This window comes from Electrona antarctica, assembly GCF_951216825.1.
Source record: "Electrona antarctica genome assembly, chromosome: 12".
Lineage (NCBI taxonomy): Eukaryota > Metazoa > Chordata > Actinopteri > Myctophiformes > Myctophidae > Electrona > Electrona antarctica.
Window position 1 is genome coordinate 34,961,351 of NC_136793.1, and position 72,089 is coordinate 35,033,439.

At 41.0% G+C, this 72,089-nt stretch overlaps 3 protein-coding genes across 5 annotated transcripts; 2 read left to right on the plus strand and 1 right to left on the minus strand.

Moving 5' to 3' along the window:
* Window positions 1–19,648: 19,648 nt before the first annotated feature.
* Window positions 19,649–24,171, plus strand: tbx3b (T-box transcription factor 3b). Of its 3 annotated transcripts, XM_079515388.1 has the most exons (8): window positions 19,649–19,764; window positions 19,958–20,302; window positions 20,442–20,709; window positions 20,912–21,058; window positions 21,478–21,554; window positions 21,860–21,969; window positions 22,124–22,620; window positions 23,294–24,171. In XM_079515388.1, the coding sequence occupies exons 2-8, from the start codon at window positions 20,004–20,006 to the stop codon at window positions 23,567–23,569; spliced, it is 1,674 nt and encodes a 557-aa protein (XP_079371514.1). In that variant the 5' UTR covers window positions 19,649–19,764; window positions 19,958–20,003; the 3' UTR covers window positions 23,570–24,171. The 3 variants fall into 3 exon arrangements, with proteins under 3 accessions (XP_079371514.1, XP_079371515.1, XP_079371516.1); XM_079515389.1 differs by having other exon boundaries at window positions 19,660–20,302; window positions 22,124–22,614; XM_079515390.1 differs by lacking the exon at window positions 19,649–19,764 and having other exon boundaries at window positions 20,062–20,282.
* Window positions 24,172–25,167: 996 nt separating this feature from the next.
* On the plus strand, window positions 25,168–34,239 carry tm2d2 (TM2 domain containing 2). The gene is made up of 4 exons (XM_079515685.1): window positions 25,168–25,630; window positions 25,780–25,867; window positions 29,612–29,727; window positions 31,881–34,239. Exons 1-4 carry the CDS (start codon window positions 25,314–25,316, stop codon window positions 32,092–32,094), a joined length of 735 nt encoding a protein of 244 aa, XP_079371811.1. The 5' UTR covers window positions 25,168–25,313; the 3' UTR covers window positions 32,095–34,239.
* Window positions 34,240–34,631: 392 nt separating this feature from the next.
* Window positions 34,632–51,248, minus strand: htra4 (HtrA serine peptidase 4). The gene is made up of 9 exons (XM_079516611.1): window positions 50,483–51,248; window positions 46,032–46,131; window positions 45,750–45,954; window positions 42,252–42,446; window positions 41,011–41,043; window positions 39,123–39,237; window positions 37,973–38,030; window positions 36,753–36,848; window positions 34,632–35,172 (listed from the first exon to the last, which is right to left on the minus strand). The coding sequence occupies exons 1-9, from the start codon at window positions 50,913–50,915 to the stop codon at window positions 35,007–35,009; spliced, it is 1,401 nt and encodes a 466-aa protein (XP_079372737.1). The 5' UTR covers window positions 50,916–51,248; the 3' UTR covers window positions 34,632–35,006.
* Between the last annotated feature and the right edge of the window lie 20,841 nt (window positions 51,249–72,089).

Genomic DNA, 72,089 nt, shown 5'->3' on the forward strand with positions numbered 1-72,089 from the left:
AATCATCTCACAAGTGCCTCGCATAACAAGGCCAGTAAAGCACTGTTTGATTAAGCACAAACTAATACATTGTAAACATGTTATATTGTTTTTAATTGCGCGATTTTAATTACTTATAAAGTTGGAAATCTCTCTTTTTCTTTTTTTTACATGTAGGCTATATACATACAGTTTTATATTAACATTTTAGGAGTGAAAACATATGTTTAGATGCCTGTGACAGCGTGTCAGCAGTTCAGACAATGCTGCTCCGCTGTTCTACGACAGAAAAACAGGTGAGGACAAAGCGTACGACAGCTCCCGACCAGACGTGATTTTTGTCCTGGCTCAAGTTCAAATTCATGCTTTGGCGCAAATCGTAAATGCCGAAAATTGCGGTAATTTCGGCGTACACCAATATTTTGGCGTACGCACGGTTGATAAATGAGGGCCCTAGGTCACTTAAGGAAGTGGTTGCACCACTTAAAAGGGATGTTGTGATATATGCTATGATTTATAACAGCCACTAGATGGCAATGATGACTATATACTACTGCTATATCTAGACCAGTGGTTCCAAAACTTTGTCATGTCAAGGACCCCCAAATTGACACTAATTAGCCCCCCCCCCCCCCCCCTCCCCCCCATTTCATATGCCAGGGACCCCCCATAGAGAAGATTTTTTGTACGGCTCTAGCAGTGATTCTCAACCCGTTTAATTTCAAGGACCCCCAGTTTGACATGCTTTAGTCTACGGACCCCCATTTAATGGCATTTCTATCTCTGGGTCCCCCAATTTATATTTTCAATTCAATGTTAATTTAACTCTGAGAGTGTACAAATGGAAACTATCATTTAGCTGTGGACCCCCTGGAACTCCCTCAAGGACCCCTGGGGGGCCCCAGACCCCACTTGGTCATCTAGATGGAAAGAATTCATCCAAATTCATCAATTCAATCATAACTACTAACAATGTAAATATAAGCAGTATAGAAAGAAGTAAGTCACAAACACAGTGCATGGTTATTATAACTCAAAATATTGTTTTAATATTTTACATCCAGGTATGCCATTACCAGGCAGTTAACTGATCAATAACTAACTTTAACTATTAATATATCTTCCATGAGGGGGAATCGAACTCCAGTCTCCAGGGAGAGGGCTCCGCTGCCATACAGGCCTATGCTAAAACTATACTGCAGGGGTCCTCAACTAGAAATGCTGAAGGTCCACTAATATTTTTTGAAAAAGACTAAGGTCCGGTCCCATGAGCGCGACGCGGGCCACGCAGCGGCCAGCGGAGAGCGGGGCTCTATGTCTGTTTAGTACAGTCAAACCAAGGCAAGCTTATACAAATCGGATCCCTTCCCAACCAACCAATACTCAGAGTGCAGAGTATGGAAATAAAATGTTTTATTTATTTTATTAGTTTATGGTTATGTTTATTGTTACCCTCCAAAAATTCACAGCAAATGAGAGGTATTGTGTTGAGGCCCCTTTAAGAGAAATAGCACATTGGTTGGTTACCAAGACTAACTTTGCTTTTTTTTCGTAATTTAACAAAAATCAGACCCATCTGAAGTGAGTTGTACTGTACTGTACTGTACTGTACTGTACTGTACTGTACTGTACTGTACTGTACTGTACTGTACTGTACTGTACTGTACTGTACTGTACTGTACACACATAGCTGTCTATAGGAGTGGTTGCACCACTCAAAAACCAAATTAATACTCAATAAACTCCCCCTTTGCCTCATGCCCTCATCATAATACCTCACAAACACCAACTGACCATTATCGCTGGTATTTCATCATAATACCTCACAAACACCACCAACTGACCATTATCACTGGTGTCAGTGGACTTTCTGGGGAAATGCATTCTGCATTTTATATTCCCACAAAGCTGTTTGGACAAATCACCATCCAGTAATTCAGTACTTCTGGTTGCTGTGGAATCTGAGAGTGGGATTGGCTTTATTTTAGCTGTCATTTCCTCCTTTTCTAAACATGTTTTGTTTTTTGTTTTTTTTGCCCAGGGTCCACAGAGAGGTGGTCCGCGGTCCGGTCGTGGACCGCGGTCCGCCTGTTGAGGACCCCTGCTATTACTGTATTGTATGTGTAGGCCTATTAATTTAAAAGCAACTAGAAAAAGTACCCTTCTGGGCACAGGTCTCCACCAGGAGGATAGGAGTGTGTGTGTGATGTTTGGCAAAATGTTTAGGAGTAATATAAACGTTTTATGTTTATGTTTATGTTTTATGTTTTTTTGTTTGTTTTTTCCAACAATCTTCTTTATTTTGTTGAGGAAATGCAGAGCCAGATCACTCAGATCATCAACTTTGGAAGGCAATCTTAGCCAATCAGTGTAGAATCTTGATCACATGACTACAGAGATCATGTGTACCGATTTGGATGGAATCTGTGCAACTAACATAAACAATGTGTTTTGCAGAAATCGGCCTCATGATGGCGCTATAACCGGCAGATGTGGAGGGGTGCAGGAAAAATGTTTTTCCATGGCCTCTAGGGAGTGCACATACATAAGTTGTATACAGATCGATGCAGTTATAGGTTAAAAACAGGAATTGCCCTGTTATAGCGCCACCGTGAGGCTGATTTGGAAAAAAATGAGTGGCATGTCATCCTCGGCTAGTAGAAATGTGCGTGTATAATTTCACGGAAATTGCACACTGTGTTTGTAATTTGTGGCATTTTGTTCGAAACGGACCAATCGTGTGAGCTTTGGAAGTCAATCTTAGCCAATCAGGATGGAAGATGGGAAATGGTGCAGATCCGTGTTGATCACATGACTATGGAGATAGTAGTGTATACCGAATTGTGTGATGTATGGATAAAATGTGTACGAGTAATCTACAGAAATGTGTTTTGCCTAAATCGGCCTCATGGTGGCGCTATAACAGGCCGTTGAGGAATATTTGGGGCAGAGGTTCGTCGTTGGCATCCAGGGAGTGTGTGTGCAAAGTTTGGCATGGATCGGGCCAACGGTGGCGGAGATTAGCTGGACGGACGGAAGGAAGGACGGACGGACACACACACACACGGACCGAGTGCAAAACATAGGCAACATTTATCAATTGAGTGTAAAATCTGCCCCAAATTCAAGTGTAGGTTTTGTAGTACACTCACGTCGCCACGGCATTTATAAAGTGATCGCAAACAGCTGATCCTTCCTTAATTTCGTTCCGACGTTAATAAATGTGACGGCTGAAATCTATCTGGCACGCCCTATGAAATCAAGCCTCGCCCTCGTTTTTGCGACATGAACAACTGCAGTACGACCTTGGAAACCATAGTTACATGACGAAAAAATAAAATAAAACAGTTTCCCCCGCTTGCCTTGCTGCCCGCCTTTTATATGAATGACTGTCAAAGCACTTATTTAAATGGTGAATGATTAAGCCCCTTACGCCTTATATAGCCTACAATTGCAAATAGGCAAGCTGTATGCTTGTCATTGTCACTTGGAAATAAAGGCGTGCAGTCCATTTATGCCAAAATATTTTTTTTATAATATCACAGTGATTATATAGGCATCTGATGTCACACTCATGCGCTCCCAAATCATCTCACAAGTGTGCTCGCATATAACAAGGCCAGTAAAGCACTGTTTGATTAAGCACAAACTAGTACATTGTAAACATGTTATATTGTTTTTAATTGCTTGTAAAGTTGGAAATCTCTCTTTTTTTTCTTTTTACATGTATATACATACAGTTCTATATTGACATTTTAGGAGTGAATACATATGCTTAGATGCCTGTGACAGCATGTCAGCTGGTCAAACAATGCTGCTCCGCTTGTGTACGACAGAAAAATAGCTGCTCCCGACCTAACGTGATTTTTGTCCTGGTTCAAGGTTTTGCGGAAATGGTAAATGCCGAGTTGATAAATGAGGGCCATACTCTCTCCCCATGCCTTCGGCCTGGTGGAGACAATAATGCCTTAAATGCAGGTGACATACCTAAGTTAAATATGTGAGTAAGTAAGTAAGTAAGTAGGCTAGATTTAGTATAGTGACAGATCTAAACTACATTTGACTTGGCTTCTTATGTGCTCTTGTTCGCATGCATCCTTGTCATGTCACATAAATAAAGAATGCTGGGACGTTCGATTAATGGACAAAGCCAAATATTGACAACTAATTGGCGCCACCGGGCTTGTGTCATTGTGTCAACATCCCGAGAGGAATTACACTAATGCAGTCTTCTCAGAGACGTTATGGCTCCTCTGAGACAAGGGGCAGAGAGTGACATAGGAAATAAGAGAGCAAACCTGAAGGTGCTAAGACTGCCATAGATCGTATGTTTATGATCCAGCAGTGACTAGAGTGACTTTAAGTATTTACTCTAAGCCTCCCATGGGAATGTCTGTCAAATACGTCCAAAAGACCAACACAATTCCAGCTGGACCTGAAACTCGAAACAATACCGTCGCCCATCTCTCGACACCCACATATCACCATTTGTATTTGCCCTTAATCCACCTTTGAGACCAATGCATACAGCTTAGTGGCTGTCTGCCTGTCATAAATCGTAGGTCTGCTTACGAGTGTACAGGATTGCAAAGCATATGCTTTCTGCTCCTGCTGTGCAGTCTTGCACAGTAATCCATATCCGCAAGGTCAGGAGATATTGTGATATCTCCAGACAACTTTATTGAACTGGGCTACACCTGTTCCTATGTAAACAACTGGGATCGAATGTTGCCTATGGGAATGATGGGCGTCAGTTTTACAGTACATGACCAGAAACTCTAGGCGTTAGTGCATAGTGATAAGTTTTGTGGTCCATACTCGCTGCATCACACAAGTTTTATATGCTATACGTTTTCATAGTGGAGAAAGCTACACTTTACTTCATGCACCATAGTGTCCCTATTCTTGTGTGAACATTCAGCAGAAATAGCAGATCTACTACAAGCTCTGTTGTGAACTTGTGAGCTTGTAAATTGGCTAAAGGTATTTGGTGTAGAGGGAAATAGGTGGAGGCTTAGCATATAGACCCCTGGCCCGAGGCGCTCCAGTAAATGCAATATTAAAAGTACAATAAATATTTCTCCTATTTTTATTATAGCAAAGTGGTTCCTAGTATGAAACTACTTATTCCTTCACCATGTCATGAATGGCTTTCATATTCACCTTATGAGACAACTAACAATGGCCTCATTCCAACATATATATATAGTGATAAACTATGAAACAGCATTGTAAGGCCATAATAATACTCAGTGTTTACTTTTAAAATAGTAATCGCCCTAATACATAATGTACAAGGGCCAAAAGTGAAAACATTACAAGCTGGTTACACTTATGTATAAAGTCTATAGGGGGAGGGCAGAGTGACGCGTTCGGCAGGATTTTGGCTTATTTGGGCACCATCTTCCTGCCTACATGTAGGCTAGTAGGATGCTAGGCTACTTGGCTGCCAGTCTGTAGTTCGTAAGTTTGCTTGTCAGTGACGCTGGTGTGTACACTGTCACTGCAGTACACCATCTTCCATCTCTCTACTATCTTTAACTTGCCGTTAGAAAATGTTCGCGTGTTCTGATCTGATAGCCGCCTCCCCTCCCCTCACATCAAAACAGTTCTCAATGTTTACATCTTACTTGACGAGAAGACATGTGGACATATTCTTATGGAACCAGGGAGGACAGGTAGAGAGCAGAGCATATGTGTTTGGGAATGTTGCTGAAGGTTATGTTATTTTGTCAGCTGACACCCAAATCAAAGAAACCATACAGCGTGTATTTCATTATTTTATATCTCCTACAGTAAACGCACTGCAAGGCTACAATGGAAGCATAATTCTGACGGCCCGCGGTGGAATGGACAAGTTAGGGTATAAAAACGGACAGGGCAGACCCATTACTGTTGTGGATCAAGGTTATGTTATTTTGTCATCTGACGCCCAAACCATACAGTGTTTATTTCATTTTACAATGGTATATGTCTCCACAGTGAGGCTGGAAAATGTAGCCTCGCAGCCTACTACTATAGCCTACTAGCCTACTGGTAGGCAGGAAAATGGCAACCAGAATAACCCGTTCTGAGTGAAACTCCTCCCTATGCACTATAGTGCACTATAGTGTCAAGGACATTTGCATGTAGCCTGGCTAATAAGCCAGACCGAATCAGCCGTTGGCAAAAGAAAATTGCCTGCCCGCGACAGTGTTGTGTGATATTAGTCTGGTTTATTAGCCAGGCTAATTTGCATGCACTTGCAGTTGCAGTAGTAGCTTGCTATATGTTAATCCATTGTTTAATCCATAGATTACACGCCATGGCTGTAAGGCCAATAATGTTAATGTATTCTAGCTTTTAGCTTCCACTGTTCTTTTTTAAAAGGATTTGTTTCTATTTTTCTCTCGATTGAGACATAAAGCTGCGATATAGACTGCAGGCAAAATGTGACCCTCAGCCTGCAAGGGTGTGTGTGGCGCCGGATGTGAGCATCTTAACCACAACACCACTGACGGATGCTGCAGTGTTTTACTTTGAGAATGATTGCATAATGAAGAGATCGTAATGCTTCCTCTGGCAGCACAAGCCTCAGTTAATCTACAGCCACTTATAGGACACACTAACTGTCCTCTTTATCTCCTTTAAGACAGCAGACATTAAGCTCAGGCAAACACCTCTGGACATAAATATTCACACTATTCAAATTCAACAGCCTTGATAGAATATCGTCAGGCCAGTCAAAGGGGTGAAATATGGTGGTGCCCTCCCCAACCACAGTGTCTGGTTCTCTTTTATGTTCTGTTCCTTCCCCCTGCTGTTTGTGCTGACAAAAAGGAAAACACATCTTCTTAATTGAAGAGCTCATTTCCTAACTATTCTCTATTAAGGATGTGTTACACTGGCACTTTCAAAGTCAATATTTCATCACTGGTGGTGATCTCATAAATGCTACTGGTAAAGATGCCAAATAATTTATGAATTGATACACAATTTGACATTTGTAATCATTTTATTCTTATTTTTTATAATACAGTTGTTCTGTATTATCAAAATAATATTCAGTTTATAGGTATTTTTGCTTCCTTGGTGTAATTCAATTCAAGTTAGAAAACATTGCATAACAGTATGAACTAGAAAAAGTGCCCTTCTGGGCACAGGTCTCTAGCCTGGCTAATAAGCCAGACTAATATCACACAACACTGTCGCGGTATATCAGTCTGGGCTGGCTCCACTTGGATTTCATTTCCCGGGGAACATTTTCTCTTCGACGCAATTGGTCAGAGCTACTGTCAGTCAAAGGTCTCAAGCATTGAACGTCACTGTACCAAAGCCCGCCTATATTGCATACCGTGTCCCGATTGGTCCGACCTGTTCTCTGCTGTAGGAAAGAGGCGTGCTACTGAGCCTCGCCAGACCGTAATCCGCTGGTAGGCAACTTTTTTTTGCCAACGGCTGATTCGGTCTGGTTTATTAACCAGGCTAACAGGTCTCCACCAGGAGGATAGGAGTGTGTGATGTTTGGCAAAATGTTTAGGAGTAATATAAACGTGTGTGTGTGTGTGTGTGTGTGTGTGTGTGTGTGTGTGTGTGTGTGTGTGTGTGTGTGTGTGTGACTTGGCCTGTTGTAGCGCCACCATGAGGCTGATTTGAAAACTGTCAAGTGGCATTTATTTCTCAGCCTAGTGGGAAAAGGCATGCACAGTTTCACCGCAATCGGACGCTGCGTTGAGTAGTTGTGGCGATTTGTACAAAACGGGTACAAAACGGGCTACTCCTGAAAACTTTGGAAGCCAATCGTAGCCAATCAGGATGGATAATTATGAGAAATCAAACAAATCACATGATCACATGACTATGGAGAGCATGTGTACTGATTTGCGTGAAATTTGGATAAAATCTGAAGGAGTAATATTAGAAAATGTGTTTTACATATGTCGGCCTCCTGGTGGCGCTATAAAGAGCAGATGTGAAAAATTCCAGGCAAAGGTTTTTCCTTGACCTCTAGGGAGTGTGCATACAAGGTTTTACACAGATCGGTGCAGTTATAGGTAAAAACACAAATCGGTCAGTTATAGCGCCACCATGAGGCTGAGTTGAAAATATTCAAGTGGCATTTCTTCCTCGGCCTAGTGGGAATGTGCGTGAACATTTTCACGGAAATCACACAATGTGTTCATGATTTGCAGCATTTTGTTTGAAACAGAGCACTCCTGCGAACTCTGGAAGCCAATCTTAGCCAATCAGGATGGAGTCTGAAAAATCTGAAAGAGCTGTTTTGTTGAATGGCTCTAGAGAGACTGTGTACCGATTTGCGTGATGTTTGGACAAAATCTGTAGGTGTACTGTCAAAACATTTGTTTTGCACAAAGCGGCCTCCTGGTGGCGCTATAACAGGCCAATGTGAAAACTTTGGGGCAGAGGTTCAGCTCTGGCATTCAGGGAGTGTGTGTGCAGAGTATGGCTACGATCAAGCCAACGGTGCCAGAGATTAGCTGTTCACAGACGGACGGACGGACGGACGGACGGACGGACACACGGACACACGGACACACGGACGGACGGAGTGCAAAACATACTCTCTCCCCATGCCTTCGGCCTGGTGGAGACAATTATGATGTTTCTTACAATTTAATTCAAGAGGACCGCGCTATTAAAGTTAACATGAACTCTGTTAAGTGTCAGAGTCGTGGGACCTACTGTACTATGCGTATGACTATATATTCTCGGTTAGATGCCCTAAAATTGCCTAACGCTGGCATTATTTTACTGTTTGACTAAATAATTGAATTACCGGTATACAATTTCGTACCCCCAATGACTTGCTGTGTAAGACAGGGTGGGAAATTATTTGGATGGCTTCAGCAAATTGGCTACTGAACAGGACACTTCTGCTTAGAATATTGCCAACCTTATGCAGTGAAAAGCTACTCCAGTAAATTAGCCAATGTCTGCCAGATTTGGTAAAGTATAATGAAAATTGCAACAGTGTCCAGGTTATAGCATAGAATTCAGAGTAAAGACATATACAGTGTAGATAAATAAAGGTGGCAAATTAAGTCTTGTGTTTTATCCATCAGCAGTTTTGATGTGATAACACTATAGATAACTGCTATTATCTTGAGCTTAATGAACTGATTATATTCTACGAGTCATACAGTAGCAGGTGAATTTGTTTCTCCACATATCAGGAGATGTTTTAAGGTTTGATATTGATTTTATTATTCCAGAAGGAAACTTATTTTTATTAAGTATGGAGGAGGAAAAAAGAACAGGATACAGATAACCAGAAACAACTATGGATTTAACAAGCACAAAACAAAACATTAAAAATCAGTGTGTACCCTTAGCCCCGATCCCATTCATCAATGAATGAGAAAATGTGTGTGCACTGAAATTCCAAATCTATCCAACCAGACAGATCTGGCTATTAAATATCCATCCATGCCTCTCAAGTTACTGGTTGGTTCGTGGCTGTTGAGGCTATTGCAACTGGGCTGAGTGATACTTATGAATGATATAGAGTTTTAAAAAATGAGAGCATCACACAAAAAGTAATTTTCAAAAGAGAGACATTCAGGCACAGCAAGTCACAAAGCATTGGATGATTGGATCAGAGAAAAGCCATCAGTGGAGAAGCTCTTTTACACTTACTGCTCTTTTTAATGGCAAGCCTTCAATCTGTCTTTCGCCTTTCAATAAGCTAATAGTTCTAATGTGTGAAAATTGATTTCTAGAGAACTGCTGCTTCCTCTTTCCCCCAGCCCTTTTTTTCATTCACTTTCTGTATACATCCTGGCTTAAATGTGATTTATAACCTTGTTGGTGTTGAAAAACGGTAGCCTATTGATTATTTTTTCTCAACCTTAAACCTTTGTTTTATGTAAAGTTTGAGATCCCAGGGCATTGTGTTTGCTGAATAGTTAATTTCAGTAAAGAGCCTTGGAGATTTGTTTGGCTGCCGTAAATCAGGATAAACGAACATAATTATAGCATAGCTCTGTACATCATTTATTATGTTTGCAGGTAATCTAAGTGGCATTATATATTTTGACATTCTTCTTGCACCACGTACCCTGAAAGGCAATAGCCTAGATAAAAATATGTATTTATGATTTGCTTAAAACGTTATGTAGACTCAAACTAAAAATATTGTATTTATTTTCAAAGCTCCTTTGAAGCAAAAAGCCTTACTACTAACTAACAGATAAACTGAAAATGCCATGGGTTAAAACTGCCATTACATTGTAGTTACCATACGAGGTCCTCCCTTTGCCAATCCTTTCCCATAATTCAGTGCACTGTTTGTATTGTTGATTAAACAATCAGTGGTACAAACATCTAGATGTACTGCCAAATCTCAGTGTGTAAACCAAATTGGTATAATGTTCAAATGAGCTATGATTCATCTTAAAAACTTCCAAAAATGGAGATGGTTAAACATCATGCCATCATAGGCATTTTGCATTCATTTACATTTTCTAGCAAGAAGCTGCAAAGTGCAAACGAATGCATGGCATCTCTTCTGTGTCAAGCACTGACCATGACATTGAAGGTAGTGATCATCTTTATCTGCTCCATTAATTACCCTAATGTAGGCTAGATAAAATATTTAAAAAAATGAAGACATTCTATAGTATTTTCTGATGCACAAAATTCTATATTGATATCACCAATCATGTGTGTTGTTTTTACACTTACTTCTGAGCAGTGTCTGAATTTACTCTCCAGAGAGGGATCTGAGGGTATGGGAAATGTGAGGAATGCTTTGCATCGTCTTGTGAATAATATCCCTCACAGCACCCACTGAGCTTTCCAGGCCAAAGGTTATCTTCTGTGACCTGCTCTTCATACAGTATAGCACCACTAGAACTGTAGCATCCCTATTCTGGGGCTAACATTCTGCAAAAGTATACAGTTGGAGGCCATCGATATTGTCCTTTTCTTTTTGCTGAGGTTTGCGTGATCTGCGCAAAAGGACAGTTAACCCATTTTGGGCGGGAACCCCTTTTGGTGTTTTAAACATTATGTTATAATTTAGCTATTGAAAAATAGCAGATCTACAAGCTCATAGCGCGCCACCGAGTGGCGCGCTACGAGCTTGTAGGTCTGCTATTTTTGAAAAATCGTGAAAATATTTATTTCAGAAAACTGGAGGATTTAGAAGGATTTTTTAAATTTTTGAGGTCAGGCCTAAATGGGTCAAATGATAAGGGACAATATCGGTGGCACCCAACTGTAGATCTACATGCTCACAACGCATTGCTTTGCAACATCACAGGAAGGTTCGCTGAGCATGAATGCTCTTTTTCAGCAACACCTGCTTCACAATCACACAGATGACACACATTAATAAAAACCTGAGAACTGCCCTGTACAACCACAGTCTTATGGTGGCCACTGAGCAGCTCAACTGGAGGAGATTGCTTGTGGATCGGCTGTTTTGTGAGCTTGTAGATCGGCTGTTTTCAGTGAATATATTTAGTGTAGAGTGAAAACAGTAGGAGGCTTAGTACAGAGCCCTTGGGAATCCGGTCAACTAAGAATAGGATTGAAGTGGTTAACATCACTATTTGATGTACAACAAAGTCATTACGGTCTAAGTGGTTACAATAGACCGCCAGGCAACAGCCATATTATTGTCACAGTAATGACAGTTCCTTCGGAGAGAATGACAATGTCGTTTTGTTATTATTATAAGATTATACTGTATGTCTTTGAGTTGTGCCTTTGGATTGATAGATCTTCCTGTGAAGTTTTGTACAAATCTCTCTGTCTGTGTGTGTGTGTGTGTGTGTGTGTGTGTGTGTGTGTGTGTGTGTGTGTGTGTGTGTGTGTGTGTGTGTGTGTGTGTGTGTGTGTGTGTGTGTGTGTGTGTGTGTGTGTGTGTGTGTGTGTGTGTGTGTGTGTGTGTGTGTGTGTGTGTGTCAAATACATACAAGTGCGCATATACACTTGTGTGTATTTGATATCAGCTCCTGGGACGGTGTCTTATAGCACCTCAGCTCTGCTGTTTAACTACATTCCTCCCACCTCTGAAGCCCAAATATGTTCAGTCGCACATCCCTGTTACCATTAGACCATTCATCAACATTGAACTGTCCAAACATCTGAGGTGTTAGGGAGACAGCAGGACCAGAGAGTGGTTTGGAGTGTTTCCAGTGACCCTGGCCGCGGCGAAGGATTCCAATCCATGAAGACAAGCAGTCTGCTGTGAAACCAACACAGGCTTAACGTGAAAAACATGATCAGTTGTTGTCTGTGACACTGGGATTCTACTGGAAAGATTGGTGAGTCAAGTCAAATGTCCAGTTTTATTTGTTTTTCTGTACTATAAAAGAAAAAAAGAAAATGACTTGAATGGAAATATAGATGATCCCAACTGTGATAGTATTATTTAAATCCAGAGTAATGTAACCTTTTTTCTTCTTCTTCTTCTTCTTCTTCTTCTTCTTCTTCTGATCAGCGTAGCCTACGAAATGACGAAAGGTAGGCCTATATAATATGGTTCTTCTAGAGATAAAATCCAAAAGGGAAGCATGCACTGCACATCTCAGAAACATACAGTACATACGGACACATATACTGTAGCTGCGTATAGGAGTGGGCTGAGTGGCTAGCACCACTCAACAATTTTTGTTCAGCAGCTGAACAAAACATACATACATAAAGAAGGTAGGATGTCCGCACAGGTTCTTCTAGCCAACACCATATCGCTAACATCCAGAAGTTGTATAACAATATATATAATAATTAATAAGCAGGACATATTAAAACCAGAAAGGCGCAATTCTTGGAAATTGCAAACTGTGCATGGTTGCACCAACAATTTCTGTCTGTTGAGTTGAGTCTTGCATAATTACAGTATGATGATGATATATGATGATGATGATGATGTATTGACCCACATGATGTCACAGGGACCCCAAAAAGTGAATACGAAATAAATACAATTTAAGAATACATATTTCCTTACCAGACCAGAACCAATAAATGAGCCGGGCCTGGGCCTAGTAATGTTCATCCATACCATGCTGAAATGAATGGAAAAAACTTGGTAAATGGTCTTGCATTTGTATACCACTTTTCTAGTCTTCTGACAACTCTACACCTCTTTGGAATGTATGCTTCTGTCAAGGAATCAGGATATTAAGGCAAATGGAGTCCGATACACTATGTATTTTAAGGGTCAGGGTTAGAAAGTTATTGCATGAGCACATGGGAGAAGTTTATGTCCGTGGTCAAGTATTGACCTGACCTGTGTGCCCCCGCACTCTGGAACAACCTACCTCTCCCCATCCACTCTGGAACAACCTACCTCTCCCCATCCGATCTGCCCACTCTGGAACAACCTACCTCTCCCCATCCGATCTGCCCACTCTGGAACAACCTACCTCTCCCCATCCGATCTGCCCACTCTGGAACAACCTACCTCTCCCCATCCGATCTGCCCACTCTGGAACAACCTACCTCTCCCCATCCGATCTGCCCACTCTGGAACAACCTACCTCTCCCCATCCGATCTGGAACATCACTCTGGAACAACCTACCTCTCCCCATCCGATCTGCCCACTCTGGAACAACCTACCTCTCCCCATCCGATCTGGAACATCACTCTGGAACAACCTACCTCTCCCCATCCACTCTGGAACAACCTACCTCTCCCCATCCGATCTGCCCAGTCCATCGAGGTTTTCAAATCTCTACAGGAAACACACCTTTTCTCTTTGGCATTTAATTGCACCTGATCGTATTATTTCAATGATGTACTATTTGCCGGTGTTTTTTAATGATGTTCTTATTGTCTGTGCGCCGATGGGCGCTGCTGATGCTCTGCTTGTTTCAGCCTGTACAGCACTTTGGTCAGCAGTTTTAAATGTGCTATATAAATAAAGTTTGATTGGATTTGATTTGTTGATGGTATCTTGATGATATTCAGATATTCAGATTAATGTTGACGCTCCACCTCCTGAGTCACCGCTGCCCTGGCAGGCATGCTTTGGGAAGTGGTGTCAGTAATGTCAAGTATACTGTGAGTCATCAAAATCTATTGATTCAATACCCTGATGAAGATGGCTTAGCTATAGTATAACGCCATCGTCCATTAAACTTTGTGGAGTATGTGGCTATATACTACTACTACTACTATTACTACTACTACTAACAATAACAACAACAACAATAACAAATATAGCTGAAAGCAGCTATAAGACGGGGTCAAGCCCAAAACGAAAAATCATCAGGTGTGATTTTTCTTTTGTGGTCTGACGTAATGTCTGACGTAATGAAATCACACCCGTGTGAACTGGGTGACCATAGCAACCGTGCTCATTTTTTGCGCACAGACAGACTAACAAAGCCAGTTGTAGGAGTGGTTTACACCACTCAAAAAAGCTATACGCAATATATAAGCCAAAGGGCGTAGAGTCATAGACCCCTTATTGTGTCCGAAAGAATTCCGCCATTTTAGCAGTTTTGGCAGTTCTGTGCTATCGTTCTTAAAGAAATTTGATAGTGCCGTTCAAAAAATATCAACATGTACATTTTCTGAAATAAATGCCCAAAACTGGAGATGTTTCAGGCATTTAAAGACTGGAGATGACGTCGTTTTTTTTGGTCACACTGATTGGCTGAAGGGGTTGTCTGTCAACACTGTAGTCCCGTAAGCAGAGTCAGACACTCAGACTCCATTCGCATGTATGGAAATGCGATTTCTTTGACGTGGCCGAAAAAGTGGATGGGTTTTAAACCTGACATGGACCTGAACCAGCACGTCCATGTGGGTCCCATATGGCTTCGAGATGGGTTAACTATATGAGACCCAGGTGGACTAACTATATGGAACCTATATGACAATGTCAGCTGGCACCAGATGCTTCACACTTGGGTTACTCGTGTGGGCTTTAAATTGGTTCTATGTGCGCATTAGGTGTGCCCCAACTAGATTTAGTTTTATGTGACACCCAAGTGGACCCTAATTGGGCTTGCCCATGCCCATGTGGGTTTTAACTTTTCCTTAGATTCTAGTTCTACCCAAGCCTTAGGCCAGACCGAACCTGCTCATTTCTGTGTGGTTGACAGTCCCGTAACCAGAGTCAGACTCCATACATTTGCAATTTCTGTGACGTGGCCAAAAAAGGCAAAAAAGTGGATCAAGAAAAATGTACTCATTGAAAGATAAAGGTCAAAGGTCTTTTCACAAATGAGTGTAAGCTTCAGTTCCTGAGGGATCCTCTATATTGCCGAATTTCGTGAAAAACGATAGCACAGAACTGTCAAAACTACTAAAATGGAAGGGGTCTACGCCCTTTGAGCTTGATCCCTAATAACAATAAATTAATACAATTCAACTAGATTCTTCATTGCATATTTCCATTAACTGATATTTTGATATGAAAGTGCCATCTGTGTTGTCAGATTGTCTTACTGCTTGATGTTTTTATTGACTGTCAGCTTCCACGCCGGCGCCGCATATGGCATCTCTGCATAGTGACATAAACTATGATATTTGATCACTCATTGAAATGTGCCTATCACACCTCCTCAATTTACTCACTACTAAAGCCTGATTTATGCTTGTTTATGCTTATTTTTATTCATGCTTCAGTGACAAAGTGTTTTGTGACATATCACAATACTTCACACTCCATTGCTCTTAGAATCACACTTCCCTTAACAAAAACAGATGAAACCATATGACAGAAAGCTTGCGGTATATTTGGTTCCAGAAGGCTCTTAATAACTTACACCATCAATGGGCAGCAGCAATCATTAATTTAGATATCATGTCAATCAATATTTGGCTTGAGGTTTCATTCATCCCCATCAACTCAATGTTCCAAAAGGTGATATCCAGAGACGTGTAGATTGTATAGACATTTTCATTTGATAATTTCAGCTAGCTGATGTTCTAATTCAGAGAAACATGTGGAGTTGAGTGTCTTCATCAACAATGGATGGTTGGATTTGGGGATTCATCTTCAGCCACCATGCACTTCCACCCTATAGGAGGAGGAGAGAGATGTATCGGCAGTAACCCAGTGAAGATCTGCAGGGTTTATCTGCTGTGACAGGTTTCACACGCAGCTTGCGGGCCAAGCCCCACAAATAACAGCCAGGCGTCTTGTTTGCCATCCATTCTCTGGCCTGTTTCAGATTACCCACCGGGTTCTTTGATGTCTGGCTGACGGACAGGGCTGTAGGGTTTTCCCCCTGTCCTCTGCCAGAAAAAGATTGGGTCATCAGCAGCCCTGCCACCCACTGCATATTCAAGTGTAACCCCTCGACGAGAAGTGTGTTTATCCTGGGGGTTTGATCAGAGACCCTGCAAGATGGTGGCCGACACTAAGGGATTTCCTGATTTCACAGCTATTGGCCCTCGGTGCCATTGCAATCCATCAGTTAGGTGGATAGTGGCAGTACAAAATGATTGAAAACGGATATTCAAAATGTTTATCTGTACCAAACAATCCACATAAAGTCTAGCATCGATATTATACTCATACTAGTCAAACATTTCTGCGAAAATAGCAAAATTGTAGATCGGCTATTTTCGAGAGATTTTGTATTGAGTAAAACAAATATCGGACCAAGTATATAGACTCCAGGGGAACACTGGTCAACGTAGGTTTAGTGGTTAAGTCCTAATTTCTTCAATGAGAATGACTGTAGCAGTGAAGTCCTCTGTTACTTGTCCTTTGCACATGGACATTGTAACCTTTATTTATTTATAGATTTATTGAGCACTTTGGTATTTGCACGGTGTAATTTACACATTATAGTTTGCGTAGTAAAGAAATGCATTCATGGTTTTCTTGTTGATTACATTTAACTGAACATTTTAAGTTGTTTTCTGTCCCTCGCTAACTATAGTTCCACCTGCAGAGACTGAATGCTGAGACTGAAATGTGACAATCTGGCAAGTCCAATGTGTGTAATATATGAGTGCAATAGACAAAGTGAAATGTGTATAAGAGGTGCAATATGGATAATGCTGATTGAAAGCATGTACCTGTACCAAGCAGGGCTGTTCTGTTTGCCAGTGTAATTGGGCTGGACCAAGTCAGGATGGCAGAGTTGCTGAGGATATTGTTGTATATAGAGTAATGTTGTATAGTGTAATGTTGTAGAATCATTAGTGGGTGTATTTATGTATTTGTGTATTTGTTAATCTACCCCTTGACATGGTGGAGTCCAAACTATTAATTACCACAGCTGAGTATAAAAAGGTGCCAGCAACAAACATATTCAATAATGAGAGCCATGGCACCACCATGTTTCCATTCTCAGGGCTCAATGATATACTGTATTTGCCATAATTAGCACTGCAGTCTCCAAAACATTCAAAGAATGCAAGAATGTGGCCTGGGCCGGCCTAGTGGTCCGGGCACCTAGGCTGGTAATCCAGCCTGATAGCGTGTCATGGGTTCGAGTCCCAATCCTGACAACCTTTGCTGAGTGTCACCCCCTCCATCCCCATTTCACATTACTGCCTATCATAAAGGCATACAAAAGCCCCAAAGAATATCTATTTAAAAATGCAACAATGTTCTGAGAATGAAAGTCATGCAAACATCAATGGATGTTTTTCACTCCACATTGTTTTCAGAATTGTTTTCGGACTAAATGAGTTTTCTTCGACGGGTGGCTGGCATCTCCCTTAGAGATAGAGTGAGAAGTTCAGTCACACGAGAGAGACTCGGAGTAGAACCGCTGCTCCTTCGCCTGGAAAGGAGCCAGCTTAGGTGGTTGGTTAGGATGCCTCTCGGGCGTCTCCCTAGGGAGGTCCTCGTTGCACGTCCCACTGGGAGGAGACCCCAGGGCAGACCAAGGCGCAGTTGGAGGAAACACATTGACTCACTGGCCTTGGAACGTCTCGGAATCCCCCAGGAGGAATTCACTAATGTTGCTCTGCAGAGGGAAGTCTGGAGCACTCTGGTGGAGCTGTTGCCCCTGCGACCCGACTACGGATAAGCGGTTGAAGATGGATGGATGGATGGATTGTTTTCAGCATAGCCTATACTATATGGTTGTTACGGCCCTATGTGGCCTCATATTGTGTGTTAACCCTCCTGAGTGATTTTTGTGATTTATGTGCCCTACATGGTGTTTGGAGGGTGGAGTCGAGTGGAGATTGGAGGAGTGGCTTGTTTGGAGGCACACCTGGGCCTCATCTCATCATCCCAGTCATTATAAAAACCTGTGATGAACACCACTTCAGCCCTTTTGTCATCCGTCACCTCCATGTGCTGAACTCTGTGTTTGTAGCTAGCATTTCAACTGTGTTCCAAGTCTGTAGGCTGTGTGCCAAATCTTATGCTGCTGAGTGCTTGATAAGGTAACTTTAATACTGAGTGTTTAAAGTAAAGACAAGGGAAGCTTGGTAGGGGTGTGCTGCCATTTTCTTTTAGATACATTTTTGACTTTGTTTATATGTAGTCAGGGAGCATAGACTTGTAATTTGTTTGGTGTAGTTTTAGGATTTCCTTTTCAGGTAGGGTGGGGCTTTTGTTTGTTGTGTTGGCTTTGGCCACCCTGAAGATCATGCTCTCCCTATTCTAATGCTGTAAAGATCCATTATTTACAATAAATGTGAATTATTATTTGGTTACTCTGGTTTGGTTCCTTGCTAGCTATGTGTTACTCCTTAGGCCTCTAGACTCTATATAAGGTCGTAACAATGGTATTTAAGGCATACTGGTATATGTGGTATTAAGCCTAATGACATTAAATCAAATGATCAATTGTCAGTATAGCAATAGACAAAGATTTGTACTCTTCTACCTGTACACAAGACGTAACAATAATGCCACTTTGCTAAATTGACACATCAAGTGAGCTCATAGCATATTTCACATAACTGTGTACATCAAAGGTGGCGGTGGACACATATCCTGAACCTGCCGCCCTCACTCATGAGGTTTCACTAGGACGTTCCTGGGCTGCCATGCACCATGGAGTAATAAAACGCCTGTAACCAAATCCACAGCCTTAATCCAGCCCGGACAATCGTTGGCAGACCTTTTGGCGAGGCAGAGCAGAATCCCCGCAAACCCATCCACAGCAATGTTCTCATGTCATAAGGCCGCAACCGTGCCGGGGACGGGGACATGGAGCACCCATGGGGTGTTGGAATGATGTGGGAACACTAGAGACTCAAGCGAATGTGCGTGCCAGTCTTTAGGGGGTGGTGTTATTATCACTCATATTTCATTGACAACACTGTTAAAAATCTTTATTATGGAGTGAACTGACAGATGCATGTCACAGTATAATGGGCGGGCAATAAGTAAAAGAAGTTGAATTAGTCCTCCTCCTCCTGAACCAAAGCTGTGATGATGATATACTGTAATATAAACAATAATAATATGCCAGTATTATTATTACAAAATATGATGCTACAGACCACAGTCATGACTTATAAAGCTAGTATTACGTGCCATGACTGTGGTGGTCTGTAACATTTCGTTCAGCCTGCTTATGATAGGCCCACTGTGAGAAAACTCAGCACCAGAGAGTCTGAATCAGGTCCATCTGATGATCTGCCAGTGTGCAGAAATGTGACCCTATAGGCAATAGACATGCATGCCGCTTTCACATCCAGACGTGCAACACCAGGGAAACCCCACCCACCGCTAGGTGTCACATACAAAATACAAACGTGTCAATGTGCACATCACCTCGGACACGAATGGCAAGCAGGGGCGCTGTGCGCGTCTGTTCTAGAGTAGCCTATAAACCACACGACGATTCAGCAGCAGCACAAGGGTTCGGGGAACTCCACCGCTGACCACAGACGCACCGGTAATGACTGAGCATTACTTTCAATACAGCAGCGCAGTCAAGTGACGCATAGAACTTCCCAACATCATGCAGAAACCTTTGTTATCACGTTACAAACTGACACGCCAGGCTACCACGTGTTTCCAGAATATGCGTGTGTAACCATTTGAAGATGCACAGTGAGTTGACAGCTTCTCTGATTCTTGCGTCCCAGGCGAGGTGGCACAGTCTTTTCCAGCGGGGGTCGCACTTGGTGGACAATGCTCGCAACAGGAGGACCGTCTCTATTCCCAGCTGTTGCGTTAACTCCCAGTGGATCTCTGCCACTGTCTATTTCCCGACGGAATTCCTGTTTGGATTCCAGTACTGAACCAGTTATCCACATGTCTGTAGAACAACGAGTGACACTGGCAACGGGGACCGCAAACCCCAGATCTCTCAAAAGACTGGAGACGGATGAAGCGTCAGAGGATGACCCGAAAGTTCATCTGGAAGCAAGGGATCTCTGGAGACAGTTCCATAAAATGGGCACTGAAATGGTGATTACAAAATCCGGAAGGTAGGATAAATTCAAACATTACAATGTTATAATCAGCCATAATTTAATTAAATGAGTTTTACAATTGTCTACAGGCTATAGGCTACATAACTTTGGTCTATTTTCATTTCCAACTGAAATCTGCTCTCTTCCTTTGCAGGCGCATGTTTCCGCCGTTTAAAGCCAGGTGTGCTGGCTTAGACAAAAAGTCCAAGTATATTTTATTGATTGACATTGTGGCGGCGGACGACTGCAGATATAAATTCCACAATTCTCGGTGGATGGTGGCAGGGAAGGCCGATCCTGAAATGCCCAAACGAATGTACATTCACCCAGACAGCCCCGCCACAGGCGAGCAGTGGATGTCCAAGGCAGTGAACTTTCACAAACTGAAACTAACAAACAACATATCTGACAAACATGGGTTTGTAAGTGTCAACTCTCAGTTTATTTAAATGTATTATAGGCTAGCTTTTATCGTTTTAGCTCACTAAAGATAACCACACTGGATATAGCCTGTAGCCTATAGGCCAATTGTGTTTAATTATAGTTGAATTATATAACTTCTCTCGTCGCCTGGTGTTGCAATGAAACATAAATGATATATATTTTTCCTCTCGTTTTTGGCAGACAATTCTCAACTCGATGCACAAATACCAGCCGAGATTTCATGTAGTAAAGGCGAATGACATCCTCAAACTGCCATACAGTACATTTAGGACATACGTTTTCTCTGAAACAGCATTCATTGCGGTAACTGCGTACCAGAATGACACGGTAAGAGTAAACCAATTACTTAATTGTGAGTTATTAACAGTTTATTTTCAAATAGGCCTACCTAATGTTGTGATTATTAACAACGGAAAGGTAACAAATAAATGTATAGGCTACGACCAGGCATGAATAGCCTATGGCCCTAAATTAACCCACATTGGCCTAATCTATTCGGTGTCACTGTCATTAAGCTTATAACAATAATATAAAGTGTCAAAGCAAATAGTCTTGCACACACAGTATAATTCCTTAAAAAATAATGACATTTTTCATTTTAGGCTATTTATTCTACAAGCATTATTTTATTCCACTCAGTTTATAGGCCTACAAGACATAATACTAAACTTAAAATATTAATGCATCATTAATATGCATTCATTGCTGAAATAGGTGGGAAAAAGTGTTTCTTCTATTCATTTCAGATCACACAGTTGAAAATTGACAACAACCCGTTCGCAAAGGGGTTCCGAGATACAGGGAACGGGAGAAGAGAAAAGAGGTAGGCTATTAAAGTTGCCTGGTCCTAACTGTGCACAAACTCAGAATAATTGCTGCTCTCCCGACTATAGAAAACTTTTAAATGGAGTTGCCATATTCCACTTACCGTTATAAATGTTATGTTATTTCCCCTGTAGTCCTACTAATTTATGTTATTAGATGTTTTATCACCAGGCAGGACCACAATCGACCAATCAATCAATCAATCAATCAATCGAGCGAACGAGCGAGCGAGCAAGCAAGCAGCTATGTGAAATGAAATAATAGCTGATATATTTTCTTTCTTTCTTCTATTCTTGTTGTTAGAAAACTACAAGAATCATCACAAAAGTCCAAAGAGATGCGGATGAATGATATGACAACGGAACCAGTGAAGGAATCGTCAATTGAATACTCTGAAAACTCCAAGTCCTCAGGTGCAACAACTTTCGTCTTGAATTTTGTTGGCCTTGCTTGCGGAAGTTGCGGTTAATTGTCGATTGGTTCATGCTATATTACATAGATGACTGCAGGAGTACACACACGTTCCAAACACAAATATTAACATCATGATTTATTTCTGCGTTTAAGATGCTCACGAAAGTGACAGCGATCAAGACGACGAGGACAACCCTGTACAAGACATGCGTAAAACTGGCAGTCAAGTGGACATTAAAACGGAACTAAATGTTACCATTACGCATGACGCAGACTGGACACATGATGGCACAGAGAAAGAGAGAGACCTTGAACAAGACCGCTGTGTAATCAATAGAACTCACGGAGCGCGGCCCAATACACCAGACCCAGAGCCCATGAAGGGACACATCATGGAAAGAGAAAAAATACACAGCCATTTTTATCCACCAGATTTAACCAGACATCTCAATCACCTTAGCATCGCCAACCATCTTTTCCACCCTGCTCAGGTCAACATTGGAGGAACGACGTTGTATAGCTGTGCCGCCATAGACAGCAGGGCATTGCCAGCTGGTGTGAGCGCCATGGAGGCAGGCATCCCAACACTTGCAAGAAGTTTAGGAACGCCCGGGTTTCCAGTGGGCCTTCAACACCATGCGCTGGTACAGGTGCATCACATAAAGCACAATTAGGCACTATAGGCAGTGGTGTAAAGTAACCCTTTCGTTACTTAATTACTGTATACAGTAATGAAGTTACTTAATTACTGTATAATTAAGTAATGTTAATTATAATTAATTAATTATAATTACTGTATACAGTAATTAAGTAAGTACTTAGAGTTACTTTACACCACTATACTTAAGTACAATTTTGCAGGTATTTGCACTTTACTTGAGTAGCCTACTTTTACTTTATACCCCACTACATCTCAGATCCAAATACCTACTTTTACTCCACTACATTTAATTTGAAAACTGTAGTTATAAGTTACTTTGTAGATTTTTATTTTTATTACAACAGTAATGAGTAACCACTTCAGAAATGTGAAAATAGTCGATGATATACAAGTTATGCGTTGCGATCATTGTGAGCTTGTAGATATAGGCCTACTGTATGCAATTTTCAAAAGATTATACATTTGATAACTTGAAACGGGACATTCTGCATGAGTAATTTACCAATTTTACTTTTGCTACTTTAAGTACATTTTGCCAATACTTTTGTACTTTACTCAAGTACATTTTGAATTCCAGACTTTTACTTATAGCCTAGTATTTCTATACGTACTTAAGGATGTTATAATTGATTGAAAATGTCTCTTCTTTTTTTCTGTTACAGGACATGATAGGTGTCTCTCATTGCGGAGGGTTGTTCTTTTATCCATACTCCTTCTCGCCTGTTATAGCGCAGTATGTTCCGGTCAGAGCCCGTCAACATTTCAGTACATTATATCCACCAACTCAAGCCCGAGACAACCGTTTGACGTCTCCGCAGGCATCTTTTACTCCAACAAGTTGCAGTGATGGTGCCGGTGTTGATAATGGGGTCACATCGTGTCAGGGGTTTTCACCATTCGTGAAATTATTCCCCGATTCAGATGTCAATGATGAATGAACCGGTGGTGCCTGCAGTGGACTTGCCAATACCATAAAACAGGCCGTGATGTAGGCCTATAGGCTATGGTTATAGGAGTCATCCCCAATCGAAACGCATTCGTAACAGAAAACAAGTCAACTATAGGCTATATTATTACGTCCAATTTCTACAAGTCATGTAGATTAATATCTATCCTGTTATCATATAGGCCTATTCCACTTCCGTGATTGATGCACATGCACTGCGTAGCCTATAGCCTATATCAGCTATCATGAAATAGCACTGTATTATTCCAAATTCTGCAGGCCAACCTATAGGCTACATTTTGATCTTGTAATGCATTTCTTAACATAGGCCTACATTTAACGCACACATGTTTTGACTATCTTTCTGTAGTAGGCTACACAAAATAATAATTGCGTGCCAATTTCAAATGGGCCTATCTAAGAAAAATGTTGCCTTGTAAAATGCCTTTACATTTTTTATTATAGTAGGCGATATTATTTTATTTGCCAAGACAATTATTCGTGCATTTTTGTCAAACGAAATTAACGAATTGCTTCTGCTTCCTTAATAACATGCATGCATTGAGAATCTATTAAATGTTTTGTCAAATCAAATGCTATGTGCACTTCTAATTTAGAAACCTTCTTCCACGTTTGCCTTTATAGGCTAGCAATAAGCTATTGAGTTTTTTATAAGGTTTGTTAATCGCATTGGCTCTATAGCATGCCAATTTTTTTTTTTATTATAAGCTTAAATTCTTATTTCGGCTACCTTTGATTAATGTTGTCTAATATGGCCTGGCTATGGCCATTGTTTCTTAACATTTTCAAATCAAAAGGGAATCATGCGTAATTGTGGATTTTACAGTAGGCTGTTTTCAGCCAGAACCAACTGATTAGAAATCCGGAAAATTTGTCATGAACAAAACTTGCTTTGAGACATCATATCAACTTTATCAGAATGTGCACGTGAAATTTCAAATTCTTTGCATAGCCTGTAGGCCTACTTTTACATTATTGACCAGTGGTGTAATGTAAAGTGTAGGCTACTCAAGTAGCCTAGGCTACTATATTTAATTTTGAGGTATTTTTATAGACCTTTACTAGAGTAGGCTAGGCCCTATTTCCAGTTTTCGATTTTTTTACTTCTACTATATCTAGACAAATGAATGTGCGGGCCGGGTAATTAATCACACCACCTACATTTATGATGACATTTGTAGTGATCAAAGGAAGTTTTGATAAATTCAGTCCAGCTGTCATCCCCGGCCCCTCGCCCCTGTCGGAGAGAATGTCATCCTCCGTGTGCAGCTCATGGAAAAGTGGAGATATTTGACTATAAACAGTAAACACACGTTTTCTGCCAGAACTTTCGAAACAATATCTGACTCCAAGTATTAGGAATTCATATTGGGTGAGTACACTAACACTACACTCGCTGTGCGGACTGCGGAGCATGAATAATGCACAAGACATCATCTCTAGGACTAGCTTCGGAGAGACCACAGGCGTTTGTTTCTGACCAACTTTTTGGTAACAAATTGTAATGCCATTAATACATATTCAGGTCTAGCCGCTAGATGGCACGAGAGCCATAGAGTAGGCTATGGCACCATGGATGCATCCTGTTCAATGACGTCATATTAATGGGACAACATATACACATACAAAAATAATCTGGTAGATAGTGCGTATCTAGACTAGTCTAGAGATATCGTTGTCAAATGAGGTCTTTATGGTTCATGTAGCGCTCCGAGATGGCGAGGATTTCCGTCAATTACATTTTACTGTGCGGACAAGTGCTGCTGCTGCTCACAGTGCTGCTGTTGCAATGTTTGGAAGGAATTCACTCTCAGAATTCAACTACAACAACATCGGAGCCACCGCCGCCTGCTGCTGCTGCTTCGGCACAGGCAGCAGCGACGGTCCTCCCGTTCAGCGAACAGCCGCAGGAGAACATCACATTATATCATAGCAACAATAATAACAACGACGGAGGAGGACACGATGATAATAACGTTAGCGAGCAGTATGAATACAGACCCCCGTCTCCAGTCGTCCTCTGCAGTTATTTGTAAGTATCAAACCTTGGTGTTAGCATTATCAGTTAGCCTGCCATTCTATCTGTACATGCATGTATGTAGGTAGTGGTATTAAGTCATTCAAATTTGCGTTCACACTTATTTCTTTTCATCCATGACCAATCGATGGTATCTTCTGAAGACCGGAGGAGTTTGTTCTCTGTCAAGACCCCGTGGATCACGCAGGCAACAACAGCGCATATCTGGAGCTGGGCCACGGTTGTGTCGGGGTAAATAATTTGATTTTCATTCATCAAAAACTATAAGCATAATATAGTGTACAATTTACCAATATTTAAATTGCTGTATACATTATTAAAGATGATGTAACAGCAGAAAATACATTTTCAGAGGTCAGGGTGTCAATCTAATCGGGAGAGAGAACTCATACAGGATTTTTAGGAAACAGGAAAAGTCTATACTATTTATTCACTACCAATAATTGTGCCCAGTTGGCCCCTGGGCCCTTTGTGATAGGGAGCAATATAGTACAACTTGCCCATAGGCTTCTGGTTTCAGAGCTTTCTGCTGTTTCTGTAGCTATTTCTGTGTATTTCCAGGTTTCTGGGTGGAAAATAAATATTTGGCGGCATTCGAGTCATTACATATTTACAATTGAGACGGGCGGCGACTTAGTGACGAAGACGGAAGTCGTCATGGTTGCCAAGGTCGCCAAGTCATAGACCGTGATTTATGTGGAGTATGCGGAAGTGCCGTTGACGGCTGTGCTGTGCCTGTAGTCTGACATCACTATAGCTTCCATTTCTCAAATCAGCCATTACTCACTCCGTCCATCTAAAGGCTCATTCATAGTCTGGAGTTTCGGTGGTGAGGTGACCACCGGAGCTGAAATAACGTTGAGCGGTGGTGAGTAAAAACAGAGAAGGGCGGTGGCGGTAGTTTGCTCTTCACCGCGGCTCGTGACATCATGTTGTAGTTCGGTGGTCACCTCACCACCGAAAATCCAGACTATGAATAACGCTTTAGAAGTCTATTTATTTTCAGGAGAGTCGATATTGTAGCCTCGACACAGCATAAAATCAGAAATGATCCCAGAACGTCCGTGTTCTGTTCAATCACCACAGATGCAGCCTATTGAGAGAAAACAGCCTTTGAAAACGGCGCAGCATCAGGAACTGGACGCCTGTGTTTCTTTCTTCCGCAAGTCACACAATATTTACAAGATATTTATAGTAAAATGGCTTCTTTTAGCGAGACAAATCAGCAGAAAATCTACTTTGTTAATGACATTTCTTTATCCCAGCAACAAACTCTTGTGAGATTTGAGATGAGTCTGGAAGCCTCTCTCTGTCCATCTGCAATTTGACGGACAACATATAGGGGGCTCTGGCCCCATATTTAAGATGATTAAGATTTTGCCATTTGCCATATAATGCTCTCATTGCTCATCCACATGACGTTGTCAGTGTTGTTGTCAGCCTGGGAGGGTGGGGAGGTCAGGGAGAAGCAAACCACGCCTACTATATTTAGGAGACCATTTGTAGGCTTTGTGTACCATTTCGCCTATAGTGGCTCCAATGAAGTTGGCCCATCTTCATAAATAGACCATCTTTGCTACGGACGATCACGTGACACACGCATCGACCCAGTGCAAGGCATGTTGGGTTACAGGTGCATTATGGGAAGCAGAGTTTTCTTTTAAATTATTTTGTATTAGCCAGGTGCAACCTGGCTATACTGTCGATATTGAGAGACTAATGAGGACCTAGTCGACAGTTTTTCATGATTGGCTGCCTCTAGTGCCTCCTAAGGGAGATAAAACCCATAGTCTGAACACTGCATCATGAAGCCGTATCCTCTAAGCCAATGGGAGATAAAACCCCATAGTCTCTTTGCTGCACTTGGCATGACATGAGTCATTCTTGTTTCTTTTAAAAAAAAAGCATGCCGCTAGACGCGAGGGCGCCAAAGGCGTGTGAACCTCTAGTTACATCCTTATGAGCTACATGATGTGTTCGGTTTCTGCAACGTGATATAGGCATATCTAATTTATGTTTGTTTCATATAGATTTGAATTGGGGGGCGTTCTTTCATTGCTGACGAGTAGAGAGACACTCTCCGCAGCTTCCGTGTTTTTGTTAGCTTCCTCTGTATACTGGTTCTTCTCTTCGTCTTGAAACAGACATTTCTCCACCACACACACACACACACACACACACACACACACACACACACACACACACACACAGAGCTCCCAGCACCGTGTGTCCCCCAGCTGATCAAACACTGCAGTCTTGCCTGGCGAAAGAGAAGTACGGGCAGCAGTAAATTGGACCCTAGATATTATTCTCTGACGGCTTGTTTGTAAACAACTTATTCGTTTTAGGGGTAAATATGCCATGAAGTTGCAGAATCTGTATTTTTACACGTGTAACAGCTAGTTGTAATTTTTGTTATCAGAAGTCGCATTTTCGAGGCGGTCAGCTTTCTGTGGCGTTGATTCAGAATATAATGATATGCACGCTCCATTCTGTTCCCTCCCCCCACGACAACGGATAACCACGCCTACATTTTCTTTTCATTTCTCAATTCTGATCAAATATATGACGAGTGGGGGGGTGTCCTGACCCTTTAACATAACCTTTCTGTTCACTTCTGGGAAACCTTTAAAGCAGTGGTTCTCAAAGTGGGGTCAGGGGACCCCCAGGGGTCCTTGAGGAGGTTAAGGGAGACTCCACTCCCCAGTCAAAATCAGTTTGACCACTTTAACCCTATATACATTGGCTATTTGAAAATATCAGATCTAAAAGCTCTCAATGTGTCACATTGTGATGTTGTGAAATATTTGGATAATGTCATATTAACAACACAAACTTGTATGTGTGTCCCTGGCACAATATACATCAGATGTGGGTCAGATTAATTAATACATATCGTTGCTGTCGGGAAGAAACCACCTAACTCCATTTTTGAGGTTTTTGATTATTATTTTCCCATAAATCAGTGATATTGAACACCCAAACTGTCTGCTAAAACAGCTAACTCCACCACCACTCCCCCTCTCATGGAAGTAATTGACAATATATAAATCACAACACCAACTTTGATGAGGCATTATTGCTTCATCTTCATTTCCTGAAAAAAATATATTTTTAATTTCCTGAAAAATTAACATTTTGGAGTTTGGATTCTTCCCGACAGCAGACATTCATTTGGGGGTCCTTGACATAGCTTTAACCCATTTTGACCTGAGATCAGATTCTAAAAATGTCTTCTACATCCTGACAGTTTTCTGAAAAAGCTATGTTTCTATGTCAGTCGTTCTTCGATTTTTCAAAAATAGCTAAAGCATAACATAATGCTAACACCAAAAGGGGTTCCCGCCCAGAATGGGTTAAAGTATGAAAATGGCATTTGGCATTGTCAATCATCATATTCCATTATGCCCCATTGGATACAAATCAATTAACACAACACTGTGTAATTGATTGAATACTTTATTAGCAGGTTTGTTTTGTTAACAGTACAGGTAGTACAGTCAAAGGTTATACTAAAAGGATAACACAACAATCTGCAGGGGGCTTGTTTCCCTTGTGGTCCATTGTACTCAATTCGTCAGTTAAAAAAATAAATAAAATACATACATGCATATTAGTAAACTCACTAACTCGATTGAATCACCATCAACGGGTATATTTACAGAGAAAGGTGGGGTCGGGGGCAGAGGATGCAAGGTATTCAAGGAGTTAAACTATGTATTTGTATTTTGAGGTCAGACATTCTTTTAGTTTAGTTTTGAGTTTGTAGGGACTCGAGATCTTGAATGAGTTTTGGTAGATTATTCCACATTATAATGGCATTTTCCCCCATGTTTGAGCCGAAGTCCTATTTTAGAATGCAATGTATTTCCCATTGTATAGAATATTACTGTAGATTAACAGTGTGCTCAAAACCATCTTGAAAGATGAATCTTTTCATCCGTTACACATCTCACCTCTTGTCTCTGTGTTTAGTGGGGAGGCCAAACTCAGAAAGAAGTGAACCACACACCAGTTATCTGCACTGCCCTGGATAACATTGAGTGTGCTGGACCCAGAGAGTTCCTCAGGGGGAATGTGCCCTGCATCAAGTAAGTGATGTCATGCTGGTTACACAAAGGGCTTCATATATAGTATAGAATTGTGTGTAATAGAGCTCTTCACGGGTAAAACAAAACGACCCGAACAGAAATGGACCTGTGAAATTTTGTCAGATTCCGAGCAATTCCGAGATTTCTTTCAAAAATCTGAACCTGGGTGGACCCATGACAATTTGGGACAATTCAGTCTGACAAAATGACCTGGACTCTAATTGGAGCTGTGAAATTTGTTCAGAGATCCGTTTTGTTCTGAGATTTTACAGACCAACTAAATAAATACCCTATATGCGCATTAGGTATTAATTTAATGTGTGACAAAAGGTTTTCTTTCTTTTTTCCTGTTATATTTTGCAGTTTGGGAACACAAAAACTGGGTGCTGCAGTATGTACACTGATCTAACAGCTTATGGTTCTATTGCTTCTTTAGCTGTCTGATTTCTCTCTTTAGTTTTGCATTGAGAGAGAGTGATAAACCAGTGCTTAGGAACTGAATGAATAATAAACAAATAAACAAATCAAATGTTCAGGCACCCCGGTGACTTGGTGTGTTTACCACATAATTGTTGTTTTGTGCCTAGTGTAGCATGCTGTCCCTTCTAAATGCTCTTTTCCTGTCGTGCTGTTAAGTGTTAATTGATGCAATACAAAAAAATACAACATTTTTGTATTTTCAAACTATAGTCTAGTTAAGTGCCCCCCCCCCCTGCTCCCCCAAACCAATAAGCTTCAGTTAAATACTTAATAAATAAAATAATGTTATCCATGTACTCTTGATTAATTTGGAATCAAATACTGTTGAAAGTATGTGGTTGACGTTATTTGACCACTAGATGGCAGTATTGCCAAAGATACAATCACTACTGCCATTTCTCTGCATTCAGTATATGCACCAGCAGTTCTCTTGGAATTTAGCATTAGGGGTGAGGGGGTTTATAAGAGGACAGAGAGGGTGGTCTCCCTACGGCAGCTGACCAATCGGCACAAGGTAAAAGTGCCACTGCACACTGAACTAGCATCACAAGTGACCTCGCTGTAATAAGGATGGTCAATGTCAAACAGATGCAGATTTGCTGCCGTTTCTTTTTCCTTTTTTTAAGGATTTACTGTTGAGATATGAGAGGGAGAACAAATAGACTTGAATGGCTGTGTACCAAACAATGTGAGGCATGGTATTAGTGCCTGACAGCTTGTTGACTGTTGAGAAAATGTTGATCACATGCTATTTACTTGTTGTCTTTGTAAATAAATAAGGCTATTGGATAAACAAATTATCACATGCATGGCATTCGTTGTTTCCCTACGGCTTAATTTCTTTATTGAGACGGATGGACAATAGAAAGGTGAGGGAGGTAATGCGGGAATGGCACAGGAGGGAAACTGTAGAACTAGGCCAGCACTCCAGGATGGTGTAATTGTAAAGACAAGCAATTTGAGCAGATCTGAGCCCTCCGTCTATTCCCTTTTTCCCTTTAACAATCGGCAGTCAGAACATTCAGTTCGTAGCACATATTGAACCATTCAGCAGACTGGGGATCTTAATTAACATTTTCACTTGTGAGTCTTGTGACTCATGCAAACTAGCATGGAACTTTAAGAGGGAAGTAGTGAGAAAGGCAGAGGTTGTTAGTCATATTTGACTGCATATCTTGGTCATTCTGTGGTCAACTGAAGATCCAGTGGATTTACTGTTGCACTACTGCAGTTAGGTTGCTTAATTTGTAGTCTAATCTAATGAGGCAGTGTCTTTTGAGGCAGAATAATACATTGAAATTGCAATATTTCCATTTAACAAAAGGAAAATATTTCAGGCAGCTTACTATACAAACTATTCTGGAGCTGTACAAAATGTCAGGTCTACAAATCCAGTTGCAATATTAGCATAAATCTTGTAATATGATTCTTTTGTCAATATTATGCTTGGTCGGTGTCTGTATGCGACTGTTATATTTTGCAGTGAACGGTCTTTTTAAAAGCATTATCAGGTTATTGATTACCTGACTGGTCTTATCAATTCATCTTTGTCTATATGGTGCATATTGTTGTCTGTCTGCAAACCGAATTTCCCTTACTTCAGTTTTGACATGAAATAAGATGAATTGAACTCAAGTAAACTGAAACTGCTGCTTTGTTTGTGTCTATTGTAGATACACAGGGCACTATTTCATCACGACCTTGCTCTATTCCTTCTTCTTGGGCTGCTTCGGAGTCGACCGCTTCTGCCTGGGACACACCGGTACGGCTGTGGGCAAGTTGCTGACCCTGGGAGGGTTGGGCATATGGTGGTTTGTCGACCTCATACTGCTCATCACTGGTGGGCTGATGCCTAGCGACTACAGCAACTGGTGTACCTACTACTGAGGCCGAAACATAGCCACAGGCAAAGGACTGGTCACTATCAATCTTCCTTTGACAACTAGTAGTGGTGTTCAGTCATGTACTATGGAGGACTTAAGGCTCATACATAGTCTGGATTTTCGGTGGTTATTTGACCACCGAACTACATGACGTCACAAGCCGCGGTGAAGAGCAAACCACTGCCACCGCCCCAGCCCTTCTCTCTGTTTTTACTCACCACCGGAGCGGTGGTCACCTCACCACCGAAAATCCAGACTATGAATGAGCCTTAAGAGTTTTTACACAAGCTGATCACTAATTAGTTCCCCCTCTTTGAGGGGTTTGTGTACAATGAAAACCTACTCTTTACCCTCCACAACACACATGTCTGGTTGTTGCCTGGCAATATCATAGCTAGGCTTATGTCCGCTATAGGCTGTTTAGATGGTCTGGGGTTTTAATGTGTATCAAAAGCTACTGAGCAGTGAGCATGTCCATAGATGGTCATGCAGTATGCAACTCTGATCTGTTAGCACCAGTATGCTACATTGACTTTACCTTACTGTATACATACACTTTAAGTATAAATAGTGAATGTTGTACTTTATAATTTGTCAAATAGGTTCAACAAACAAAAAAGAACATACTACTGTACACTCTGATTTAGGCAGCACACCAAGCAAGTACAAACATGGTACACCATGATGCATAGTAATGACATCTAGGAAATTACCGGAATCTTTAGTGATATTATACTGGAAAGGCAGATGCAAAGACGAATGGGAGTATCATATTATTATTATTATTATTATTATTTGGAGCTGCAGCTACAACATGCATCATTGCGTTTTTTCTTTGCATCGTCATGTCGCTGGCTTCCACTGACAATGAATGGTAGACCTGTGTGAACACAATATAAGGCCTACCAAGACCAATTCAAACTCCCGGTATAAAAAAAATCGAAATACTTGAAAAGTTGTTTTAATAACGAGCCAGGATTTGGAATGGAATATTTTTATTTTACGTATCACACTGAATCTGATGCGTTAAACCAGAGCATTGAAGGACAATTCAACGGGACATAGTGATGATTGAATTTGCAACCTTTCTGTACCTTGTCTGTCCAGTCACTAGGGCACAATGCCAGCAGCCACATGCTATAATGCTTTAGGATGGATTTCACATTCTCATATAATTCCACTGTGATTTCTCAAACCCATTGAGCATAGGCTTATGAGAGGGACAATAACTAATTGGATAAGACCACACCTGCCAATACCGGTATGGAAGTGGTGAGCCCATGTTCTTGGCAAGTGATAGAATTCTGTGCTGATGACATCATCCTAACACAAATTCAGTTTAGGTTATTGTCTCCACCTGTAAACTGTACCATTACATACTGTACGGTTGTTACACCAGAAGTGTAGTGAACACCCACTGGAGGAGGTTCTATTCATAGCTGTAAAAATCTAGATACCGTAACCTCATTGGCCGCTGCAGTTCATTGGAGCAACCTGTATCTCAGGGAAGGCGGAAGTCAAACGGAAGTGCTCGCTCGCTGCCACTCAAAGTGACTACTGGCCAATCGCAGCGTGTCTTTTCCGGAACTTGTCAAACAATTCAATTCAAAGGAGCTATATTCGCATGAGAAAACAAACGTTTACATTGCCTCTGATTGGCCTACCGAACGTTCCCTTCTGTGACGCACGCGGAAGCTTGGCAAGCTTCTGCGTACGTCACAGAACCTTGCCTTTCCTCGGGATACAGACGCCCCAGAGCCGAAAGAGGAGTCTACGTCTTTGGTTCTACAGTATGTGCCAGGGGTGTTAGTCCTCCATTTTGCGGATATATGGAGTTGCAACCTTGTGCTTGTAAAATGTTAATGTTAATAATATTGATCTACTCCATATGCTGATTTGGATGGTGTTTTATATTTTAAGTTGAATGTATTCAACTGTTCATTATTGTGTATTTGTTTTGCCTCATGTTAATGTTTGAAACATTCTGAAACATATTCCTTTGGACATAAAACATATTTTAAGTTAATTGATCTCCAATGTTTTTTTGTTGTAAGGGTACATTCTGTTAAGAGCAAAAACGTCCCGACACAGATTGTATTACCTTGTCTTATCGGTTTTCACAGCTCAATAAAACATGTCTCAGAAAAACGCTTGATGGAAGTAGTAAATGGTATGGTACAGTCATGTTTATCTAGATATGTCTGTAGTAAATGGTATGGTACAGTCATGTTTATCTAGATATGTCTGTAGTAAATGGTATGGTACAGTCATGTTTATCTAGATATGTCTGTAGTAAATGGTATGGTACAGTCATGTTTATCTAGATATGTCTGTAGTAAATGGTATGGTACAGTCATGTTTATCTAGATATGTCTGTAGTAAATGGTATGGTACAGTCATGTTTATCTAGATATGTCTGTAGTAAATGGTATGGTACAGTCATGTTTATCTAGATATGTCTGTAGTAAATGGTATGGTACAGTCATGTTTATCTAGATATGGCTATAGTCAGTAGTAAAGGAAGTAGTAAATGGTATGGTACAGTCATGTGTATCTAGATATGTCTATAGTCAGTGTGTGTGTGATTTTCCTGCTGGTAATGTGGATTACCAAATATTCCAATATGGAGATTGAGTATAGTGCTAAAATATACTTCTATAAAAAATGCAAATAACTCATAATATACGTAATGAGCACTGCTGTTTTTATAATTGGGTTACATTTGTATTGATCCTAGAGCTTCTTGTAAAGCATTTTATCTATGAATGGTGCTGTACAAACCAGTGCAACAGAAGTGCACTACAACTCTAGTACCACAACATTACCAACAGAGTTAAATTCAATAATTTGGTTGAGGCCATACAAATTGCATGTTGGTATTTCAATGACAGCCACACTTAGAAAACAATTCACTCATCAATCAATCTCATTAGGGATGACTGTGAGTGTGACATCTCTGTCATGGCGTCGCACCAACACAGACAGTGTAATGATAGACTGAACAGCTTTAGTCACTTCCTCTGTGGTGTGAATTGGCTGTCCGTTGATGCCAATAATCACATCATGATTGATCATACCAGCGCTGTGGAACAAATCAACACAATACATCACACACATTGAGAAGAAAGCCAAGAAAAATGGATGACATTTAAAACATGTTGATTCTTGTTTCTGGCTTCTCTCTCAACAAAGAGGAGACGAACAATAAATTGGGTTGTCAGTACAGTGCTGTAATACTGACATTATTTGTTATTGGAATTTAGTCTTGCCCAAATGAAAAATAAATATATCTTTCTTTTCTTAGGCTTGTAATGGTGTAAGCATCACTTTAATCCCATGTATAGCATTCCTGTTGATTACTTGTTTGTTTAACGGATTAATTGTAAGATTCTACTGATCAGGTTTAAAGCTAGGTTGTGGTAAACAACTACGCTTGTAAACAGTAGTTGTAGTTTTGCAATCAAACTAGGCAAAGGTTTACTGGGCTTTTACAGTTAGAGCTGCTAAACTAAAGTGAAGTGTTCACCAGCGGGCTCCTTGGAATTAGAATTAGGCTACAGAGGCTTAAAGATAGCTGTTGTAGTAGTACTTTATCTGCTTCATGCCATACATTGTCTTTGGATAGTATAGTTTAATGAGCAAACGGACCACAATGTAGTCTGCAGCCTTGAGAACAACATAAATGTTCTTGTTCCAGCCTGCTGAAATTATCCAGAGGCCTGCACAATTTACAGTTAGGCATTTAGCAGACGCACTTCCAGACGCAGTGCTGCAATGCTAATTCATTTTACAGTGGCCAAATAACACCTTTCTGTGAATATATGTCAAGGCATACCTGCTGATACAGAATGGTAACCAATAATGCAGCATAGCTTTGGATCTTTTTTTGTTTAGGTTTTTTTTTATTTGACTCCAAAATGTCTGGCATGGCATAGAGGATAAGATGAAGAGGAAGAGTGGACTGCCAACTATTCTTTTCTTTCTAAAAGTTTCATAAGGAATATTTAATAGAGTGCCGAAGTCCTGACGTCACTCGCTCATCCCCTGGTTAATGTAAGTTTTTCTCTATGGAGAATAACATGGGGTCATCTTAAAATCGTCTCATATAAGAATTGTGGTCCAATAATAAACAAACTGTCTCTGCGATATTGTTCGGGGAGGTGTCTCTGTATCGTTTACGACAGTCACTCATATTTCATGCAGTCTGTTTCTAGTGAAAATTTTACTAATTCAGCAGCAGTAACAATAGCGTTTTCTGCAGTCAGTTGGTTCTTCATGTCCATAGGAGTGAAACGGCCGGGATGATTTGTTTATTTTTCATATATATAGCGACCTAAAATCCCCCTATGGGGTTTACAATGCAAATAAAAAGTACATGAACCCGTGGACTTAGCACCCTCTACTGATATTGACGTCAGACTTTGGTGCTCTATTTAAACTATATTGGAGGAATGGCACAGAAGAGAAGCGTAGTACCTACAGGCCCAGGGATGTAATGCCAGGCCAGTGGGCCTCACATTGGTCCAGAGAGATACAACACTGAAATCACACAAAAGTGCAGGCAGCATCTAGCTACCAATATCACGTTTAATCACAATCCCACTGCAGACGGATGACAGTTCCACCTCTGCAATAAGGGCTGTATATGGGTTTAGTTCTTACCTCTGGGCAGCTGTTCCTGGGAGTACCTCATAAATATATACTCCTGAGCTCACATCTGGAAAGTCTCTCTCTCGTTCCCTGAGTTCTCGGATCAATCTGGACACAGAGCAGAAGTTAACAGCCTTTCATAATTTAGTGGCACCTCAAAATGTAATCTTTATCATTAGTAATTTGTGCTCATTAAATAAAAGTAACTAGTACACACATTTCTTTTTCTAAATGTTTATTTTATCCCACGATTTTGTAACCCATTTTTTCACCCAGTGTCAATTATCTAATGTAATCCTGGGCGCTGCACTTCCTCTGCCAACCTGGGGGGCAGCGGACTGACCTCATGCTTCCTTCTATGCATGAGGCGTCCAAGCTGCTTCTTTTCACCTGACAGGGGAGAGTTTCCCCGGCCGGACGTAGCGCGTGGAAGGAACACGTTATTCCAACCAGTTCCTTTCCCCTCCATCAGGCGCCCCGGCTGGCCAGGGGGAGGCAGATTAGAGACCAGGATTACTGCATGTTTTTTGTGAGGGTACCTACCTAGGCTAGGGGACACGGGGAGAACATGCAAACTCCACACAGAGGGGCCCTTTCGCCAACCCCGCCTCGGGTATGGGCACTGATAACGCGGAGGAGGGAACACGCCCACAGCGTCGCCAGCGGGAATCGAACCCAGGACCTTCTAGCTGTGAGGCGACAGCACTACCAACTGTGCCACCATGACACCCACTAGTACACACTCTTAAACTCTGCTTTGAAAGTTTATTGACAATTGTTTGGGCTAATAGGTTGTCATACCTTGATGAAATGCTGGCCAATAACATTATGGCACTGAGTGTACAAATACATTTCTTCAATGATACTAGTTCCATAACCAGCACATGTTTTCACCAGAACATTGCACCTATCATTTGTGCTCAGCTATGGTTGATTTGAGTAGATGCTAATGATAATGCAGACAGAATCCTCTGCATGTCAGAGGCACTCTGGAATCAATTAGCGGGTCTTAAGTGAGATATTATTAATTTGAAAGAAAAAATATAACATTTACAGAAAATGAGCTCCTGCCATTAAAGTAACAATATCAACTATTAAAAATATATATTTTTCCTTAAAAAGTGCAAACTTTTGAGAAGCTGTAAGGGCCTGTGTTTTTGAAGTATTCACTGAAGACTTTTTAAGCTGGACTTGTGGGGATTCAGAAATAGCTATTTCAAATGTATACTCACGACGGGGAGAGCTCCAGCATCCGGACACCCATGTATTTCTTCTTAGGTTGTGTCTTTCCTGATGGCCATAACATAAACACATAATATTCATAAAAGTCAAGTCAAGTCAGATATTCACAAATTACAAACAAAATATACAAAATATCTCAAATGTCAAACAATGTAAATAATATATTATATTACTATACAATATGAGAGGCAAAGGGTAGGATGCTGATAATCCCGTAGGAGTACGTGTAGTGACAAATATCACTCTCCCCGCATCCCTCCCCAAACACGGGATATTGTGTTTGATGATGATTTGTAGTCATATCGCCCAGCCCTAGTTTAAACCTGAGAGGCCTCTTATGTCTGCTGATAGGCACACACAGTCTCATGGTTAATATGTTGTGGAGTCATATTAGTTTTAGTAAAAGCCAAAAGTGTAATATCAGTCAGCAAAATATAGTGAGAACACTATCACTATCAGTTTAGAATATAGAGGAGACGGAACACTTCATCAGTTTTTAGAATATAGAGAAGATAGACACTTGAAGCGCTACAGATGGCGGCAGCAACATAAGACGATGCTGTCAGCATTCACCAAAATTCGCCAATTGATGTACCTTGTCTTAACAAAATCTTCCCATCCTATACTTGTGTTGAGCTAAACTAGAACACAAATGTTAAAAAATATATTGAACCAATGAAAAGTATTAAAAAGCGCTTATGACAAAACCAGCTAACTCCATTGGATCCTAAACCGGCTAACTCCACCCCCTCCACATGTGTTTATTTTTTCATTTCCTGAAATGAACATTTTGGAGTTAGCTGGTTTCTGCCCGACAGCAGAGATATAATATATAGGAGTCTTGTAAGAATTTACTACCTGTGGGAATTTCCAGCATGGCACCAGAGTGATGCACAACTCTTAAAGAGACTGATAAAGTTTCATGGTGCCGTGTGAATCCTTTTGGAAGTTACATTCCTTTTTATGAGAAGCCATGGCCACTCTCACACATACCTTTGGCCAATCTGAGTGGAACATTAATCACAACCAAAGTTTTCACACAAGGTTTAACAAAAATCTGATCATAACTTTTGGACAAAAATAGAACCCCTGTCCAACTCCACTGGTGGAGGTAATGTAATAAAAATACACTCTACCAACCGTTGATTTGTCTGTCATATGACTCAGCAAGGAACTGACGGATCTTGTCAGCAGGTATGGCAAATGAGATTCCTGCGGTCACCTTCAGAGTATTTATGCCTATTACATCGCCATCCTGTTAAACAGAGAAAGCAGAAGGGACAGACAGGAGTGGAGATGGCCATCGAAAGCACATTCGTTGTTATGATAGTTTTATTCTAGCCACAAGTAAAAGAAGACATGACAGTGAGACAAATTGACATCGTGATCATTATCTTCCAAAGTATACATAACACCACAATGCTATTATGTGGTCGTTTTCTGCCTCCCGTTGAGATGCAATTAGAACACATCAGCCTTGGTTATTGTAGTAAATTATCTGGGGGTTTTTTTCCACAGCAAAGGGATGATGAATAGAACATTCTGTTGGTATGGCAACCATTCTAAAAGAACAGTATTTTTAGAGTTAGGCTACAAAGCAACAGGAGGACATTTACATGATTTTAACACACAGTATGGTGTGGATGCTATCATACTATAAAATTGAGAAAACTATCTGCATCTATCATCCACTATTCTCCTCAATGGGTATTGGCTAGGCCAATCGATGTGAAATTGCACAATTGCACTGAGCATTGGCGGGGTCTGACAAAGCGGATTTTTCCATTTCCCCAAATTTAAGCTGTTTAATAGCATATTTGGCATATCAGATGGGGATCTGTACATGGCCTATTGTGAGAGCAGAGTGCAGACTATAGAAACGGGGCTCTCTTCCCTGGACAGAGTGAACAATGGATAGCACATGAGTGAGTATTACAGTCTATTGGCACTTCCCCAATGCAATGCACTGGCTCAACTGGATTCTACTACTTGCCTTTTTTGTTTTTCTCATCAGGCTAAAGTACATGTACTTTTTTTGGTATTACCTCTGCTCTGTCATGGTTACAAACGAGCTGAGGTGATACCAAAAGGTGCAGAGAGAATCGTCCAAGTGTGATTGTGTCATTGCATCACAACAGCCTAAGCTCCCTGGTATCAGGTGCGGTCGCCCCTAAACCATGCCGCCCCTCGATTTTTTTTACGCCGACCGCTCTGTGCCGCGGTTCTTGTATTCTTTATTTTGTTTTACTTATTTCTGTTAGAAATAAGTTTAGGGCTAGGCATAGTTTTACTGGGGTTAAGTTTAGGTGTAGGGTTAGGTGGCATAGTTTTACCGAGGTCAACCTCAGTAAAACTATGCCTAAACCTAACCCTATACCATCGAGGGGCGAGATGGTTTAGGGGCAACCGTACCTGATACCGTCCTATCAGCAGTGGAAGACAAAAGTAAAGCGAGTAAAGTTGAATCGCTCCAGTACCATACAGTGGAAAAGCAACTAATTCAATTAATAATAAAATAAACATACTGCTGGATTCCATGTGTCTGCGTGTATATGCAAAACACAACATGGTCAGGGACGGTACATGCATTCGCCATCAACACAATCTGATCTCTGTCAGCCAGAACTTAAATATTGACCCCAATTGAAATGTTTTATTTATTTACTTACTTACCGGTACTTATTTTTTTATTTTCCCCTGGATTCCTTTAATACCACACCCATTGTGTCACCACATTGATTTTTTACCTAACTAGACTTTCCACCATTTTGGATTTTAGATTTGGCTTTTATATTTTTGTATTTTTAAGTTAAACTTCGCACCCAACCTTCAGGACAAATGCTTTCCAAACAAGGTTTCTACATCTAGCCTTAAAAGCAAAAATGCTGAGTGGGGACCTTGAATGCTAAATATGAAACAGATTCGTGACCTTACTCTTCGTTATGCCATAAAACAAGAAAGATAGCCTGCATTACAAATATGCAGATTACATAATATGCTCTCTTAACAGCACCATAAATCCTCTTACCAAGTTCACAAGCGGTCCCCCGGAGTTACCATACTGTGAATATACAGAACACAACAATATTGGTACTGAATAGTTATGTACTGAAAAAAGGACAAGGGAAATACATTAAATAAGTAAAATAAACATTTTCTACAATAAATTCTTGCTTGTGTTAATTTCAATACCAACAGTTAGAAGTAGGCCTACTTGTTTAAAATGTGAACTGATTAAGTTTATATATCAAATCAAATCACACCAGTAAACTGACACGTGGCAGTGGTGGCCGAACGGATTGCGGAGCGGTCTTGATACCGGAAGGTCGCCAGTTCGAATCAGCGGTCCGACACGTTAAAATTACCACCGCTGAAGTGCCCTTGAACAAGGCATTGAACCACTACGATGAAATGCTCTATGAGCAGGGCCTGGCTGGAAACAAGTTCTTGAGCTTAGCCCAGATACCCTGGGTAAATATAGTAATAATTTCATCAATCATTTCATTTCACGTAACATGTCAGGCATTGACACTCATGAGTCATGGCGCATTCATACTCCAGCTAAAACTGAAGTATGCATGAGCCTTAAGGGTTGCCTACCTGCCCCTGGCATAAAACATTCGGGGCAGGTGGAGTTTGCTTTCAAGTTGCCCGACCGGGCAAGTGCTTGCTTGAGAGGGGACGCAACCGTCTATAAAACACGAGATACGTGGCCAGAGCTCTCTGGTCAGTTTACCTATAATGTGCTGTTTTCTCTGTTGCTATACTAAAAAAACAAAAAAGACTAAATGTGAACCCATAGCTAGGTATTTGGCATACAAATTGAGGTATGATTCTTTTTATTGCACAACCCCAGAAAGTAATAAAAAGTAAGTGTTAAATTGAACATGTTTTTTTTACCTATCATTTTATAATTTTTATTTACTTTGAGGGCAAGTGGGCAAGACCTTTGGGCAAACTAGAGCATGACCTGTACTTGCCCGACAGGCAAGTGCCTCTGAGACCTTAGTGTCAACCCCTGCACTTTAATGATGCCATGCTTCTACGTCTGTACCACTGATATAGCCACTGTAGCAATACAGGAGATAAACGACTTAATGACTTATTACTTTTTTTCTTTTTAAAGCACTGTAGCCAATGCTTTAGTAGTATGACGACAAAACTGTATTACCACCATTAATTACAGCTACATGTAAATACTTCTTCATGTTGTTACATCTTGTGTACAGTACACGTACCGACTAAAATGCACTTTTGTTCAACACTCACATTGATAATCGCATCAGTTTGAATGTACTCCATGTCTGAGTCTTTGAAGCCCAACTCTTGTCCATTGCGCTGTGCTGTGCTGACAATGCCAGTGGTGACGGTGTTTTGGAGAGAGAACGGGCTCCCCACTGCCACCACAAACTCCCCTGGACGCAGGTCTGATGACTGGCCTAAATGCAGCACTGGCAAAGGGCTCTAGAGGACGAACAAAGAAGAATAAACGGGGACAAAAACACGAGCTTACAGATGATTCCCCCGGAACAAAGACAAACATGATGAATGAATGATTGCACAAAACAAAACATATTGGGGTTTGATGAGGAACACTTCAACATAAGCAGCTCTGTGCTCTACGATGAACTGAGTTGGGGCAACATTCTAATGACCGCTTTTGTAATTTATTTTTATTTTTTGAGGGCCTCCTATATTCAGCTATTAGTGTAGATTTTCATCTTCATCTTAGACAAACATTAAATTCCCATTGACAATGAATGGAGAATTTACGTCATATGTGGACGTCTGGACGAGCAAATCAGCTATTTGTGTCTCTCCGGCTCTTTAATAAACAGAAAATACATTTTCAGGTGGGTTCCAATGTCAGCCAATCAAGAGTGAGTACTCTATTTATCTGTTCCAATTTTGTCTGCTAATTTCTTTTCACAGGCCCGGATTAACAATGGAATTTAGTGGAGTTTAAGCTCCAGGGCCCGCAGCATGCAGGACCCTGTGTGAGACTATTTCAAAGCTGTTGCTTTCGTCAAAACCGTATTCGTAGGCACTGATTTCAATGTAAAGTAACACAGGAACCCCAGCTAGTGTTTTTGCTCGTCCAACGGTTTCTTAACCACTCGGTGGGAGGAGACTCAAAACTAGCGTCAAACTCAACAGCTTCTGTCAGAAATATGGGGAGGGGAGGGAGGCCTCCCCCTCCCCTCCCTTACTAGGCAGGGCTTTTCTTACCCCTCCCCTACTGGGTGGGGTTTTTCTTTCTTTTTTCATGAGTTGGGCGTTGTCATAATCTACTAGAGTCTGGAAAAGCATTCTGGTAGCCAGCTTGTAGCATGGCTCGTTAGTCAATAGACTTTCAATCCATACCTCCTGGGTTTGAAACATGCTTACGCCACTATTTTTGTGTCAACCGCAAACTGTTTTGCAGATAAAGTAAAGTTTTAGAGTAGACCATGGCCGGTTAAGACTGAGGCGACGGATTCCAACATACATGGCCGGTTAAGACTGAGGCGACGGAGTCCAACATACATGGCCGGTTAAGACTGATATGACGGAGTCCGACATACATGGCTGGTTAAGACTGATATGGAGTCCGACATACATGGCCGGTTAAGACTGATATGACGGAGTCCGACATACATGGCTGGTTAAGACTGATATGACGGAGTCCGACATACATGGCTGGTTAAGACTGATATGGAGTCTGACATACATGGCCGGTTAAGACTGATATGACGGAGTCCGACATACATGGCTGGTTAAGACTGATATGGAGTCTGACATACATGGCTGGTTAAGACTGATATGGAGTCTGACATACATGGCCGGTTAAGACCACGGTTAGGGTAGGGTTAGTAATGTCTGACATACAGTACATACATTCACCCGTGGCTTCGTGCGGTGCCACTCAAAGTGACTACTGGGTTGGGCTTGCTGGATGCATGGGCCAACCCCTAGTATGTATGTCAGAAGCGGTTGAGGGCTGATTTCACCCCTGTGTGTCGGGGAGCAGCCTTATAACTCTATGGGAGCAGCGGCAATAGTGCTGGCGGGCGTGCAACTGGGCGTGCAAACGCAAAAAGTGTCGTTCATGTATGTGTTGCGCGCACGCGAATCACATGCACGCGTGCATGGGGCCTTTTGATTTGGTGTAGCACCAGGGCCCTCGGAGGGGTTCATTCGGCACTGACTTTGCATCATCATTTCCAATTTCAATTGTTTATAATGTATGTGTTTCTCTTGATGTGGATTTCGAAAAGGCTTTCGATAGTATTCACAGAGACAGCTTGTGGAGAATACTACGTTCATATGGGATACCAAACCAACTTGTCCTCATCAAAAGCTTCTATAACAACTAACATGCCAAATTGGAAATAGTCAACGAAACACCATCATGGAAATAAGTAAAAAAGAATGTAAGCCATCACGTGCTAAACATGACTAAACTGTGTCTGCCTGCTTTCTCTTCTCCCATGCTGAAGCATTATTATCTCTAGAGGGGACAATCATACCTGGGTGATATTTCATGGAAAAATCTCCAGGGCATAGGGCCTTGTGTCACAACAGATTCCCCTTCAAAGCACATTTTGCCGTCTGCTGCCTCAAACCCAGTGTGCATAACGGTAAGATATAGTATGGTGATTTACAACTGTCAACTACTCCCATGTTATTTTAAAGGAGAATTCCATTTCTTACCTTTATTTGTAGTTACGTCCCCACCAAAGAGGTCCAGGTGTTATTTTGTGCAAAAACTCCTTATTGGCTATTTCCCCTACCATAAGCCCTCAATGAATTGCATTGAATTGAATGGGGATATGGGGTGTTGTGCTAATTCGCTTATTTCCATCGCTCAGAATTATTATTATTTTGTATATATCCTCTCTTCATAATGTAAATAATATCCAAAGCGGCACACTTTACTACTTATTTCGATGGAAATAAGCGAATTAGCACAACACCCCATAGCCCCATTCAATTCCCATTCAATGCAATTCATCAAGGTCTTATGGTAGGGGAAATAGCCAATAAGGAGTTTTTGCACAAAAAACACCTGGACCTCCTTGATGGGGACGTAACAACTACAAATAAAGGTAAGAAAGGTCAGAAAGCCTTCTAGCATGGAATTCTCCTTTAAGACTCTCCTGAACAGGTTGAGGTTGTACTTTCTTGCTTAATGTCATTTTTAAAGGACGTATGCACCGAACTGAACCTGGGACCTTTCCGTAATGAAACAGTCTCTCGTTATGTTCTCTTTATCAAGTAAAGGAATGCTGTATGCCAACGCGATATTAAAAGGTTAATCGTCTCGCTCTAGTAAACTGTTGTTAGTGAAGTTGTGTTAAGTGGAAATGTTAATGCCATGTAAAGGAGCTCTTATCCAGAGCGACTAAGTAGGTCTGAGCAGTGACAAATGTTTTATTCATAGCAACACATCAAAGTACAAAAAATAAAAAAAATACATAGCTGATGCTTTGAATTTACAAAACATAACCAAATGGTCCCTGGAGGAAATCAGATAACAAATGGGACATGATAAGGCAGTGAAACGTGGATGAAGGCCCGCTCTGATTCTCTTCCCTGGCCTATATGGCTGACTGCCTCAGAAGGTTTAATACTCTGTCTGCTGCTTTGATGTTAGCCACCGATGACAAGCTGGCTGCCACCAGGCCAGTGTAAAAACTAAATACAGAATTAAGATCAGGGATCTTGGAGAGCTGAGTGAAAATACAGTGGGGAAGGGCCCCATTTCTGCCTCCAATGAGCACTCACATCTGACTCAATTTTGATAAGTGCGATGTCCATCTTGTGGTCCATGTCCTTTACGACTGCGTCATAATGCTGGCCACTTTTCAGCTCCACTTTAATGTGTTGCTTGTTGGTAAGGACATGTGCGTTAGTGACGATCCAGCCGTCCTCTGATACAATGAAACCGGAACCACTTGATATCTGGATCTCTTCATTTGGAAATCCCACCCTAGTGAGGAAATAAAGGAAAATGATAATGCTGGAAAGACAAGAGTGTAAATGGCTACTAAATAACTGTAAACAAACCTTTTATAAAGCTCTAGATGTACAACAGCTGGGGCAATCTTATCCACCACATCGGCAATGAAGTTGAACTTGTAACGCATGCTTCCGGGTCTTTGGACATCTGTATGGATATAACACAAGGTCAAAAGGTATGCTGACATTAAAGAGTTCTATTACAAAAGACTACGCAAGTAGTATTTTGGTGGAAAAACAAAGCCATTACCCAGAGTTCCATCAGATAGCTTATGTATAGATCAGAGAAATTTGGTATGTTTTATTCACACTATAATATATGACGGGAGTGATTATATTTGAACTTGATGTTCAGGCGTAAACACAGTCCCTGTTCAGCATAATGAGACAATGCTTTCAGAGCAGGACGGTATTTCCCTGCAGTCAATTTGTAAGAGTAACAAAGCACTAAAAATTATCTTTAAAGGACATATTGCTAAATAATTACACAATTTCATCACAGAAAAGTATTTAAGTTTCAGCTTGATGTATAACATGTGCATAAATGAATACAACCCAGCTGTGTTTTCATTGCCAATGTCGATGACATTTTATGACGCTGGAGGCTAGTGTTAAGGCAAGCAGTGGCACATCTGCTTACCTGTGAGTATTTTCACATGTTCAAACAACATCAGAGAGTAGTATTTACATCATTATAAGACTGAGAGGGAATGCAAACAAACATTGAGCACAAAATTACATTACTGTACATGTTTTTTATATATTTTCCTGGATTCTCACCACGGTTGCTAGCCAGTAGCCATGCATGATTTAGTGGTATGTCAGCTATTTCCAAGCTAATATCAGATAGTGATAAACTTAGGCCAGCTGCTGAAGGCAGGACTGTATGCCCACAAGGCAAAGTCTTTAGAGGGAAAATGCAAAATCAATGCTTGAAAGACTAAAGCTAGGGAACGGCTGGGGTTGCCATGTCTACTCTTGGACAGAGGCAATTTATGACTATTATCTTAAGTATGCCCCTTGAATGAATGAATGAATGAGCTCCTTTGAAAAAAAAGGAGAAAAAAACAGCAATTTTTTTTCATTCATTCAAAAATATGGGTAAGTATTATCAAAGAAAACTTCGACCATGGAAAAAAAATGTTTGTGCTATGGAACCTTTTATATGAATAATATACCTCTCAAATATAATACCTGTGCAATTCTCACATACAGAAGAACCAATTCCTCATATCACCATATACAGCATCATTATGTCTTTTCAAATGTCCAAACATGAGCCCATGTCTCCTATATGCAAATTATTACCCTAGACAATAGAACTGATGTTGATGCCAAGACCTGCCTTGGCAGAGCATCAACTATTTACCGTAATTTAATAAGCCTATTTCCTTCTCAAATGGTTGTCCTAGACCTTGCACATAAAAACAGTACCTTGATGGCAAACACTGCCTATCTCTCTGTGCTTTATTGCATTATGCCCAAAAATAGTATGTTAACTTTACTTTTCTTTACTCTTTACTTTTTGCTTGTTGTGAGGAGAAATAGATTTCTGACCTTCAGGTCAAAATCAAAATTTGTGTCAAACCAGAAGCAAGATCGTGTCAAAGGTGTCCAACCTAGATAAAGGATCTAAATGTCTCAATAGAAGAGTATATGGGGTGGTTGTAATAGAAATTACAACCACCCCAATTGTATAACTTACAATCTTACATCATAATTATTATCAACAGACTACCATACAGATTCGACAATGTATTCACACAAAAAAAAGAGGGAAACATTTTCCCCCTCTCCCTACTGTACATGTCTATACACACAAACATGGAGACAGAGAGAGATATTGTGTTAACCTCATAATGAATTATACTGTACAACATTTTACGTGGTAAATCTATCTGTGACAGTTATTTCAAGCAGGGCCAACTTGATTTGCCAATTATTTTGTGAGCCGGGTTGAGGCTCTGAAGCAGGCGTTTCTTAAGACAGTTTAGCTATCAGATGTGTTAAAATAACTGATCGATAAGCACTACAGTAGTGCTTAAAAAGAAAGACACTCTAGCAGAAACCTCAGATGCCAAAGGTAAAGCATTAAAGGACGACTTCGCCCATTTTCAACCCATCTTTGTATAATTGGTCCTCATTAATGCTCATGATAATATGGTACCAAACTACCAATTCATTTCTGTCTCCTCTGTCTGTGTCTCAGAGGAGGGCTGTAGACAGTTCAGAAACCTGCCTACCAGTGACATCACCCTGTACATCACATTTGTAATGGACTTGATGGACTGGAAATATTTTTAAAATATTTTTTCCATAGCACTTTCTTTTCCTCACAAAGGGTACAATATATATATTTGTAAACATTTTGAACCACCTATGAACCACCTATAATTTTCCCACATGTGGTCTTCACCCTCCCCAAGGCCAGCATGTAGGGGCTGGCACAGTGACACAGTGTTTATTGATCTGTGGACACAGAGGAGACTTCTCTGCAAGAAGATGACCAAAGTTGACAAGAATATGAACAACGTAGATCTCGTGGGAGAAGTAAATATTATAGGCTATAATAGTCTGGCATCGACCGGGACAACGCTCCACACGTCCCGGACTCTTCTCCCTTCTGGATCCAAAACTATGGAACGCACTTCTCATTGCAGTCAGAACTGCAGACTCACTCCCAATCTTGCGCCATAGTCTGAAAACTCACCTCTTCAGACTCCATCTTAGCCAGTATCACTTGCTTGCAATAATGTAGCAATAATGTGGGTTCTCACCTTGCTTATGATCCTTGATGACTATTTCTAGTATGTATTTGATGTATTACCATGTATTGTTCTTGCTTACTGTAAATCGTGTGTCTGCTAAACGAATTGTAAATTGGCTCAACGTGCCGGAGATTAGACAGGGTGCACAACATACTCTCTCCTCATGCCTTCGGCCACAGTACCATGCCAAAAAAGATCAACACATGCCAAAAAACTAGACTCATCGTTGAACAACACCTGCTGCTTGAACGTGAACAACCTACATCTCCTCGCTGGCATTGCCCCTGCAGATGTGAGACGGGAAGCCACCAGCCGAGTAGAGATGACAAAAGCTACCAGCGATGAACGCCACCTCCTTCATGGACACGAACCCCCGGCCCAACGACTGAAGTCAAGGAGAAGCTTCCTCAGCCCCTTACAACATCTCGGGAAGAAACCAGACTCCAGCTATGGACAACAAAGCTTGAGAATGACCCCCCTCCTATTGACATGGGAATCCCCCCCTCTGAAGACCTCCCTTCTGGCTCAGAAGCACCATGGGTCCGGTGGAAGACTCTCAACTGCCTGAGAACAGGAACGGGGCGATCAAAAGCTGCTATGGCCAGATGGGGCTACAAAACCGGCCCAACCATCTGTGAATGTGGAGAAGAGGACCATACGATGCAGCACTGCCTTGTCTGCCCTCTACTACCCAAACCATGCAGCTTAAAAGATCTTGAAGAGTTCAACAATAACGCAAAAGACTGTGTAAAGAAATGGGAAACTTTCATCTAACCACATGCTTCAAAGACACGAAAAGAAGAAGAAGATGCCTTCGGCCTAGTGACGACCATAAAGAGAATGCATTTGTACTGTGACATCTAGGAGGGTTTGGTGTTATTCACTGTTATTGTGCTGGTAAAAAAAAAGATTGTTAAGTTGTTAAAAGTGTTACCCTTACCCAAACATGTTCTGATTTTGACAACCAAATAATAATTTTACATAATGCTATAGTAAATGTGTGAATGTAATTACATTTTTCAAAGTAAATGTTTGTTAGCAATACCTTATTAGCTAGTCTACATCCCTCTGCATCATTTTATCAGGAGAATGCAGTTACTTAGCAGAGCAGGGATCTGTGATTATAACATTTTTATGCTTATTTTTTAAATTAGCTATTTTGATGTTCAGGATCATAAGTTTCATTCTGGATCAATGTATGATTGTTTTATGAGCATGAAGACAGCAGCAGAATAAAGAGAGAGTGAGACAGGGTCTCAGAAGAGGTTACAGTTACAGGTGGTCTGAGTGAAAGACCATTAGTGTCTGGGTGCATGCATTCATGTAGATGTGCGCGCGCGCACGCACACACAAATGGGACCAAATATTTGAGAAGCTTCTGGCGGCCTATTTCATTCATTCACACATTTAAGCATGCATATAATACCCATAGATGGCTCTGGTTATCAATGAACATTATTAGTAAGGCCTAGTATAACTAATTATTACTGCATAACTAATTATATAGCAAATACGTCAATGTCAAACTTGCTCCTTTGTGCCCCTGCTCCCCAAGTAGACAGTCACAGCCCTGTACCAAGACATTTTTGCTCATTTATCTAATTGTAATGGGAATCGTGGTAGGCCAAATGGCCAATCAATGCACAGTTGTAGCATACTTCAAATATTTTCGCCACAACCCACAGGGCCTCATGTGTACTTCTTAATATGAATCTGACAAGGGGAACTCACCGGAGTAGCATTGACTTTGCTGCATCATAATAATCGGAGGAGTCCCCCCATGCTCTGCTCTCCTGTTTTCCGCCCTGAGGCGACAGCTACTGGGGTACGTTCTTCCATCGCTCCCACACACCACCTCTGTGGAGGTGCACGCGCAGGCACGGCGACGCGTCTCAGGGGTAGTAGAAGAACCACACACCATGCCCCCCCCACAAACTAAGTCCCCCGGTTCCCCGCAAAGGTCACCCTCTCCGGCTGCACACACTGGACAGCAGTCGCAGGTGTCCTTGGCCATGCCCCAATAACACGACGGAGGTTGAAGAGGACAGCGAGAGGGATCGCAGACATCCGAACAAGCGGTATGTCTCTTTGTAAGGACACGCGCGTGAACGGCAGCGATTAAAAAACAAGTGAACTTCGTCATGGTCCATACGTGATATCCCATTTTCAGGAAAACCAGTCGAGTCAAAACCAAAACACCTTCTCATACGAGTCCAATGCTCGTCTCGACTTAAATTAACGTTTGCTGCTCGTGTTTTCCATATGAGCCACGCACAGCCTGCAGTTTCCATATTCACTATTATGAGTTCCTTTAGGCCTGCCCCACAAATTCAGCCTTTAGGCTATACTACACGTGGGTTGTATCTGTCTAATAGGCTATAGCTGTCATAATTGTATCATCCAGTGGCAACATGCTGGTTCTGTGTTCAACAAGTCCTCAGTTGTCCTCAGGTAGCTCTGGAATGCATTTATTGTTTTGAATTTATGCTCTCTTAAGTGACGAACACGACACGCCTCTGTTGCTAGAGCTAGAGAGCATAATATTTGTTATGTTTCATTAAATCCTTGAGAGGCTATATAGTCTACTTGCCAGCCCATAGAGCCCCATTGTGGACCTGGACATGTTGAGTACACCGGTTTTATGTTGAGTATGGATCCCCAGCATTTAGAAACTGGATGCTAACTTGCAATTTTCATAATTGGCATAATATGTGACCATACCATTAACAACCTATAGAAGGCAAAAAAAACAGCACATGTCAGCACATTTGGGCAAGTGCCTATGGCTGTTTTTAGCCCAATGCTGGCAGTGTGCCAGTCTGGCACACTGCCAGACTGGATTACCAGCCAAGGTGCCTGGACCACTGAGCCATGGCCCAGGCCAACAAAGTGATCGTTATCGGAGTATATTAACACTTATTTTAACAAAAATTAAATAAAATGCCACCTTAAAGTTTTCTCTTTCAGTATAGATTTTTTTCCCTTATAGGTTGTTAATGGTATGGTCACATATGGCAATTATAAAAATTGCTCAACATACAGTATGCAAGTTAGCATCCGGCAGTTTCTACATGCTGGGGACCCATACTCAACATTTCTAACATAAAACGTTGGTGTACTCAACATGCCTGGGTTCACATTCTGGCAAGTGGACTAGTAGGCTACTTCACATATCACATCATCATATCTGTCACTCAATCGCCAAAGCTGGCACACATGCATCAGTGACCAAAATGGCAGTAATCAACTCATTGCAAGCGCTGTCACTGTCAGGCCCGTTTCTGCTTTTCTTCTGTCATTTTCTTTCTTATTATCAATGTTGTGATTCCTGGTTGTATGGTAGACTATCTCTTCCCTATAAGAGGGGTCCCTGAATGAATCAACATCAACAAGAAATGTAGCAAAAGCCACCTATTGCATTTTAAACATGTCATTATGGCTGCACACTGCAGTCAGTAGCTTGTGCAATAATAAGCTTCAGTTCTCAGATCACTAACATTAAGAGCAAACAATGGAAAGGAATAAAATGAAAGAGATACACTGCTCCCTGTCTGACAAGTAATTTATTTCTACAAAATATAGAAGCTAAGTAATGAAATGAGTTTTACAACACATGCTTCTGTTTCACTAGAATGGTTATATGGTAATGAATTACTTGAGGTGAAACCCAACTGCAGTTCATCAAGCATGCATCTCTGGAAGCAGATGTGTTACGACGGCTCATCTTTTATTGTTTTCCCTGCCCGAATGGCAAAGTAATGTAGACCATGTTGCATTTGATTACAGTGGGGTAGGAATATCACCACTGCCATTTGCAAAAATAAATACGAAGTAAATTGCGATGCCATGCCATATAGGCTACTGTGTAATGTAACACACATAGTGTGTAATTTTTTCATTAGTATGTTCAGTTAAATTATAGTGGAAACTGGGAAGAACTGTGTGGTGTCAGGTGTGTACTGTGTAGGTGAGTGCAGGTCTGCTCCTGTTCAAACAACACGCAGCTGTTGGTTTAGAGAATTTTGAGATGCCAGTGCCATCCATTGAACATCCTGTTGGTGTGGAGGGCCTAATTAGATAAGACACCTGTGGTGATAGGTGCTTACTTGATGGCTATACACTGGCATGCACTCTGATCCACCCTAGTTTGCCAGCGGGGTGAGTTTGCTCTGACATCAAAGTCAGGTTCCATAAGTGGGAACTCACCCCACTTTAAGAGCAAGGAAAGGTTGCATGCATCAGATACTTTGTATTGGGCGGGGTGGATATCAAAATTCAGGTTACCTTCTTGTATAAAAAGGACAGGCTTGTATGCTGCTTCCTACTGTGAGGTAAGATGGGTATCAATGCCATGCGGCCTGAATGAACAAGATAAGGCTAGCTGAACCGACTAGACTGGACACTTATCAAAAAATCTAAAACTGTCTCTGAAATGAAGAAGCAATGTGGCCAGTCAATGTAGCGGCAGTGTCTGTCCTGCATGTTAAATGATACTGTAGCGACTCAGTCGACTGAGTCCAGAATATGGGCCCTTTTCTTAAAGATTGCTTTAAATGTAGTGCTCCTTCTAAGTTGTATGCACTATGCAGCAACGTGGGCTGTGGTGGAACAGAAATCATCCCTCAACAGTGATTCCCCCAAAATTGCCCATTTAAAGGTCACAGTATATTGCATCCCATATTTCTGATTTAAAATGTATTGTACTGTTTGCAATATTACACAAACTGTCAAACATTAGTTTCAAAAATAGCAATGGGTTTTGTTGTGTAGCTGTTGTCTGGGACAACTAATAAAAGTGCATTAAATTTGTACTTGACCATTGGACAAGTGACTATTGATTTCACATTTTCTGTGAGACTCCTAGCAGCCAACAATATTGTGTGACATTATTGTCTGGCTTTCCTAATAATCACCTTTCCAATATTTCCGCTATTTTGTTTTCAACGTGCCCCATACATTTGTGCTTCCCAAACATCGACTGTTCACAAAGGAAGTTTTCATATGTTCAGTCCAGTAGTCATTTCAGGTCCGGCCTCGTCGCTGAGTCGCTGACAGAGAATGTTGTCTGTGTGAATCTCATGGAAAAGTGGGGATATTTTACTTGACACATGTTTTCTGACAGTACTAGGGCTATTAACTTGTTCCTGAACTGAGAATATTCATTTAATGTATTCACTAAAACCAACTTACAGTTGGTTGATTTAAATGCATTTGTGTGCTCGTGCTCCGCACAAGTGACTTTTGTGCCCAGACAAGTGAATGGGAAATGTATTTATCCGAAGGACAAGCGCCTCAAAAAGTTGTCAAGCCTTGAGTAATTTCTTAATAACTTTGCATCTGCAATTTAATTTTGTCAACTATGGAACTCTAATCCCATGATCATGGTCACTTGCCTGACTCCTGACTGGCACTAGGAAGTGGGATGATCTACTGACCTATCTTCACTGGCTACCTGTTAAAAACAGATTTGAGTTTATATTGAGTTTTATTATTTGATTTTTACCAAATTAGTACTGGTTGTTCACATTATTTGATTATCCAAGGTTTTGAAGACAGGATTATTTTACTTTTTCAGTACGTCGGGCCTTCGGTTGTCCTTCTCCTACGCACCTGTCACCTGTAGGTGTGCAGAAATTATTGATTATCCAACATTTAATAATATCTGTTGCCCTGCTTTTACGGTTTACATGGTGTTTTGCAATGTTCCAAGAAGAAGCAAGAAGTTATTGCGTTCAAACCTGGGGCCACACCACAACCGATGCATATTAGAGAGTAGAGACATTACTTTTTCAGTGTTCTTGACTAGCCTATGCTGGCCACAGACACTGCTCAGTGGCTGCTCACTCACTGCTGTGAATACGTTAGAAGGTAGTTGTTATTCCTCATAGAATCCACACTTCATTACGATATGGCTGTCGGAACAAGCACAACGATGATAGTTCTCTGGGTTGAGGAGGACATGGTAACAGATTATGGGATTGCAATATCCTCTGCATCGCCGGAACTCCCGAACCATCACAGCCTGTGCAAAGACAAGAGCAGGAGGATGATGTGATCTTCAACCAGGTCCGGGGTTGAGTTGAAACTGGTCAGTGTCCTGAATGGTCCGCAGTGGCAGCACTGGAAAAGGACATTAAGGCGTATTACCCTCCGTTATCTAGCGTAGCTGTTATCGATGGCATGCTGTGTAGAGGTATTGTGCGTCTGAAGAGAGGGAGGGTGGCATATCTCCTAGTCCCTAGCAGTTCGCTTCAGGCTGGGTTCTACTGACTGAACTTTTGATAGGACGTGGGATTTCACGCATTAGGGTACTCAATAACTGTCATGTTGGCAATAAAACATATAGTACCCATACAGGTTAGGGGTGGGGTTGTCATAGTATTCTCCTATATCATATGTGAAATAGTTGAAAACATAAAAAAAGACAAGATTATCAGCAATATCATTTTATAACTAGGTAGCTGTACAAATCAAGATTCTACCGAAGTTAAACATCACTTCTGTTTCATGCTGTCACGTACATGCACAGCGACATAATTGATTGTGATTGTTTAACTTTTGTGGAATACCTACAGTAAAACCCTGTGCTAGATGCCTTGGCCTGTTAAATGTATTAAAGCGGATAATGTTGATGTGTTACACTACTGTGAGCAGAGCTCCATTGTTTCAATATTTTGCGGTCTTTCCACTATAGTGTAGCCTAGTCTTCTTTCACTTTTGCCCTGTCGTGTGGTGCCCCCCAAGGTTGGTGGCCAGTGCTGCAGGCAGCACTTAAAGTCCTTGCATTAAGCCAGCACTGCTTGAGACTGCCATATTAGATGTAACTTATTACAAGCACTTCAGGCCTGTCCTTAATTTCCTTGTAAGGAGATCCTGTCTGTTGCCGACTACATAATAACCCAAGGTATTTGAAATCTTCGAATTCCTTGCTGTCATTTCCGTTTATTGAACGGATGGGTGGACATGTCTGTGTGATCTAACCCTCTTAATTCAGATTCAAGGCATTCTGTCTTTGCGCTTTACATTAATAAAGGCATGTACAGTAAAATGCTCACAAAAACCACACAGTCACCAATGTTGGAGAGAATGTGGAATTACTGCCATACTCTGTGATCTTTCACCTCCACTTATTGAACAATGTGAATATTCTACTACTATGCAGAACCAGGCCCAACTGTCTTCCCAAAGGCAAAGAGATGATGATTTCATTGCGACGACTCCAACATGATGGGATGTCCTTTGTAGCCATTAGAAACTGCATGCTCTCCAAATGTTCGGACTGGCCATGGCATCACATTTCAACGCATTGTGAGGTTGTAGATCTGCTTTTTTCCGTACAGTACAGGCTATTAATTGCGGCTGTATGAACTCTGGCCCAAGTTGTTTATCTGGCATTTCTTGTAAACTATTTTGTGATGGCCTGGGTGAAGATGGTGTCATTTCCCCTTTTTTGTCACTGAGATGCTGTGAGATAATAGATACCAAATACACTTACAGTAAATAAATACATTCTACTTTTGGTGTACACTTGGTTCCACACATCACACTTCAAAATGGTTACACGTTTTCTACCTCTGACTATTTTCTGCCTTTCTGTTTTGTTTGGATGTTAGGTAACCATAATTAGCTGTCTGCTCTTGTTAACACTGAGAGGAACTATCCATTTGATGAGGGTAGTGATGTCTCTCTCACCTAAATTCTACATGTCAGAGGGAAGTACCTTCATTTGATTCATGCTCATTGCTTGTTTGATGCAATTTATTAGAAGATAGTAAACACTAACCCTGGCCGACTCGCCAACATCATCCTTGACGGGGCCTTCTCTGAAAGCTCCGAGGCAATCTTCACTCACTTTGATCATGTCCTTTTGGTTGGTAATGAAAAAAAGGACATGAAAGGCTGGCTTTGGAAAATGTGTTTGGAAACTAACTCATAACGACCCCAAAATTGGAATTGATCCAGCCAATATAAAGTTTAGAGCATCTACACTTATCGGTGTGGTAAATTGAAGAGTAGTTAACACAACTATACAAAGTTGTGCTTTGTGTTAATTCCCATACTAACTTAAGATTCTGGTGGAACTGATTTGGACCTATAAACTTTTAACAGATAACACGCAACCTCAATCTACAGTAATGCGAGACAAAGCATTTAATTGAGAGCTGGAGGGATGGGGAGGCCCCTGTTACTGAACACACTAAAACAATAATGATTGCTATTGAAATATTGTGCTATATAACACTCATTTTAACAAGACAATATCACTTACACCACCTTTAATGTTTGCTCCTTGAGTATAAATTGGTTGTTGTTGATTTAATTTGAATCTTTTTGAAAAATGTTAATATGCATGATCCCAAATTGAACATTTATTTTCTGTTTACTAAAGAGCTGGAGAAACCACAAAGTGATTGTTATCGGAGTATATTAACACTTATTTTAACAAAAAATGTAATGCCACCTTAAAGTTTTCTCTTTCAGTATAGAATGGTTGTTAAATGGTAAACGGTGCATGCTTTACATACAGTAGATTGTGCATTACATTCACCCATTCACACACACATGGCGATGGAAACCATGCAAGGCACCAACCAGCACATCAGGAGAAAATAGGGGTTCAGTGTCTTGCTCAAGGACACTTCGACACTAACTCTGGGGGAGCCCGGGTTCGAACTGGCAACCTTGCGGTTGCCATCCGGCCACTCTGCCCCTGAGACCCCTTCTTGATCGAAAGATCTTAATTTGCATGGCCCACTCATGGCACGAGTCACAATAAAATACAATCTGCTTTCACAGCTACCCTTTTTAACATGAAAGATTTCACTCTACTGAGAGTCATCTCGGATAGTGTGAGCAGTCATTAGGAAAGAGTTCGACTGGAGGTCTTTTGATGTATATTGCCATTAGGAGTCTACATGGTAATTGCTGCTCTTCTGAAAGTTCACTCTTGGCTTTTAAAGTGCAACATTATGGTCAGTTGTGATGGCAGAGATGTGACACATTGCTGTAGAATAGGTGCTCAATAGTTTTTAGATGACCCCATTTACTTTGCTGTGATTGAAAAATACTGTATACATTATTGTTGTTCTGTGTACTTATTTCTACCTTCATTGTGCTCAATGATACTATGATTGCACACAGTTTGAAACTGCTCATTCTGTTTGGTAGAGGCTTAATAATGGTGGAGTAGTCTCTGCCATGCTGTCAGGCTTTTAAAATAAACCTTATTACACAAGTCTCAACCCCAGGCAAATCTGCCTTGTTTGTCTGTTGAAGCAAAGAATTATGAATCTAGTGAGTGTCCTACTACACACACAACATTTTGACACCGCATTTTCACGGTAGTTCATCAATGATCTTGCTTTCATATAAATACTTTTAAGATGAGAGTATTACATTGAAACTCTGGGTACTGCTTTGGAGAGTATAGGCCCCATCGACACTATCCAATCTAATAAACATGTTTAACAGTGAAATCTATAAAATGGCCCACGCAAGTCTACCCTATTTAACCTCTTGATCCCTTCAATACATTGTATTATGCCATGGCATTTGATAAGTATACATCCTATTCTGGGAACAGAACAAAGAGAGCACATAATATTGTGGCCAAGCAGTCTTGAGCATAAAAAAGTACACCAATGTATTTATGGTTGAGAGCGGAAGGAAGGAGGGTAGTTTATAGAGATATGTTAGACCAAGGGTCTTCAACGGGGGTCCGAGACCCCTAGGGGGTCCTCAGAGTTACTACAGGAGGGTCGCCAAATCTTCATTTTTACATTAACCACTTCAAACCAGCATCCCTATTCTGAGGAGGACTTTAGCCAAAAATGGCAAATCTACAAGCACTCAACATTGAATTTGTGAGCTTGTAGATCGTCTATTTTCGGCAAAGAGGTTTGGTGTGGAGGGAAAGAAGAACAGACTAAGTACCGAGTGAAAGGTCGATCATGTTTACTAAATATTGAGGGTTCAAGTGGTTAAATGTCTGAAAATACATGAATCCAACATACCTGTGAGTGTATGCTGTCAAAAAGGTCTGTGAATCTATCTATGAGCTGTACTGCAGGTAACAAAGCCTCTTTATTCTGTTTGCTGTGCAGCATGGGTGGGAAGTATTAGTATTTTATAATCTATTCTATCTTTTGTACGCATCTATAGGGGTACAAAAGTTAGATTATAAAATACAAATACTAATGGTCCTTTTTGAGTGGTGCAAACCACTCCAACAACCAGCTTTGTCTGTATCTATGTTTGTGTCTATGTATGTGTGTACCTGTACGTGTGTGTGTACCTGTACGTGGGACCCAAAAAAATTGTAAAAAAGAGTCAATTAAAAGAATCAGTCAATGCTTGGAAACCTTCTTGATTATTATGTTGTTTCTGGACTGGAGTCATTAGGATTCCAAGGACTGAGCAGCCTTTCAGCGGTCTTACTAAGTAATTCTCTGTACAGTCTGTAGGATTGAACCACCAGTGCCTCTATGAAACCTTTTTAATATACCAGTTGAGTAATCCTGTCCTTCAGAGTTTTCATAGTTTGGATGGTTCCACAGCCTACACAGCCAGACGTCTCACATTGAATGTGGGACTTCTAAAACCTTTAATGCAAGCTTTCAGTAAAATGCACTATTGCTTCCTTTTTGCTTACTTCCCATTTAAGATATCTTGGACATTTTGACTAAAGGAAATGCAAAGGGGTTCCAAAAGCAATTGGCCATCATCGTTTTTGGAGCATGAAGTTGCACTGTAAATGCCATGTCAATCTAGCCAGTAGTTGTTGAGATTACATGTTTGGGAGTTGGATGGATGGATCAACATTGCCACCATTTGAGCCCTGAATAAGCTATTCTTTGGTTTATTCTCATTGTTAAGCTATAGGAAATAATTTCAATGGTGTGTAGTGTAGGCCTACATGGGTTTTGTACCATATTTAGGAAGACCATCTACTAAATGCTTTAGGGCCCTATAGCTCTGGACTAGTGCGAAGCCCTAAAATGCAAGGATATATATATATTTTTGCACATATGAACAGCATGTTTGAGAGTCCAAACACTCAAAAAGTTGAGCAACTTTGCACACATGGTTGAATACAACCATGTACACTTTTGCTCCAAAAAGCATCAAATCACCTATGCACAAAACAATGAATTAATTGTCCTATGACAAGCAACTGTATATCTGTTAACTTAAAACAAAAAGCTTTGGTGAATGCTATAGGCCTGCTTATGTACACACTATTCTTAAACGTACATGACATGACATGACATGACATGGATGCAATAATTAAAACATTACAGTTATTGATTGTTGTGTTATTGCAGCATGGTTATTTTGAGGTAGGAAATGGGTTTCAAGTGTATTATGATCGGTGTTGTTGATTCTGTTGCGTTTTGTCATTTATTTTGTTGTGTAACAAAAAAGGGTGGTGGCAGTATTTTTTAGACACTTTAATTTCCAACTCCAATACGTTAGTATTTGTGGACATACAGGACAGGTTGACATGAGTTAATTGGTGGATAAATTGTCCCAAGTCCCATGCGAAGAGTTTCCTAATGAGAGGTTTCCATGTCTATTCATGCCGCTCTTTAATCCCATCCTCATTACAGTACTTTGAGAATAACCATGTGATAAAAATAGAAATTCTAGTCAGTAGATGTTGGACAAGAGTATCAATATGCCACATTTAGGTCAATGGAACTGTGTAAAGCCCTTTTGTCCAGCATCTGCACAACAATCTGTTGAAATGTAGTTACAGAGTACAGTGTATTGCATATTGATCTGTAACATTCAGTGGGTAATATAGAAACTGCTATTCCATGTGCTAATTGACACATTCTTTTAAAACCCTTGCAGTATCTCCCAATGATTAAATAATGGCTGAAACGAGACACAATAAAGGCGTGAGCAAAACAGAATTCAATTTCCTGATTATTTTGTTATGATTATAATTACTGTATGTCCACGCTGCAAATGGATTGCGTTTAACATGGTGCAGTTAAGAGCCTTCTACATCAGAGGGAGAAGCAATGACCTGACATTTCCATAATGGCTGACTGTAACTGCGCAAGTCATTTTTTTCATTTATAGTGCCTGTCATTCCGGCTGCTCGTTCAGCATACAAATCCATTATTTCCCCCGGAAAACTCATAATTCATAAGCTCATTACAAAGGGTGTGAATTAAGAGGCGGCGAGTGCGTCCTTTATGCAATTTCCTGATCGGGACTAGCCTAGTTTTGAAAGTCAAACCTTCCTCAAAACTTCTACAGACTAACAAGTGACATTGAACAGGATTGTGCATGCTTTCCTCTAATTGAATGTCCAAGTTAATATCATCATGAGGAAGTCCACCGGACATGATGAAACCAGCCATATTGGACCTTCTTCTCCATACTGTATGAATGGATTGGACCTTCTCCTCCATACTGTATGAATGGATTGGACCTTCTTCTCCATTATGTGCATTTTGATCACCATCCTGCTATTGTGAATGTTTTGGAAAATCAATGGGTCATCAGATACCCCTTCCCTGCCAGTAGGGGGCAGAAATGATCCATATTTCACCCCGTATTGTCATACTGTCGCTTAACTGTGAGGCTAAGGTGTAGCGAGGGGGAGGACTCCTTTAAGCTCCAGTGGCTATGCCACTGCAGACACAGATACATAGAGGGAAGGTGACTGCCTGCCCTGTCAAGGTCAGCCATGGCCATGACCGCACAGCCTTCCCTCCTGTTCTAGTGATGACCGATGCACTAATTGGCCACGTATGTTGCCACTGTGACTCTCAAAATGAAACCACACCAACTTGACAGCCCCCCTGGATTCCATCTGAGATGCAGCTTTTAAATGGTCCCATATGGCGATTGTCAGCAGAGCAGAGGGGCTGTTTGAAGAGCACTCCTCATATCCCGTTTCATTAGCCTTGTCGGTGTGTGCTGTGGATGAGATGTAATGTGGTGGCAAAGTGTATCGCTAGTATCCTCCACGCTCTGTCGTGAGCTGTCAGATCAACACCAAGGCAAATAAGCTTAGTCATGAATATTGAGTTACTCTCTCTCTCCTCTCTCTCGTGTCTCCTCACTCTGTTTGTGTGCTGATTGATGGTGCATAATCTATTAAGAGGATTTGGACTAGTCTGAAATTGAGGGCAGAACTCTCTGAGAATTAGCTTTCTTAGTGTCGGGGAAACTCTGTATAAAACTCTAGTAAGACGAGGTATGGGCGACTTCAGAGATGGCCAGGGAAAACTCATTAGCTGTGACAGCTATTTAATTGATGCGTATAGTCCATGTGCCCATGGATAAGTGTTTTACACAAATTCTGACTAGAAACCAAGGGTGGGGGCAACATTTGAATCACTAAAACGAAATGGCAATGGAATGATATGTCTAATGAAATTTGAACTACACTCCTTTTCTCTCTCTGTAATGTATTGTTAACCTTAGTTTGGATTTAGTCAAAGTGTCAGATTCTACAAAGACTGCATGTGACATGCGCTGTATCCTTGACAGTCCCTAAGGAAAGTAACTAAGTACATTAACACATTTAGGCCTGATGTCGAAATTTAAAACATTTATTTCTGTATCAGTGGTGCTCAATATCATGTCAAGGACCCCAAAAATTATATGTAATATGCCTCCGCCCCCCCCATCTGAAAATATGTTGTTCCAGGGACCCCTCAGAAGCAAAGTTTTGAGTTAAAATGTTCACTCTCTAAATATTCAAAGATTTGAGGCACATTTTCACGATTTTTCAAAAATAGCAGTAGTAGATCTGCTATTTTTCAACGTAACGTAATGCTTTAAAACACCAAAAGGGGTTCCCGCCCAAAATGGGTTAACTTAAGTACTGTACTTACTGTACTTACTACTAAGTACAATTTTGAGGTGTTTGTACAGACTTGAGTATTTCCAATTTCCAGTACTTTTACTTCTACTCCACTACATCTCAGAGACAAATATTGTACTTTTACTCCACTACATTTATTTGACGCATTGTGAGCTTGTAGATCTGCTGTTTTCAAGATTTTTATACATTTGAAAACTTTAAATGGGACATAATGCACAATTAGTACTTTTACTTTTTGTACTTTAAGTACATTTGTAAGCCAATACTTTTGTACTTTTACTCAAGTAAATTTTGAATACCAGACTTTTACTTGTAATACAGTACTTATATATTGCAGTATTGGTACTTTTACTTAAAACATGTGAGTACTTTATCCACCACTGGGGACAGCAGATCCTACCTTACAGGTTCACTTCCATCCATTTTGACACTCTGAGAATAAAATGATTGCTAAGGATTTTATTGTGTATATGCAGTGGTCTGTAAAACAGTCAAGAGCTTCTGAAATGTTTTATCTACCAAAGTGGAGAAAGGTGTGAGGGAGATTTTTATTTCTGCCAGCTCATCCGAGACGGGGGACATGTAAGAAATACTGGCCTAGTAACTTGTGGCTTGCCTCTGGAAATTTACAAGAAAAACAGTGAAGCCAAGCAAGAAGAATTTATGTCTGAAATCATTTCCATCCGACACGTTGAACTCTAGATTCATTGTTGTTGTTTTGCTGCTTATTGGACTTTTTATGGAAGAGGGATCTGAGCAGTTTGCTGCAAGACTCTGGTTGCTCCCATTTGATAAGGGGCGACGATAATGACTTTGAGCTGCAATTACTCTTCAGGTCTTGACAACAATGACAACACCAAAAAGAACAAGTCACTGTCTTCAATTCCTGGCAGGAAGGAGGTATATGTCAGGGCTGCTTTAGAGGGAAGGACATCAAAGAGGGGCTGTTAATTTGACCCAGAGAATCCTCATTTATCCTTTCATACCCACTGTCCCCGAGGCCTGAGCAACTTGTTATTTATTTATTTTATTTGTTTACTTAGCAGGGACAATGGACAGTTGAATTAAATAACTGTTCCAGAATTACCTACGAAGCTAAATATAATCTGTAGACACTGGACAGGAAATCCAGTAGGTGTACAGCAAGGTGTACAGCAAGGTGGGTGGGTGGGTGTGTGTGTGTGTGTGTGTGTGTGTGTGTGTGTGTGTGTGTGTGTGTGTGTGTGTGTGTGTGTGTGTGTGTGTGTGTGTGTGTGTGTGTGTGTGTGTGTGTGTGTGTGTGTGTGTGTGTGTGTGTGTGTGTGTGTGTGTGTGTGTGTGTGTGTGTGTGTGTGTGTGTGTGTGTGTGTGTGTGTGTGTGTGTGTGTGTGTGTGTGCTGACCTCACAGACTAGACACATGGGAGCAATGCTGTGCCCATGTGGTTTTACTGTAATATTACTATATACTAACTATATTATTCTTGCTACAGTGCTCGTCTTTGTGCATTACACACTGGAGTAAGAATTATTGCTATATACAGTAGGCCTGTTAATCAGGTTAAATATTTTTGAAAAGTTGTGGAAATTCATTGGTAAGAATGTGTGGGAACCCTAAGCAATAATATCTGAAGAAGTAAGTCTGTGTTTCTTTTAACATTTTTTATTGAATTTTTATGTTTTCACATAAAGATTAATCAAATGTATACAGAAAGTGAGACAAACTAGAAAGGTATAAATTAAACACCAAGCACCAAAACAAAACAAACAAGCAAAAAAGAAAATGGCGAGCAGCACATACACAATACAGTCAGTTATTCATTAGGGGAAAAATATATATACAAATATATGTCTTTCTCAAACTGAGTTTATGTGAACTTTGCTTCATGGATCAGTATTAAAAATAAATAATAAATGTATTGAACATTTCACATGCTCCACAATCTGTCCTGCTAACTAGCATCTGCCATAAAGAGTACTTGTGGACTTAAATTCACTCAGAACATCTTAGGAAGAGGCATTGGCGGACGCACCTGGCTACACACTAGCTCTATACCCTGGACAAATCTATTGGCACACTAGTCATTCTATGGTCTGTAGATCACCCCTAGGCAGGATGCAATCAGCGGAACAAAAGACTAATTTAAAATCTGAGGAACAAGCTGGTTCACACAGGGATAGTTTCGTAAAGGAGGTATATTGTGTGTGTGTGTGTGTGTGTGTGTGTGTGTGTGTGTGTGTGTGTGTGTGTGTGTGTGTGTGTGTGTGTGTGTGTGTGTGTGTGTGTGTGTGTGTGTGTGTGTGTGTGTGTGTGTGTGTGTGTGTGTGTGTGTGTGTGTGTGTGTGTGTGTGTGGTGAGAGTGTGTGTGTGTGTGTGGTGAGAGTGTGTGTGTGAGTGGTGAGAGTGTGTGTGTGTGTGGTGAGAGTGTGTGTGTGTGTGTGTGAGTGTTCCCTTGCGAAGGCTTCTTAAACCAGAGCACAAACAGCCTGTGAGGGGTTCCGCTGAGGCATTGCTCTGGATACACACTGTCATGAATATTTCATATTTCACGGCTTTTTTACTGGTCTCTGTCGGTCGAAGCCGCTGGTTACCATTTCTTTGCCACATGTGTGCCAAAAGCGTAGATACACAGTAGGGAGGTATTTGAAAGTTTGTTTGTATAGAGACATCACAACAGAAACTGCAGTCTGTCTCTGTGTGACTGTAATATATGGAAAGCCACAGAGGTGGCACAGGACAGTGGGGGTGACTGCCAGATAGAATGGTATTTATTAGCAATGAAAAGGTGAATATAAGGGCCTCTGTCTGGCACTGACATTGCATGGAAATGCCTCCTGTACAGACTGGGGATCTGTGAGTGTCTGGGTATCTCCATCCAGGTAGGCCTACCTAAGATAGGGTGAACCTTTATTGATCCCCAGGAAATTCAGCTTTCATAGCAGCAACAGCAGTGAGAATGAAACAAAGGAGAACAGTATGTAAGAGTAAGAATACATAGGCGATTTGGTGGGTTCAAGCCAAAACGGGCTGTCACAAGTTGAAAGCTGTGAGGGGTCAAGACCTTGATAGTTTCTAACAACGGTTTTGTGTCTATTCAATGGACAGACGCTCATTCCTTTATTATGGCAACGCTTAATTAATCATACATTTGAAAAGAAATAGGAGATTTATGTGTCCCACCTTATCTTCACCGTGTTTTATATCATGAATGCAAACGTTTAGAGGAGGAGGAGAGACCCGCACACCGTCACTTGCTGGTTCAAGAGGTTTATTTTGATAAGAGTCGTAGCAACGTTTCGGCCTTTTAGGTGGTAACCATGATCTCCTTCTCAAACAACGCGAGGCTTACTGGATACACACATTGCAAACCCTCCACTCGAAAGGGCTGAATGATGAGCTATTATTAAATGTTATGCTGTAATCCATAAAATGTATTCATTTAATTATTGATTTGAACTTCCTGTCCAGTGGGGTACCACAAGCACTATGTGTGTCTTTTTTATACTTTATGTCCACTCTTGTTTGAGTATGGACCCTATTTGGACATTTATTTACTTATAAATTGTATGTTGATTTCCTTGATGCATGACTTTGATATTAGTCCCTGTATTGTTGGCAATTGGTGACTTTAAATAATATACTAGGAATGTTCTACAGAAGTACTGCACCTTAAGTCACATGACTGGGTTTTTCACAGCTGCTATCTGATGAATGATTACTATATACAATTTGATTGGTTGTCTAAACCTACTGTTGTGTATTTAATGAATGTCAGCCTATTCTCACACTATGCCGAAAGGCCGAAATGTTGCTACGACTCTTATCAAAATAAACCTCTTGAACCAGCAAGTGGCGGTGTGCGGGTCTCTCCTCCTTCTCTAAACGTTTGCTGTTCTGCCAGGACCTATACGCACCTGCTGTAAAATTAAACCGGGTGTGCGGAAGTCATCTCTCGAATATCATGAATGCACAAATGTAGACAATGTATTAACTGTATATGTTCTACAAGTTCTTTCAGGGGTGCAAAAGTTAAGGTGAGGCAGAATAGCAAGTTAAGTGAACTGAAGGTGTAGAACAGTCTCATATGACACATTGCATTATTATTATTTGAAAGTATTAAAATAGAATTATCCAAGACACAGATACAAACCAGCTTGTAAATAAAACAGACAATGGTGTGAAACAAAATGTACTCAATTTGACATCTCAATTATAGACTAATGATCTTTAAAGTGAAACACAAGAGGTGTGCATACATTTCATCAGACAATTTAAGCTTTAAAATGCAGTATCACCCTTCTACATTGATACGTTTCGTGGGCTACATGTGTAAAGCAATAATTGACCTTCTCTCTGGTATGCACCATTCAGCACCATGGACAGCGCCAGGGTCAGAGAGCAGAAGAGAGAGAAATTAGATTACAGAATCATAAAACACGGGACGTGATGTTAAGACTGTCCATTGTGCCAATAGATGGTGTGCGCTCACATGAGATTTGCATTGATGTTAAGAGTGGCATTGGGAGGTGTATTTCTTAACTAGGGTATGATGTCAATTTCGGGACAGTAGTGTGCCTTTGAATCAGGGGGTGTTTCGGCCTTTAAACACTACACCCTCATCACAGGTGGCCAGCTAAAGGGTGATCAAGCCTTAGCTTGTGTCCCATACCCAATCATTAAGATTTGCCTCCGTATATATGTTAAAAAAAATCCTTTCAATTCATCATTGAGTTGAGACCTGTTCCAGTTGAGCTGCCTATTTCAGTTTAATTAAATTAAATGGCAAGCGTAGGGCTCCAGAGTGCGACCATGGTGGTCGCACGTATGCCCAAACATCAATCAAGTGCGACTCACTCAACATATTATTTGTTTGCACCGGTTGACTGACATTTAGCAGGTCTGTTTTTCCTCTTTCATTAAGGCCCACAAATATAAAATGTATTAATGTGGTGAAGCTGTTTGGGTTCACCTACAATTTATGCTGCTACACCTCCATGAAAAAGTTAGGTGCACCAGTGTAATCGATGTAAGAAGTTTGTCTGGAGCCTTGAAGTGCCGCCTGACTTAACAAGCAACTTAAATCAATTTTACTGGTTCTGTAATAGGCCTAGACAAATACAATTTATTCAGATTTGCGATTCTATTTGTTAAATGTTCAGATACATTTTTAACCTACATATCTATCTATAAATGTCTCTGTGTGTACGGCTGTAATCCACGTAACTTGAGAACCGTCAGCCCCACAGACTTCAAATTCGACACACGCGTTCTACACCCCCACAGGGAGTGCTGTGCCCAGTATCGGGTCGGTCGGACCCACGGTTTTCCAGAACCGCCACTGCCTCTGCCCGGGCTCTGGACAGGGCCCAGGGTCCATATATGGCGCTGGCCTGTTCTGACATTACAACACTCCATATTTGAGCAGACAGTTGGTTGGAGCGGGCAATCTGACACGGGTACAACGGGTATTGCATTGCCGGATGGGGCATGGATCTCCAACTTCCATTACCGTTACCGAGTCCGATTCGGTGCTCTACAGGGCACCGGTCTAGTATAATATAAAGAACATTACAATTTGTCAAAGAAAAACACTCATTTTCCCTGGGATCCAATTGAAAGATATATATACAGTATACTAACCTTTATTTAACCAGTTAAAACATTGAGCCAGAGTCTATTTAGCTCACTCATTAAAGCTCATTCATGGATCCCAGGACCAACTACTTATGTATACAGTATGTACACATTGTGTACAGTCTCTGCACAGTTCTCCTTAACAGGCATCTTGTCAACATTCTGCAATGGACATCGCAGTAGTCCATATTCAAGCGTGCCAGAATCCATGCAGGAGTCTGTAGTCAGAAGTCAAAAGTCAAAAGGGCTCACTGGCCAAGGCACTTTGTGGTGTGTGCCTAGGTGGGATGAGTCTGTGGCTGAACGTGCTCCTCATCTTTGCTAGCTCATCATGTGTGTGTCCTCTGCCTGTTTGAGAAGGAGAGGGTCTGCTGGGCTCCGTGGGGCACCGGCTATACTTCCTTGTCAATTCTTAGACACTTGTGATCTCTCCAAACTCCTGACTCAATGAGGGGATGGAGGGGAGGATGTGTCAAAGGTGGGAGAAATAAAAATCTATACATACAGACGAGCGAGAGCAGGGCTTTGAACCATATAAAAGAAAAGGAGGTGGCATTGAGACATGGCCACCGATTCATTTCAATTAAACTTGCTCACTCAGAGCATAATGTGGATAGGGTTCACCCTCCTTCTAGGCCTGTATCAATTATTAATGGTCTAATCGCAATTATTTGAGATGATCACAATTATGTTATGTTGATTATAATAATCAGGAGAGCGAACTCACACAGGATACAGATTCAAAAAAAGTGAAATTGGAAGTGAATACAAGGTATTGGGTACTCTCTCCTGATTGGCTGAAATTGGCAACCCACCTGAAAATGTACTTAAACTTTAGTTTAAACCAAACAATATCACTTACCCTACCTTTTAAGATGTTAAATGAATGATGCATGGCCTATTTCTTGCCTAAAATGTATGTATCGTTTACAGACAACCTGTCCAAGATGGGCATCTGTGTGTCTGCTCCTTGCATGTGAGCTCTCCTGCTGTGGATCACGTCTGGTTGACCTGTCTGGAGCTCCCGCATTTGGTGTGTATTCATTCTTTCCTCAATCATTGATTGCAATAATCTTCTTTGCACAATATACTAATTTATGTTGTGTTTTGATGGAACGGTGAACTACATTGTAGACCAGAGACCAGAATGATTGAATCTTTGTAAACAAACTGGTATTTCCGGTTATAATGTCTATGGATGTTTTTGCAATATAATAATAAATAATATGTCCAGAACACGGGCAACTTGACTCCGAACCAGTTTGAAGAACAGACATGAAAATACTAGGAGTAGAAACGGTCTTTAATTTTTTACAACCAAAAACGTTCATTTAAAATCTTAACTATAATATTTAACAATAAGTCAAACATTTCTGTAAAAACTGTGTTTAGATCTACATCACGTTTCAGTGTGTCTTCATTCTAGCAGTCCTATAGTGAAAGAGTGCTACAGGCTGCAGCTGGAGACCAAACCTTGGTCCTATAATGCTTTTAGAAAGCCCATGGGCAGATTCACACACAGAGAGAGAAAGGGAGGGAGAGAGAGATATAGTATTATTGGACAAGGTTTGCTGTTGATAATGCTATATACATTATTTTTGTGTGTATTGCTCATCATTTATTAGATTGTGAGGTTGTGCGGAAGTCCTTAATGGCGAGCGTGAGGTGTTAACAGCAGATTGTGATGGATGGATGGCATGTCTGCTGAGACGTGGGCACAGGAGGCAGACGGGGCACAGACTTCGCTCCAACAGATGGTTGGTGATTTAGAGATGTAGCCTCACTCTAGATAGGTTAATTAGCACGATAAGCAAAAAATATGTTGAATTTGGCACCTTGTCTGTGACCGGATTGATATTACCTTCATAATGGTCACCAATCCTTACAGCAGTCCTTTGCTTGTGGATGAGACTTGTACTGTACTCGCTCACACAGTATGCGTCGATTCTCTCTGCCACACATGAGTGGGTGCAAAGATGGCAGCTCCTTCTGTCTGCATATTGATGGTGGGGGGTGGGGGGGGGGGGGGGATTGACAAGTAAGGACTAAGGAGTTATTTATACTCCGTCGCATGACGGTGTTGTGCAGCGAAATAGAGGCTCACAACTTGTCGTCATTCAAAAAGAGGGGTGGATTTCTCAGACGTGTAGATAAACTTATGTACTGCCTGGTTCTATGCCTACCTATGTACTGCACACAAATGGCGGTGCACCGCAGTACTGTAGTATCATCTCTCCAACTTGTCAAATGCTGTATGCTCAGAGGTGTTGTGCCGTTTAAGAATCCCCTCGTCTCTGGAACCATATGTACTACCCCTGCTGATCCACGGATTGAATTCCACTAAGAAAGAAGACAATCTTTTATAAGTCTCCCATACTTTCTACCCTCATTCCCCCCACAGGCTTACTGTACTGTTTCAATATGCCCACTGTCCTCCTTTAAGAATGAAAAGAAAGAAAACAATCTCAACAACGGTTACATTCAACACTGAATCCAGACCTCGGCCTTGTGTTGAACAGACGCCAACTTTTATGTAAAACTGCAGCAGGCAAACAGAAGGTATTTCATTAAGATGTACTTATTTCCTAATACCTGCTGGCGACTTAGTATCATCACTTTGCCAATTTGCATATAAATGTATTCCATTTCACTGGCGTATTGTGAGAGGGATTTATTGTGAGCGGTTCAGCATGTAGGACCTAAAACAAAGTCCAACTCGATTATGGCCCTGGTCTCATCAAAAGTGTCTTGGCTCTTATTAAGATCTCAGCTACCGGTGCACAGAGATACAGACCTGCCTCTTATTAAGATCTCAGCTACCGGTGCACAGAGATACAGACCTGAATTACTCATGAGACGTAACTTTGTTTGATAGTGATACGGAGAGGTTCAAATATTTATTCCAGAGAGCTTGACGGAAACAAAGGACACCTCCCGTTCAAAGGAGAGTGGCATAATGAACTAATGAAGGCTGCTGTGAATCATGATAGCCTGTTGTAAACTTGGAGGTGGAATGCTGTCTGTGTACAGTCAGGCATTACCCACAAATCAACTTGCTCTGATTTGGTTGTTTCTTTCTATCACTTGGAAAAGGAGCTAAAAGCATTGCTTAAACCACTGTATAGTTGACTTTATCAGTAAGGTGATTGTACAAGAATAGCAGATGGCCTTTGTACAGCACTGTGTAGGCTATTTTCCTGTGCTGGTGATAGCAGGAAAAACCCACACAAAGAGAACAATCTTGTGTAGTGCTGTTATTGTGCGGCCAGAACTGCTAAAAAGTAACTACCCCTGATCACATGATTTATGTTGATTGAATCTGCAACACAAACTACATAAATGTGACAATGTAATGGTCATACTTCACGTGTGTGTGTGTGTGTGTGTGTGTGTGTGTGTGTGTGTGTGTGTCTGTGTGTGTGTGTGTGTGTGTGTGTGTGTGTGTGTGTGTGTGTGTGTGTGTGTGTGTGTGTGTGTGTGTGTGTGTGTGTGTGTGTGTGTGTGTGTGTGTGTGTGTGTGTGTGTGTGTGTGTGTGTGTGTGTGTGTGTGTGTGAGACAAACAGACATACACACAAAGTCATGTAATGGAGCCAGGTGGCACCGCTGAAAAAAAGGTTTCTCTTATATCAACATAACGAAATATTGACATTGTTTAATTTGGCTTTTATGTGAAGTTGATTGACAGTAATGTTATGTCTTCCGAAATAAGGTTTTTTAATTTGATATTGTTAATGGCTCTTTTTTTAGCATACTGTATGCAGTTTTCCATGGTTTCCATCAATTCAAAAATAAAAAATACAGTCTTAGTCATATTTTATTCATTTTCCTGTTTTCCTTTACTGCTTTCTTATATTTATGCTTACAGCACAATGGGAT

What these genes read in the sequence shown, in the direction of transcription:
- tbx3b (XM_079515388.1), top strand. Translation starts at nt 20,004, where the DNA reads ATGCTCGCAACAGGAGGACCGTCTCTATTCCCAGCTGTTGCGTTAACT. An exon ending in AACGGGAGAAGAGAAAAGAG is followed by an intron (nt 21,555 to 21,859) that starts GTAGGCTATTAA and finishes TCTTGTTGTTAG; the next exon opens with AAAACTACAAGAATCATCAC. An exon ending in AACACCATGCGCTGGTACAG is followed by an intron (nt 22,621 to 23,293) that starts GTGCATCACATA and finishes TTTCTGTTACAG; the next exon opens with GACATGATAGGTGTCTCTCA.
- tm2d2 (XM_079515685.1), top strand. Translation starts at nt 25,314, where the DNA reads ATGGCGAGGATTTCCGTCAATTACATTTTACTGTGCGGACAAGTGCTG. An exon ending in GTCGTCCTCTGCAGTTATTT is followed by an intron (nt 25,631 to 25,779) that starts GTAAGTATCAAA and finishes TATCTTCTGAAG; the next exon opens with ACCGGAGGAGTTTGTTCTCT. An exon ending in TGGGCCACGGTTGTGTCGGG is followed by an intron (nt 25,868 to 29,611) that starts GTAAATAATTTG and finishes CTCTGTGTTTAG; the next exon opens with TGGGGAGGCCAAACTCAGAA.
- htra4 (XM_079516611.1), bottom strand. Translation starts at nt 50,915, where the DNA reads ATGGGATATCACGTATGGACCATGACGAAGTTCACTTGTTTTTTAATC. An exon ending in CATCTAGAGCTTTATAAAAG is followed by an intron (nt 45,955 to 46,031) that starts GTTTGTTTACAG and finishes TTTCCTCACTAG; the next exon opens with GGTGGGATTTCCAAATGAAG. An exon ending in TTATCAAAATTGAGTCAGAT is followed by an intron (nt 42,447 to 45,749) that starts GTGAGTGCTCAT and finishes TTCGTCCTCTAG; the next exon opens with AGCCCTTTGCCAGTGCTGCA.